Source organism: Lampetra fluviatilis, chromosome 1 (assembly GCF_964198595.1).
Source record: "Lampetra fluviatilis chromosome 1, kcLamFluv1.1, whole genome shotgun sequence".
Classification (NCBI taxonomy): Eukaryota; Metazoa; Chordata; class Hyperoartia; order Petromyzontiformes; family Petromyzontidae; genus Lampetra; species Lampetra fluviatilis.
The window spans coordinates 17893443-17965531 of record NC_136275.1 but is presented as its reverse complement, the minus strand read 5'-3'; the positions used below and the strand labels follow the sequence as shown (position 1 = coordinate 17965531).

The window sequence follows — 72089 nt, the reverse complement described above, 5'->3', positions numbered from 1 at the left end:
CCGCATTCGCGTGACGCACCCCCTTCCGATGGTGAATTTGGAAGGAAAATTTTTGCAGCGTGTCCAACCACCGCGCCAACTGGCCGGATGGTTGGTCCATCTTAAGAGCATACTGCAAGGCCGCATGATCCGTGCGAACAATAAACGAACGACCGTAGAGATACTGTCGAAATTGGCGGAGAAAGAAAACAATAGCCAAAAGTTCCCTGCGTGTGACGCAGTAGCGAGTTTCTGCGGGAGACAAAACCCGGCTACCATACGCCACCACGCGTTCCACACCACCTTTTGATTGAGACAACACGGCCCCAATGCCCGTGTCACTCGCATCCGTATCCAGAATGAAGGGGTGATCGAAATCAGGATAATCTAACATCGGTGCCGTAGCCAGTCGATCGCGCAGGCCCTGAAACACCGCCTCTTCCGGCGGTCCCCAAGCAAATTTCCTTCCTTTACCCATAAGGAGGTGCAAGGGCCTCGCGATCGTCGCGAAATCCGGAACAAACCTCCGATAGTATGAGGCAAACCCCAAAAAGCGACGTACATCCCCCACCGTGGCCGGGGTCGGCCAGTCACGGATGCATGCTGTCTTGTCCGGATCCGTGGCCACCCCGTCCGCACTTACGATATGCCCCAAATAGCGCACGGACCGTTGCAGTAGGTGACATTTCTTAGGCTTGAATTTCAAATTTGCGGAACGCATCCTGGCGAACACCGCCTCCAACCACAGTAAATGCTCATCAAATGTGCGGTTGAAGACGATAATATAATCTAAATATATCAGACATGTCTCCCACTGCAACCCCGTTAACACCAACTCCATCAACCTTTGAAATGTGGCGGGGGCAGCATTCAGCCCCATCGGAAGACAATTAAATTGGAATAACCCCTGCGGCGTACGGAAAGCAGTCTTCTCCCGCGAGGGCTCGTCAAGGGGAAGCTGCCAGAATCCCGAAGAGAGATCTAGCGTTGAAAAGAACTTCGCCCCCGACAAGGCATCGAGGGAGTCGTCCATACGCGGCAGGGGGTACGCATCTGCCACAGACACTTTATTCAACTTACGAAAGTCGACACAAAAGCGCAATTTACCATCCTTCTTTTTAACCAAAACAACAGGCGCGCCCCATGGGCTGTTAGATGGAGATATTATGTCCGCAGCCAACATGTCATCCACTGCCCCTCGAACCTGATCTCGCTCCGCCGGACTCATCCGATGCGAGTTCAACCGAATAGGGGCAGCGTCCCCTGTGTCAATATGATGGTAAAGCAACGAGGTGCGTCCCAAGTCCAAATCGTCGGAGCTAAACACATCAGAATAACTCAATAATAATTTACGAAGCGCACAACGTTGTTCACCGAAAAGGGAATAATTTTCCCCACACAATTCGGCCATCCAGCGATTATCAGCGGCACCAGGACCTGAAACACCACCAACCACGACCTGGCTGCCCAGATGATCTTGTGCCGTAAACGCCGTAGTGGCATGTGCCACAACCGTATCAGCCGGCACACACACATTCTCGGAACTTGCATTAAGCACCTGCAGAAACGGCTGCTGGTTATGCCGGACAATAGTTTGCGCCCCAACGAGCGCCGCCCCGCCCGTTATAGTGGCGGACGGCGACAACAAAATCCCAATTGCACCCTGACGACCAGGTACAGGCTTCCGATATCGCAAGGGGATAAGCATCTGTGAGCCAGGTGGAATATCAACAGATACCTCGGACAGCGCCTGCACCTGAGCGACCGGAGCAGGTCGCCCCCAGGGCGACGGTAGAAATGTAATTTTTCGGCCACCCGGTAATTCAATGCAGTTTTGATTAATTCGAATTAGAATGGGCATCTTGGCCAGGAAGTCAGTTCCCAACAAGCAAGGAACCGCGAGGGATCTCGAAATTAACACAATTCCCGAGGCCGACACTCCCCCGATAGATATTGTAGCGTCCACCTTGCCCACAATGCCCATGCTACCCCCGTTGGCAGCGATGCAAGAATCGTAAACCGGACGCACGGCCTCAGGTGGGATGTTCAACAGATGGAAAATGACATCCGATATAATGGTCGCGGACGCCCCGGAATCCACTAACACACGTACATCCACCCCTTGTATAGAACCAGGTATGGTGGACGAACCAGTAGCGGCCGCGACGACCTGCCATGCCAATTTACGCCACTGCGTTACCGAGTGACGTGGCCCAGTCGATGGCTTCCCCCCGTTATTAACAACACCCGGATCGCACGACAACGGTGATGAGTGAGGTGTCAAGCCTTGCCGGGTGTCTGGTACGCACTGACTTGCCTGTCCTGGAGGATCCTTCTGTGGCACGTCCGCTGACGAGGCCTCCTGCTGGGGCGGACCCGGGACGCGGGCCCAGCAGTCCCTGGCGTAATGGCCTTTACGGCCGCAGCGGAAGCAGTCGATGTTGTTACGCCGCGCCGCAGGCACCCCGTCCCGACGCTCCCGTGGCGGTGGCCCAGATCATGGCCCCGGCGTACTGCGGGCCGACCACTGAGCAGAGGCGGCTGTCAGCTCCTGCGGGCCCTCCCCATCAGGAACGTACACCGCCTTCTTGGGATCCCAACCCGCGGCACCTCCCTCGACGATGGGCCCCCCCGTCCACGCCGTGACTTGCTTCCAACGGCGCAGGTTGAACTGGGCATCAAGACATTTAGCGGCCGCCCGGGACGTAAGCTTTTCGTGGCCACACACCGGCATAGGAATCCCCAAATCCCGGGACAGCTCGAGCATCTTACCCAAGATGAGAGGTTCCAGCAGGTCAGGCTCCGTCTCCGGGTATGCAGCCATGGCCAACTCCAATACCGCACCCCTGTATGCCACCGGCGACTCCTCGGGTGCTCGCTGACGTTGAACAAACCGGTGATGAGCATTATCCAGTGGCTCATATGCATCTGCCATCTCGTCGAAAACTCCTCTCAATGTTTTCTTCTTCTCCACCTTGATGGAGCGGAAGAATCTCACCGACTCGTCATCGAAAAGAGTCGGTAAAACCTCCAATGCCTCAGCGTCCGTGCACCTTACTGAGCGTACCGCCGCCAGAAATCTGCAGGCGAAAGCACTCCAATCGCCCCCGATGGAGAATTCTTTGATGGTCGTGAGATGACGACTGCGACTCCTTGTTGCACCGTCCTCAGCCGATGACTCACCAGGCGGCATATTCAAAATGGCGTCGCATCGCCGCGTGTTCAAGATGGCGGCCTCTCGCCGCGGAGAGCGCAAGATGGCGGCTTCCCGCCGTTCTTCTCCTGCCACGCCCAAGATGGCGTCTTCTTGCCGCGTGGCCAATGGCGCCGACAGCGGAGGCAAGGCAGCGACCTGCGGACCTCCATCGGCTCTCCCCAATGCCGTCCTCGGCGTGACGAGCTCGCACAATTGCGCGAGCACGATTTTCAGTGTCTCCAGCTGCGCCGCCATCTGCCTCCATCGCCAATCCGCGTCCTCTGGTGCAGATGGGTCCACCGACGCGGCGACATCTTTGACTCCCGGACCCGCACTTGTTCCCGCACGGATCTCCTCCTCCATCGCAGGCAGGTCGACCGCCCGAGGAAGGTCGTCGTCGTCGGATGATGTAGCAGATGATGGCGCAGGAATATTCTTTCTTCTGAGCTGTTTTGACATGCCGTTTCACTTCTGACACCAGTGTAATAAGGGACTCGATCCTGGTTCTGTCTCCGTCGTCCTTTATTCGGATTCTTACACTTTTCCCGCACGGCCCTCGCTCAGAGCTCTCCCCTTGGCAGCTTCATAGCTGCTCTCGCTCCCGTAGCCTCCACACCTCTGCAGCTCCGCTGCAGATCCCCTGTGCAGTCCTCCGGCTGCCCTCACTGCAGCTCCACCGCTGCCCTCACTGCAGCTCCACCACTGCCTGTCGTTCCTCCGTGCTTGGTCACCGCTGGCCGACGGTGCCAAGTCTTACCCTCCGTGTATGTGGCGATCTCGCCACTTCTCGACCTCCGCCCTGCGTGGCCTCACTCTAATTCTGTCTCCCACACTCTCCCATCTCTTCCGGTATCTCTCCCTTAAGACCTCACCCCTCTCTCTCACGTGACCTAACTCCTCCCCCCATGACGTCATATCCGCGAAGCCGTTTACGCCCGCATTACAAGGGTAAGAGAATTGACAAAAGTCAGGATTGAGTATCCAGTCACAAACAGACAATGCCAAATATGTAGCATGAACGAGTTTAATCTAAAATCTATTTACTCATCTAATTATCCATCCATGTCTATATTTTTCCTGACAGAACACCGTCATCAGCAGCAGCAGCAGCGGCCATGAACAATCCACTGCTGGATGAAGGCCTCCGAAAGCCATCATGATCCTGCGATGCATCAATCCACTTAGCACCGGTACACGAGCTGATGCCATCGCTCCATCTCCCCAGCATAGAAGAATTCACAGACGAAGCTCCATTCCTTGACAGCCTCTCCTTCACTATTCCGGACCTCACCATCATCCATAATTCGTGGCCGAAACGGCTTCTTCTACCTTCACTCACGCGACTGCGCACATTCGTCCGTGTAATTATAATTATAATAATGTACAGCTCCGTTGTCAAATCCACTGCTGGATGAGGGCCTCCGCCTCGAATTCTGTGAAAAAAAATTCAATATTTCAATGCACGTGGTGAATAACGTCACAGAGAAGGGAGTGATTAAAGAGGCGCGTGCAGTTCTGGAGCTGCACGTTGCCCTCCCGTGGCCATGGGTGGTTGTGTTTGTTTGTTAGCCGTGCTGCAATACGCTGGTCAGTGCCGGTGAGTGAAGAGACGTGCGCATTACGCTGTTTTCGACATTAAACGTACGAAAAACACAACCGATGCTGCGGTCACATAGCCTCGCAGCACGACATGACGTCAGGGACGAGATACACACACACACGCCAATTGGAAATCCAATTAAGTCTATTTTTCCACGTCGAGGCAATTATCTAAGACGAAAGCCCGGCAGCAGTTTCATCTGCTGCATTGATGCTTTCAAAACGCATTCTCCCCACCGTGTGTCAACGCCGGGCCGGCGACTTTAAGCGGCGTTGGCCCTTCCCCGCTTGTTCTCCCCGCGTGTACACTCATTGTGCGTTGTGGAGGGTGGGGGGTGGGTAGGTCCATTATCATCCGTTGAAGGCGCATTCATAATTTGATATTCTTGCCGTTCCGTTCTCATAGCGGCGTGAAGGCTATCACGGTGGATTGAAATGTGTTGTTGTTGCTCTTGTTGTAATTGTTTAGTAACATCGCTCCGAACGACGTAGCAAGGGGCTACGACGCCGGGCAGTGGTGGCTGCGGCTGCCCTGTGACCCAGCAGACTTGAGGCGGCCGCGAGGGTTGGTGGATGATCGCACTCACGGATGGGCTGTGAAACTCCCGTGTCTGCGAGCACAAGTCAGATCTGAAACACGGCAAAATTGAGTCTTCTGCCGTTGCCGATCATTGCTACAACGCTGTGGGCTCTCATGATATTGTTTTTTCCGAGACCAAGGTGCTCTGCTGTGTTGACATTCCCATCGTTTAACAGTACTCTCCTTTTTGTATTTGGATTGTCAACCAACACGGGGTATAACGACAACTTGTACACCTATTGTTCTCTTTCAGCCCCGCCCACCCCCCCAATACTTTCCATTCATTGGCTACCACATTCAGATAAGCCCCCTCCCCCCTCCTCCCCCCTCCTTCCCCCTTAACTTGTATTTAAGAACTTGTCTTTTGGAATTTTCCTCACTTGATACAGTAAATATAGCTGTGACGGTCCCACCTGATGACGGAGACTTGTGTTGCCTCCGAAACGTCGTGATTTATTATTTTATTTTATTTCTATTATGACTTTTATTAATTTAAATTTTATTTTTTACCTACGTGACTTTACCGAAAAAACCTAAGTGTGAAACTCCCTTCAGATGGGCGTCGAGGAGGTGCCGTAACCCTGGCTCGCCAGGAGAAGGCAGTGCAGCGAGTGGACTAATCGCCATCCGTTTCTATCTCTACGGGGATGGAGTGTTGATTCCCCCCCCCCCTCCTATCGCGCGCGTGGGGTTTTTTCCGGGTGCTCCGGTTTCCTCCGACACGCACAACAATAAAACATGCATCTTCTTGGTTCTTTCCGACAGACCTGTTCTACACCTGAGGACGGCTGCTTGCGTTGTGGCCGAAACGTCGTGAGAATTGTATTTTATTATGTTTTATTTTTATTTCCCTTCTATGTGACGTTACCGAAAGAACCAAGAAGATGAATCCCTGCAGTCACGAAAGCTCTAAATCGACAAATAAAACATTCATCATTAATTGGCTGAAAAGACACGGGAGTCAGTGGCGGTTTGAAGTATAGGGAGGCGGGTGGACGGGTGGCAGAACCGGTTTAGATATCACCAGCCACAGATGCGAGCTGTTGTCGGGAATCGAACTCAGATGACCGGGTCTATGGCGCGATACCCTTACCACTGCACAGTCGCCCCCCCCCCCCCGTAAATATACAGTGCATGCTTTGAAATGTTTCCTTCACACGAGCAATGCGCGACCCTAAAGCCAGTGGATGACCCAACTGGGACCGATGTTCTAAAGAGAGGACCTGCTGTATATTTGGAGTTTGCGGTGTCTCTCTCCCCGTGGTCACGTGGTTATTTTTTTTCCGGGTCCTACGGGTTTCCCCTCCACAATTAGAAAAATGCATTGAGATTGTTTAGATTATGTTGGTGCAATAAATGTCCAAATGATGGGCCACTTGTTGAGATATCGTTTGTGGCCAGGTCGCTTCTGAAACATAAGTTAATACCTCAGTGGGCTTTGCCTGCTCGGATGGGGATGGATTAGTTGTATTTGTATGTTTTTGGGTGATTTGTTTACCTTTCTTGTACTTTACACTCCTGTCATGTCTTTGTACTGTTTGTTGTTGGAACGTTCTTATTGGACATCTGTGAAAAGTGCTTCATCGTTTATCGGATTCCTCCAGTATGAATGCATCTTCTGATTCTGATGGTGATCTGGCAGTTCACCAGAATAGGTGAAAGCAAGCCTGACACTTCTGTTGATGAGACACTGGGTGTTCAGACATGTCGACAGAATCTGCTTACATTTTTAATAAAGGACTCGGACGCTTCTCTCTGACTCCGTGTCCTTTATTTGGGTTCTCAGCTTTTCCCTCACGGCACTCCCCTAGAGACCCTCTGCTTGCAGCCCCAGGCTGCTGTCACTATTGTAGCCTCCTTCCTCTCCTTGCAGACCCGCTGCTGAACTCTGTGTGCAGACTCCCGCTGCCGAACTCCCCTTGCAGACCCGCTGCTCCCTGCAGCCTCCTCGCTGCTCCTGCTGCTCCGGGGTCGGTCACCATTAGCCGACGGCGCCGAACCTCGTTCTCCGCGTATGTGGCGATCTCGCCACTCACTCACTCTCCGCCCTGCGTGGCCTCACTCTTTCCCAGTCTCCAATCACTCCCCCTCCTCTTCCGGTTTCTCCCCTTATAGACCGGAACCCTCTCCCCCACGTGACGTAACTCCTCCCCTCATGACGTCACATCCAGAAGGTCGATTACGCCCGCATTACACCACCCTCCCCCATAGAGAAAATCCAGCCGACCTCGGCTGAACAACAACTCCAACAAGTAATGCGAGTGAAAAAGACCGTATACGTTAAAGGACACGAAGCATACAACAACAATACAAAAACAAGAACACAACACAAAAGTTAACGAAATGTGAGGGATTTCGAGCGAGTGCGGGTCGCCGGGCCGTCCCGGACGGTCGGCGGCCCTCACGCCGAGCGGGAACGTGGCAGGGTTTTGAGAGCGACAGGATAAAGTTCGTCTGTCGCTATTGGAGGCCTGCCACCGTCTCGGTCCCGTATTCCTGACGGCCCAGCGTCAGAGGTGTCCCGCAATCGCGTCCGCGGCGGGGTAGGAAGGGCTGCAGGTCTCGGAGATTCCGCAGCTGTGGTAGGCACCCACCGAGCGGAGCCTCCTCCCTCCTGCGGCGTCACGGCCGGCTTGTCTGTAAAGGGTACGACAGGCGCTCTTGCAAGGTCAGCAGGCACAGGCAAGGGCGAGTCGGCAGCAACAGACCCCGGCAAGGCAACCTCAGGAGATGACGCATCAGGTCGATGGGCCATGTATGGTTTCAACCGAGATGTGTGTACGAACCAACGCCGAGATCCAACCCGAACACGCGCCGACTGTGGGTTGGGAACCTCGATGAGGCGAACCGGCCCTTGCCATGGTTTATGTAATTTAGGAGAGGTACCTGGCCGCACCTGTGGGCAATGGAGCCAGGCCAGGTCCCCCGTTTTCCAGGGGCACTCCCCCTTTGAACGTTGAGCACACCGCTCGTTCCGGGCCTGGGCTTTGGCCGTAGCCATGCGGGCCCCTTCCCGCGCCTCAGTGACACGGCGAACGTTGTCCTGAATATAATCAGGAAGAGGTTTAGCAGGTCCCCTCGCTCCGGTTCCCAACTGCACATTAATTGGCGGCACGTTTTCACGACCGTACATAAGAAAAAACGGTGAATATCCAGTAGCCGCGTGTGGCGTCATCCGATACGCCGAAAGCACCCCAGGGATATGCAAATCCCAATCTGATTGTTTTTCACTGACCGTGTGACACAGCATGGCGGACAGGGTCCGATTTAGCCGTTCAACCATACCATCCGTTTGTGGGTGGTAGGGGGATGTTCGTATCTTCTTAGTTCCGAGAGCCGCACACACTTCCCCCAGCAATTTCGAAGAGAAATTTCGGCCCTGATTCGTGAGAAGCCTCTCCGGCGTCCCCTTGTCCAAAACGTACCCAAATAGAAAGGCGTCTGTAATGGACGCCGCTGACTGGTCGGGCAAGGGCCACGCCATCGGCCAGCGGGAGAGGTACTCCACGCCTACTAGCAAATACTTATTTCCCCTAGCGGATGGCGGAAAGGGTCCCAAAATATCTAACGCCACCAATTCATTAACTCGAGATACCTGAATAGATTGTATCGGCGGCACATATGGATGTTTAGGTGGCTTCCGGCGGGCACAATCGGGACACGCGCGAACGTGACCGACGACATCTGTCATCATGCCGTGCCAATAGTAATCTCGCTGCAGCGTCAATAGGGTCTTCTGCACCCCCAGATGTAAAAGTGTGTCGCAATGCAGAGTCCTAATCAATTCGTACCGCAATGATGCCGGTACAACAAGACGCCAGCGTTCCTGTATCCCTTCCCTCCACATCAGCAATCCATCACGGAGAGCGGTTTCCGGCGCACCCCCCGCACTGAGTCCCCCACTTGCCTTCACAGGTCGCTTACGTAACGTCACCAAGGAATCGTCCAACATTTGTTCCCGAATCCACACAGACCTCGGGAGACGCAAAATCCCATCAGCCGGTCCCCCATCAACCGGTCCCGGCTCAAGCGGAGCTTCAGGCACTTCAACTGCCAGCGCGACAGGCTGAGGGGGGTGCTGAATCGGTCCACACCTATGCGTCCCCGATGCACACGCGCAAGGGGATCGCTGCGGCAACCTGGAAAGCGCGTCCGCATTAGCGTGACGCACACCCTTCCGATGGTGAATTTGGAAGGAAAATTCTTGCAGCGTGTCCAACCACCGCGCCAACTGGCCGGATGGTTTGTCCATCTTAAGAGCATACTGCAAGGCCGCATGATCCGTGCGAACAATAAACGACCGACCGTACAGATACGGTCGAAATTGGCGGAGAAAAAAAACAATAGCCAAAAGTTCCCTGCGAGTGACGCAGTAGCGGGTTTCAGCGGGAGACAAAACCCGACTACCATGCGCCACCACGCATTCCACACCACCTTTTGACTGAGACAACACCGCCCCAATGCCAGTGTCACTCGCATCCGTATCCAGAATGAAGGGATGTTCAAAATCCGGATAATCCAACGTCGGTGCCGTAGCCAATAGATCGCGCAGGCTTCGAAACGCCGCCTCCTCTGGCGGTCCCCAAGCAAATTTGTGTCCTTTTCCCGTAAGGAGATGCAATGGCCTCGCGATCGTAGCAAAATTTGGAACAAACCTCTGATAATATGAGGCGAACCCCAAAAACCGATGCACATCCCCCACCGTGGCCGGGGTTGGCCAGTCACGGACGCACGCTGTTTTTTCCGGATCCGTGGCCACCCCGTCCGCACTAACAATGTGCCCCAAGTATCGTACGGAGTGTTGTAGTAGGTGACATTTTTTTGGCTTGAATTTCAAATTAGCAGAACGCATCCTGGTGAATACAGCCTCCAATCGCAGTATATGCTCGTCAAATGTGCGGCTGAAGACGATAATATCGTCTAAATATATCAGACATGTCTCCCACTGCAACCCCGTTAATACCAACTCCATCAACCTCTGAAAAGTGGCAGGGGCCGCATTCAACCCCATCGGAAGACAGTTAAATTGGAATAACCCCTGCGGCGTACGGAAAGCAGTCTTCTCCCGTGAAGACTCGTCAAGGGGAAGCTGCCAAAAGCCCGAAGAGAGATCTAGCGTTGAAAAGAACTTCGCCCCCGACAAGGCATCGAGAGAATCGTCCATACGCGGCAGGGGGTACGCATCTGCTACCGATACTTTATTTAATTTACGAAAATCTACATAAAATCGCAATTTGCCGTCCTTTTTTTTAACCAAAACAACAGGCGCGCCCCATGGGCTGTTAGACGGATATATTATGTCCGCGGCCAACATGTCATCCACTGCCCCTCGAACATGCTCTCGCTCAACCGGACTCATCCGATGCGAGTTTAACCGAATAGGGGCAGCGTCCCCTGTGTCGATATGATGATAAAGCAACGAGGTGCGTCCCAAGTCCAAATCGTCGGAACTAAACAAATCAGAATAACTCGATAATAATTTACGAATCGCACAACGTTGTTCGCCGGAAAGGGCAGAATTCTCCCCACACAATTCAGCGATCCAGCGATCATCTGCAGCTCCAGGGTGTGAAACACCTCCAACAACACCCCGGCTGGACAGATCATCATGAGCCGTAAACGCCGTAGTGGCATGTGCCACAACGGTACCGGCCGGCACACACACGCTTTCGGTACTCGCGTTAAGCACCTGCAAAAACGGCTGCTGATCTGGCCGGACAATAGTTTGCGCCCCAACCAGCGCCGATCCGCCCGTAATAGTGGCGGACGGCGACAACAAAACCCCAATAGCTCCTTGACGACCAGGCACCGGCTTCCGATATCGTAAGGGAATGAGCATCTGTGAGCCAGGTGGAATATCAACAGATACTTCGGACAACGCCTGCACCTGGGCGACAGGAGCAGGTCGCCCCCAGGCCGACGGTAGAAATGCAATTTTACGGCCCTCCGGTAATTCAATGCAGTTTTCATTAATTAGAATTAGAATGGGCATTTTGGCCAGAAAATCAGTTCCCAACAAACAAGGAACCGCAAGGGACCTCGAAATTAACACAATTCCCGAGGCCGATACTCCCCCGATAGATATGTTAGCGTCCACCTGGCCCACAATGCCCATGCTACCCCCGTTCGCAGCGACGCAGGAAGCGTAAGCCGGACTCACGGCCCCTGGTGGGATGTTCAAAAGATGGAATATTACATCCGAAATAATGGTCGCGGACGCACCGGAATCCACCAAAATTCGTACGTCCACCCCTTGGATCGACCCAGGTACAGTGGACGAACCGGTAGCGGCCGCGACAACCCGCCGAGCCAACTTGCGCCACTGCGTTACCGAGCGACAAGGCGCAGTCAATGGCCTCCCGTTATTAACAACACCCGGATCGCATGACAACGGTGATGAGTGAAGTGTCAAGCCTTGCCGGGTGTCTGGTGCGCACCGACTTGCCTGTGCTGGAGAATCCTTCCTCGGAGCGTCCACTGTCAAGGCCTCCTGCTGAGGCGGACCAGGAACGCGGGCCCAGCAGTCCCTGGCGTAATGGCCCTTACGCCCACAGCGGAAACAATCGATGTCGTTGCGGCGCGCGGCGGGCACCCCGTCCCGACGCGGCCGTATCGGCGGCGCAGCCCGCGGCCCCGGCCCACCGCGGGCCGGCCACGGAGCAGAGGCGGCTGACAGCTCCTGCGGGCTGCTCTCATCAGGCACGTACACTGCCTTTTTGGGGTCCCACCCCAAGGCTCCCCCCTCGACGATGGGCCCACCCGTTCACGCCGTAACTTGTTTCCAGCGGCGATGGTTAAACTGAGCGTCCAGACATTTAGCCGCAGCCCGGGATGTGAGCTTCTCATGACCACACACCGGCATAGGAATGCCGAGATCCCGGGACAACTCCAGCATCTTCCCCAGGATGAAAGGTTCCAGCAGGTCAGGCTCCGTCTCCGGGTAAGCGGCCATAGCCAGCTCCAGCACCGCGCCCCTATATGCCACCGGTGACTCTTCGGGTGCTCGTTGTCGTTGAACAAACCGGCGATGGGCATCATCCGGTGGCTCGTAAGCGTCTGCCATTTCGTCGAACACACCTCGCAATGTTTTCTTCTTCGCGGCCTTTATAGAGCGAAAGAATCTAACCGACTCGTCATCGAGAAGAGTCGGCAGAACTTCTAATGCGTCCGCGTCAGTCCACCTCGCCGAGCGCACCGCCGCCAAAAATCTACAGGCGAACGCACTCCAATCGCCCCCGATGGAGAATTCTTTAACAGTTGTTAAGTGACGACTGGCCGATGGCGTTGACAGCGAAGGCAAAGCGGAGTCCTGCTGCCCACCAACGTCTCCTCCCGACGCCGTCTTCGGCGTGACGAGTTCGCACAACTGCGCCACTACGTTTTTCAGTGCCTCAAGTTGCTCCGCCATCTGACTCCATCTCAAATCCGCGTCCTGCGGTGCAGAAGGGTCCGCCGACGCGGCGACATCTTGGACCCCCGGACCCGCACTTGTTCCAGCACGCATCTCCTCTTCCATCGCAGTCAGGTCCCCCGCTGGAGGAAGGTCGTCGTCGTCGGAAGATGAAGCCGATGCTGGAGACGGAATATTCTTTTTTCTCAGTTGTTTTGCCATGCCGTTACACTTCTGACTCCAGTGTAATAAAGGACTCGGACGCTTCTCTCTGACTCCGTGTCCTTTATTTGGGTTCTCAGCTTTTCCCTCACGGCACTCCCCTAGAGACCCTCTGCTTGCAGCCCCAGGCTGCTGTCACTCTTGTAGCCTCCTTCCTCTCCTTGCAGACCCGCTGCTGAACTCTGTGTGCAGACTCCCGCTGCCGAACTCCCCTTGCAGACCCGCTGCTCCCTGCAGCCTCCTCGCTGCTCCTGCTGCTCCGGGGTCGGTCACCGTTAGCCGACGGTGCCGAACCTCGTTCTCCGCGTATGTGGCGATCTCGCCACTCACTCACTCTCCGCCCTGCGTGGCCTCACTCTTTCCCAGTCTCCAATCACTCCCCCTCCTCTTCTGGTTTCTCCCCTTATAGACCTGAACCCTCTCCCCCACGTGACGTAACTCCTCCCCTCATGACGTCACATCCGGAAGGTCGTTTACGCCCGCATTACACATTGAATCAATTCTGCTGAAATTGTACACTCCAAAAAAGGTCCCGTGATTGAAGTGTAAAGTTTCCTTTTAACCTTTACACGAAGGGATATGTGCATATATGAAGGATATATACTGTATAGTCTGCTTATTTTCTCGTATCGGTCACGGGGGGGGGGGGGGTTGTTTGACCTTTATTCACCGCCCTACGTTGTGTTATCACGTAAACACTATGTGTGTATCTCGGGGCTCCGTCTGAGACAAGAGCTCTTGACGCCTTCGCGTGACTCTGTAAAATATTCGACTGTTGAGTAACAGAGGGGGGTGACGAACACGCCGCCCGCGGGCAGTAACCCAGGCCCGTAACTAAGGGACGCCGCACAAAGATGTACAATTACCCGGCGCTTGCGAGCCTCTCTCAGCCGCACCAATCGGATGCTAGAGAGGGAGGATATTTTGTTTTATTTGGAGCCGGCAACGAACACTCATGCTTCTAATTGTCGCGCGTGCTCATTCACGTAAGTCCTGCGCGGGCAGCCGATTGCAGTGATGGAAGTGATTCGGCTGTGTGTGTGTGGGGGGAGCGGTAATGTAGCAGTTAGAGCGCTGTTACTATGAACCTGGCGACCCGTGTTCGATTCCCCGCTCACGGCCAACACCGGCGGCGATTATTTGAACCGGTCCTGGGCCTGCCCTAGGTCGGCTCAGCCTCAAATGAGTATCTGGTGTGTGTAAAAATCTCCACTGGGGAGACAAAGGCGGTCGGGCGTGGTGCTGGCCACCCACCCCATCGTGTACCGTTCCGGCCTTCATAGGTGCTCACTAACAGCACTTGCCCCTACAGTGTGTTAAGGCTATAGGGGGGATCTTTGTTATCTTTGTTGGTGTCTGGTTGCCGGCCAAAGGACTTGAAAGTCATATTCGGCTATAAGGAAAAGGCCCCCTTCCCCTGATTTAGTTGGAAGACATTTCATACAACGGAGACCCTATGGCCAGTACCCTCGTGGGCCCCAAGCCTCAACAAACACCGCCCTGGGAGAAATTGGGGAGGGGGAGGGAGACGGATTTTTGAGACGAAAGGTCTGCCTTGCGTATTCATCATACTGATTAGACATTGTCTATCCACCTCTCCCCACGCGGTCTCCATCTCTCACGGTCCAGTGTTGCTGACCGCGTTTTCACACCTCCGATAAGCACGGTTGGCTACGTACGGTGTGAAAGAAGTTCAACACACGTGCATACTCCATCCCCACAGTGGTCGTCCTCTCGGACGTGTTCTCTCCTTCGACTGTCGTGGTTAAAAAGTTCATTCCCGAACACCGACTCAATTTAATCTTTGAGAGAGATACTTTGAAAACCATGTACACACTATAGGGCTGTATGCCTTTATATATGTGTTTGTGTACACACACCGGTGGTGCGGTGACGTAGTGAGTCACATACTGCGCTTTGAATCCTGCGATCTGAATTCGAATCCTGGCAACAGCTAACTTGAGTGGTTGAGATATGTCTGAACCGATACTGGGCTCCTCCTTCTCCTTAAATCTCTACTGACCAGCGTGGTGAAGTACGGTCAATTCAGTCCCCGTGACCGACACCCTGTGATTAGGAACTCACCCACCAATCCCGAAACATGTTCCATTTTCACCGGATTGTAAGACGCTCCGGAAAGTAAGACGCATCCCAAAGTTGTGCCCGGTGTCAATAAACTTTTACATATCTGGTCACGCACACACACACGCACGCACACAGCTACCGTATTATAAAACGCAGCCCCCAAACTTCGTCTTTAAAATACAAAGTGCGTTTTATAATCAGGAGAATATGGTAACGTGTAGCCTTCACATCGCGAAATAAGCAAACCCACTTTGAACTTAACGTCTGGAAACTTGGCGCTTTAAATGCAAACTCGTGTTTACTAGGGTTTTTGTTACTACTACACGAGCATGTTATGTCGTCTTGAAGCCCATTCGTTTATTTATTAATAACTGCCCAAAGTGCCTCGGAGGTTTCTTTTTTACGATGCGAAGCGTGGGCATGCTTGGGACACGTGGGCGCCACGGTGCCATGATTCACGATCCACGGCGCCGAACACACACGCTCTGTTTCACGAGTGCGCTATGAGTTTTCCAAATAAACGAGAAATCAAGGGTTTATTCTTCGCGAAAAACTGAAACGCACCCTTCCGTTGGAGTGATGTAATATCAATAATAATGTCATTTATATCCTGAGGAACGCGTCACTGAGTCTCAAGAAAAATATATCGGCAGGGGTTCCTGGTCTCTCTCTCTAGCTCAATTTGCGATGTTCGGCCAGTGTCATTAATGGGCGTTTGGATTCTTGTCGGGATGAAACGATCATAGAGAGATAAATTCACCAGGCACAAGGGGGGATAAAAACTCAACGCTCCGAATCCATTGCTGCCACTGTCATCTTTTGGCCACCCTTGCAGCCCAAGTCCACAATGCTTGTGCCAAACTTGAAATGTGTCTTGTAATAATATTAACTGACGAAAACCTCACTGAGGTTCCATACTATACATGATCACGTCCTTCACTGGGGAAGTTTGGTCAAATGGCACACAACACTGTGACTCACACAAAAATAACAAGTCGTCACTTAAGTAACAGTACCCCAGTGCGCGTGTTGGCGAATATTTCTTTGCGTTTGACTTTGGCAAGGGGGGGAAAAACCTGGCGATATCACCAACACATTGGCAAATCACCCAAGACCGTTCGACGAGTTGGGGGAATCTGGCCAGATGTTTGTGTTTTATCGTCGGTTGTCTGGAGCCGAAGGACATGTGTATTTTATAATCGCACGGGAATCCAATGGGAACTACAAATCTGTCCTGAAAAGTGGCATCCACGACACATTATGCGTGTTGTTCTTGAGCGTCGATGATTGAACTTAGACTGCACGTACGTATGTTGAACTTTTTTTCGCACCGTACGTAGCCAACCGCGCTAATCGGAGGTGCCGGGGAAAGACAATAAACTAAACACAAAAAGCAGCTCTAAAAGGAAATTAGTTTAGAATCTAGATTTAAAAGTGCACAGCTCCAGTGGATTCCCAATATCGGAACGAAGAGCGTTCCAGACGGCCGGCAGAAGCGCATCTGAAAGCACGCGATGCGGTGACCACCTTCGTTCGATGGGCAGCCAAGAGCCAGCCATCGGCGTATTGGGATCTGCAGGCCAATCGAGTCCAACAAGCGTTTGCTCTGAACAAAGTCGGGACCGGTTTCGATCAACCACTGTTGGGCTTGCCAGAAATTATTGGCAAGGGCACCCCCCTCACTCCCCCGCGTCTCTCAGACAGTGCCCCGCTATTCAACGCAGAAGCTCCGCGTGTGCGGCGGTGAGGGGGGCGGGGGAGAAATGAGAGGCAGCCGCACGCACCGCGGGTTCCATGTGCCCTCTGCTGGCACGAGACAGGGACTCATGGTCTCAGAATCGGGACATGTATTTGTACTGCAGTGAGGAATCCGATGCTTGAAGCGGTTCTGGTGAACTGTCAGATCAGAATCAGAAGATTTGTTTACGCTGGAGGAATCCAATGAGCTATAAAGCTATTTTTCACAGTTTTCAGAAGGTTACAACAACAGACAATACAAAAACATAACACGAGTAAAAAGTATAGGAAAGGCAAACAAATCAGTCACAATATACAAATAAAACGCAACTATGTTTTCCATCCTACCAGGCAAAGCCCACTGAGGTGTTAAACTATTTGTCAGAAGCGACGTGGCCGCAAATGATTGCTCATCACGTGGAAATTTCAAGCAGCAAAAATCGTCTCTAACTGTGGAGGGGGGAAAAATCCCCGAATAAAAATCCACGCGACTACCGGGAGGAAATGAAAACTTCAAATATAAAGACGTTAGAATATGGATCGAACCCCCGACCTCATCATCATGTATACCAGGCGAGGAAGATGACATCACAGCACCGGTTAAAGTGCAGTCATAGGAGCTGTAACGATCTAACCACAGCGTTTTTCACTCATTTTCAAAGAGGTGCGGGGGGGGGGTGACACTTTCGCCGATAAGTGTCAGGGCCGCCACGCCACACATTTGAAACAATTTGAGGGGGGGGGGGTTTGTCGGGGCCGCACGTCAAGGGCCGCACTAAAGGCCGCCAGTGGCAATGAAGAACACTGATTTAACCTCTCCCGGTATCGCAGCAATTAAATAATCGATTATTTTGGGTTAATTCTCCGCTTTGCGTTGTGTCTACACCGCCCGTCTCGTTGGCATCGCCCGTCCTCTTCCGTCTCGTTCTGTCTTGCTTTGCTTGACAAACGCAACGGGGGTGGGGGGGGCTAACAATTGTGCGGTTTGACGTGGCGAGCAAATGCCGCGGCACGCGAGGTGATAGCTGAGTGGAGTAGTCCGCCCGTTCCACTACCAGAGTCGGCGCGTTCAATACGCCTGGCCCACCTCAACGGCTCCGGACACGCCTGGGACGGGGACGCCTGGGAATTCCCCAGGAAGAGCTCGAGTCTGTGTATAGGGGCCGTCCATAAATGACGTCACGCGATTTTGGACGATTTTTGACCACCCCCCATCCCCCTTCGTCACACGGCGTCACAAAAAGTCAGAACCCCCCCCTCAAATATGACGTCACAAAGCTCTGCCCACCACCCCCCCCCCAAAAAAAACATGCTTCAAATCGCTATAAACTATTGCGTATAAAAAGTCTATTTTATTAAGTGGAACGTGTTGTCTATATTTATTTAAAGTTGCGCATTTTGATGTGACGTCACATTTCTATTTCTCAAACTCCCCCCCCCATCGTCACACATCGTCACAAATGTCTGAACCCCCCCCAGGTGCGTGACGTCATTTATGGACTGCCCCATAGCAGAGGTGGGACAAAGTCATTGTTATGCAAGTCCAAGTCGAGTCGCAAGTCATCAAATTCATGACTCGAGTCTGACTCGAGTCCAAGTCACATGACTCGAGTCCACATCTCATAGGTGGGACAAAGTCATTGTTATGCAAGTCCAAGTCGAGTCGCAAGTCATCAAATTCATGACTCGAGTCTGACTCGAGTCCAAGTCACATGACTCGAGTCCACACCTCTGCCCCATAGTAGCGTATAGTAATGTCGAGGAGCCATAGAGTCTGTCGCCAGGGAAAGACGAGGTCTGCACCGCCCTACTCAACACGCCCTCCCCAGCGGACTGAAAAACGAACGAACGCACAGCTTGAAGAGTTCCTTGACTGTCTACGTTCATGTTGCCGTACCAATGTTACTCGACGTTGTTGAGTGTCAAACCCGAGTGGTTGTCGCCCTCTAGTCGTGAGAAAGTTAGTTGCATCGCTGTGACAACTGCCTGCCGACGTGGGTTTGATCACGATTCAAAGACAAAGATTCCCCGGCGTAGCCTTTAACAGAGCACCAATGAAGGCCAGCAAGGCACACGAGGGGGGTGGGGGGGGGCAGCACCACGCCGCTCGGCCGCCTTTGTCTCCCCAATGCTGATGTTCACACCACCGCGCCAGCGACTAACTTTAAGGCTGAGCCGACCCAAGCGAGACCCAGAACCGGTTCAGATTTTCGCCACTGTGATTAGTCGTGAGACGGAATCGAACTCGTGTGGCCGGTTGCGTAGCGCCGCGCGCAAATCACTGCGCCACCACTCCCCACGATCATTCTTGCGCGCGCACAGCGCAGCTGTTTATGTTGTCATTGCGATTCGCGGCTCAATTGAAGAACGACTTTGTGAACGTTGCAGGGGGTTAGGGCCGTCCATAAATGACGTCACGCACCTAAGGGGGGGGGGGGGTCACACATTTGTAACGATGTGTGACGAAGTGGGGGGGGGGGGGTTGAGAAATGTGACGTCACATCAAAATGCGCAACTTTAAATAAATATAGACAACACGTTCTACTTAATTAAATAGACTTTTTAAATAAATGTTTTCTCCTACAACATCAGAGTGCAGCGCCACATTAAATACGCACAACAATGGCAATAGTTTAAAGCGATTTGAAACATGTTTAATTTTTTGGGGGGTAGGGGGCAGAGCATTGTGACGTCATATTTGAGGGGGGTCTGACTTTTTGTGACGCCGTGTGACGAGTGGGGGGGTCAAAAATCGTCAAAAATCGCGTGACGTCATTTATGGACGGCCCCATACATGAAACGCTTCACATTCGGCAATACTAGCATAGCAATACTAACATAGCAATACTAACATAGCAATACTAATGTAATAAAGGACTCTTTCACTGTGTCTGTCTCCGTTGTCCTTTATTGGGTTCTTTACACTTGTCCCACACGGCCCTCACTCAGAGCCTCCCCGCTTGGCAGCTCGACAGCTGCCGTCGCTCCCGTAGCCTTTCTCCACTCCGATGCAGCTCTGCTGCAGATTCCCTTGTGCAGTCCTTCAGCTGCTCTCACTGCAGCTCCACCGCTGCTCCCTGTTCCTCCCTTGCCCGGTCACCGCTGGCCGACGGTGCCGAGTCTTACCGCGTGGCGATCTCGCAACACTCCACTCTCCGCCCTGCGTGGCCTCACCCTGTCTCTATTCCCATACTCCCCCCCCGTCTCTTCCGGTTCTCTCCCTTAAGACCTTACCCCTCTCTCTCACGTGACCTAACCCCTCCCCCCGTGACGTCATCCTCGCGAGGCCGTTTACGCCCGCATTACACCACCCTCCCCCGTAGAGAAAATTCCAGCCGACCTCGGCTGAACAACAACAACAACAACAAGTAATGCGAGCGACACAACCATCATACATGCGAGGACAACGAAGCATACAATAAATATAACAATAACAACAAGAACACGAACAGTAAAAATCAACGAAATGTAAGGGACTTCGACCGCGTGCGGGTCGCCGGTCTGTCCCGGACGGGCGGCGGCCCTCCTGCAGACCGGGAACGTGACGGGGTTTTAAGAGCTACAGGATGAAGTCCTCCTGTCGCTATTGGAGGCCCGCCAACGTCCCGATCCCGTATCCCTGAAGACCCAGAGTCGGGGGTGTCCCGCGATCGTGTCTGCGGCAGGGTCGGAAGGGCGGCGGGGCTCGGTGTCCCCGCAGCCGTGGTAGGCACACCCCGAGCAGAGTCCCCTGTCTCCTGCAGTGTCACGGCCGGCTTGTCTGTAAAAGGCACGACAGGCGCTCTTGCAGGGTCAACAGGCACAGGCAAGGGTGAGTCGGCAGCAACAGACCCCGGCAAGGCAACATCAGGAGATGACGCATCCGTTCGAGGGGCCACATATGGTTTCAAGCGAGACGTGTGAACGTACCAACGCCGAGATCCAAACCGAACGCGTGCAGACTGTGGGTTGGGAACCTCGATGAGGCGAACAGGCCCTTGCCATGGTTTATGTAATTTAGGAGAGGTACCTGGACGCACCTGTGGGCAATGCATCCAGGCCATGTCCCCCACCTTCCAGGGGCACTCCCCCTTAGAGCGTCGAGCGCACCGTTCGTTCCGGGCCTGGGCTTTGGCCGTAGCCATGCGGGCCCCTTCCCGCGCCTCAGTGACACGGCGAACGGTGTCCTGAATGTAATCAGGAAGAGGCTTAGTAGGTCCCCTCACTCCTGTTCCCAACTGCACATCCATCGGCGGCACGTTTTCGCGACCGTACATAAGGAAAAATGGCGAATATCCTGTAGCCGCATGCGGCGTCATCCGGTATGCCGAGAGTACCCCAGGGATATGCAAATCCCAATCTGATTGTTTTTCACTCACCGTGTGACACAGCATGGCGGACAAGTCCGATTTAGCCGTTCGACCATACCATCCGTCTGTGGGTGGTAGGGAGATGTCCGTATCTTTTTAGTTCCAAGAGCCGCGCACACTTCCCCCAACAATTTAGAAGAAAAATTTCGGCCTTGATCTGTGAAGAGCCTCTCCGGCGCCCCCTTGTCCATAACGTACCCAAATCGAAAGGCTGTAATGGACGCCGCTGACTGGTCGGGCAAGGGCTAGGCCATCGGCCAGCGGGAGAGGTACTCCACCCCAACTAGCAAGTATTTATTACCTTTAGCGGATGGCGGGAATGGTCCCAAAATATCTAACGCCACCAATTCATTAACTCGAGATACCTGAATAGACTGGATCGGCGGCACATATGGGTGTTTAGGTGGCTTCCGCCGGGCACAATCGGGACACGCGCGAACGTGACCGACGACATCTGTTGTCATGCCGTGCCAAAAGTATTCTCACTGCAACGTCAATAGGGTCTTCTGCATCCCCAGATGTAAGAGCGTGTCGCAATGCAGAGTCCTAATCAATTCGTACCGCAAGGATGTCGGCACAACCAGACACCAGCGTTCCTGTAACCCTTCCCTCCACATCAGTAGACCATCACGGAGAGCGGTTTCTGGCGTACCCCCCGAACCTGGTCCCCCACTCTCCTTCGCAGCCCGATTCCGTAAGGTCACCAATGAATTGTCCAGCATTTGTTCACGAATCCACACAGCCCTTGGAAGATTCAAAATCCCATCAGCCGTTCCCGGCCCCATTGGAGCCTCAGGCACCTCGACCGCCAACACAACAGGCTGAGGGGGGTGCTGTATCGGCGCACACCTATGCGTCCCGGACGAGCACGCGCAAGGGGATCGCTGCGGCAACCTAGAGAGCGCGTCCGCATTTGCGTGACGCACCCCCTTCCGATGGTGAATTTGAAAGGAAAATTCTTGCAGCGTGTCCAACCACCGCACCAGCTGGCCGGATGGTTGGTCAACCTTGAGAGCATACTGCAAGGCCGCATGATCCGTGCGCACAATAAACGAACGACCGTAGAGATACGGTCGAAATTGGCGGAGAAAGTAAACAATAGCCAGAAGTTCTCGGCGAGTGACGCAGTAGCGGGTTTCTGCGGGAGACAAAACCCGGCTACCGTACGCCACCACGCGCTCCACACCGCCTTTGGACTGAGACAACACGGCCCCAATGCCCGTGTCACTCGCGTCCGTATCCAGAATGAAGGGGTGATCAAAATCTGGATAATCCAACGTCGGCGCTGTCGCCAACCGATCGCGCAGGCCTTGAAACGCCGCCTCTTCTGGCGGTCCCCAAGCAAATTTCCATCCTTTACCCGTAAGGAGGTGCAAGGGCCTCGCGATCGTCGCAAAATTCGGAACAAATCTACGATAATATGAGGCAAACCCCAAAAACCGACGCACATCCCCCACCGTGGCCGGGGTTGGCCAGTCACGGACGCACGCTGTCTTGTCCGGATCCGTGGCAACCGCGTCCACACTAACGATATGTCCCAAATAGCGCACGGACCGTTGCAGTAGGTGACAATTCTTAGTTCATAATCAACGATTTTTGGGTTTAGATCGCGTTATTTATAAATGTGTCGTAACCCTCTACCACCCGACACGGCCAATCAGTAAAAAAAGTGTCACGTTGACAAAAGACAAATAGTTCACTGCTTTAGCCCACCGGTGTGTTGAAGCGTGAAACCACAACATTTACAATTTGAGTACGACGTTTCGCTGGTAATTGCATCCAGCATCATCGGGCAATTCGCCAGAATGGTGAGGCTCTGCTGTGTCTCCAGTTCTTATATAGAGCAGCAGCAGGGTGACGTCATCATTAACTCATTAACTCATCAGGTGCAAAGATTTGAGGGGGAGGGGGTTATTGTAATTATATACTTGATTAGTAATAAGGCTATTGTTACGATGCGAGTTGTAGATTAGTAATCATTTGGAATGTGTTCTATTGTGATTATGCTACATTAATAATCAGTTAGTGCTTGTTTCCCTTATAAGGAATTGTAATGCATCTTATTTAATAATACGCTTCCAGGCCGCACTAAGCCTGTAGCTGTCTGAGCGATTACACTACAGGCTTAGTGCGGCCTGGAAGCGTATTATTAAATAAGATGCATTACAATTCCTTATAAGGGAAACAAGCACTAACTGATTATTAATGTAGCATAATCACAATAGAACACATTCCAAATGATTACTAATCTACAACTCGCATCGTAACAATAGCCTTATTACTAATCAAGTAAATAATTACAATAACCCCCCCCCCCTCAAATCTTTGCACCTGATGAGTTAATGAGTTAATGATGACGTCACCCTGCTGCTGCTCTATATAAGAACGGGAGACACAGCAGAGCCTCACCATTCTGGCGAATTGCCCGATGATGCTGGATGCAATTACCAGCGAAACGTCGTACTCAAATTGTAAATGTTGTGATTTCACGCTTCAACACACCGGTGGGCTAAAGCAGTGAACTATTTGTCTTTTGTCAACGTGACACTTTTTTTACTGATTGGCCGTGTCGGGTGGTAGAGGGTTACGACACATTTATAAATAACGCGATCTAAACCCAAAAATCGTTGATTATGAACAATATTGGTCGCGAAAGCCTACGTGTTAAACTGACAATTCTTAGGTTTGAATTTCAAATTAGCGGAATGCATCCTGGCGAACACCGCCTCCAACCTCAGTAAATGCTCGTCAAATGTGCGGCTGAAGATGATAATATCGTCTAAATATATCAGACATGTCTCCCACTGCAAGCCCGTTAATACCAGTTCCATCAACCTCTGAAATGTGGCAGGGGCAGCATTCAACCCCATCGGAAGACAATTAAATTGAAATAACCCCTGCGGCGTACGGAAAGCAGTCTTTTCCCGCGAGGACTCGTCAAGGGGAAGCTGCCAGAATCCCGAAAAGAGATCTAGCGTCGAAAAAAACTTCGCCCCCGACAAGGCATCGAGGGAGTCGTCCATACGCGGCAGGGGGTACGCATCTGCCACGGACACTTTATTCAATTTCCGAAAATCCACATAAAATCGCAATTTCCCGTCTTTCTTTTTAACGAAAACAACAGGCGCGCCCCATGGGCTGTTAGATGGAGATATTATGTCCGCAGCCAACATGTCATCCACTGCCCCTCGAACATGATCTCGCTCCGCCGGACTCATCCGATGCGAGTTCAACCGAATAGGGGCCGCGTCCCCTGTGTCAATATGATGGGAAAGCAATGAGGTGCGTCCCAAGTCCAAATCGTCTGAGCTAAACACGTCAGAATAACTCAACAATAACTTACGAAGCGCGCAACGTTGGTCCCCGGAAAGGGAAGGATTTTCCCCGCACAATTCGGCGATCCAGCGATTATCTGCGGCCCCAGGCCCCGAAACCCCGGCAACCATGACCTGGCTGCCCAGATAATCTTGGGCAGTAAACGCCGTAGTGGCATGTGCCACAACCGTACCAGCTGGCACACACACATTTTCGGTACTTCCATTAAGCACCTGCAAAAATGGCTGCTGGTCCGGCCGGACAATAGTTTGCGCCCCTACGAGTGCCGATCCGCCCGTTATGGTGGCGGACGGCGACAACAAAACCCCAATTGCACCTTGACGACCAGGCACAGGTTTCCGATATCGCAAGGGGATAAGCATCTGTGAGCCAGGTGGAATGTCCACAGATACCTCGGACAGCGCCTGCACCTGGCCGACCGGTCGCCCCCAGGGCGACGGCAGAAATGTAATTTTACGACCCCCCAGTAATTCAATACAGTTTTCATTAATTCTAATTAGAATGGGCATTTTGGCCAGAAAATCAGTTCCCAACAAACAAGGAACCGCAAGGGACCTCGAAATTAACACAATTCCCGAGGCTGACACTCCTCCGATAGATATATTGGCGTCCACCTGGCCCACAATGCCCATACTACCCCCGTTCGCCGCGACGCAGGAATCGTAAACCGGACGCATGGCCTCTGGTGGGATGCCCAACAGATGGAAAATTACATCCGATATAATGGTCGCGGACGCTCCGGAATCCACTAAAATACGCACGTCAACCCCCTGTATAGAACCAGGTACAGTGGACGAACCAGTAGCGGCCGCGACGACCCGCCGTGCCAATTTACGCCACTGCGTTACCGAACGACACGGCCCAGTCGATGGCCTCTCGTTATTAACAACACCCGGATCGCGCGACAATGGTGATGAATGAGGTGTCAAGCGTTGCCGGGTGTCTGGTGCGCACCGACTTGCCTGTCCTGGAGGATCCTTCCGTGGCGCGTCCGCTGTCGAGGCCTCCTGCTGGGGCGGACCTGAGATACGGGCCCAGCAGTCCCTGGCATAATGGCCCTTACGACCGCAGCGGAAGCAGTCGATGTCGTTACGCCGCGCCGCAGGCCCCCCGTCCCGACGCTCCCGCGTCGGCGGCGCAGATCGCGGCCCCGGCCTACTGCGGGCCGACCACTGAGCAGATGCGGCTGTCAGCTCCTGCGGGCCCCCCCCGGTCAGGAACGTACACCGCCTTCTTGGGATCCCAACCCACGGCACCTCCCTCGATGATGGGCCCCCCCGTCCACACCGTGTATTGCTTCCAACGGCGCAGATTGAACTGGGCATCTAGACATTTAGCGGCCGCCCGGGATGTCAGCTTTTCGTGGCCACACACCGGCATAGGGATCCCCAAATCCCGGGACAGCTCGAGCATTTTTCCCAAAATGAGAGGTTCGAGTAGGTCAGGCTCCGTCTCCGGGTATGCGGCCATGGCCAACTCCAAGACAGCACCCCTGTATGCCACCGGCGACTCCTCGGGTGCTCGCTGGCATTGAACAAACCGGCGATGAGCATCATCCGGTGGCTCGTATGCATCTGCCATCTCGTCGAAGACTCCTCTCAACGTTTTCTTCTTCTCGGCCTTTATAGAATGGAAGAATCGCACCGACTCGTCGTCGAGAAGAGTCGGTAGAACCTCCAATGCCTCAGCGTCAGTCCACCTTGCAGAGCGCACCGCCGCCAAAAATCAGCCGGCGAAAGCACTCCAATCGCCACCGATGGAGAATTCTTTAACGGTTGTGAGATGACGACTGCGACTCCTTGTTGCGCCGTCCTCAGCAGATGACTCATCACGCGGCATATTCAAAATGGCGTCGCATTGCAACGTGTCCAAGATAACGGCCTCCCGCCGCGGAGAGCGCAAGATGGCGGCTTCCCGCCGTTCTTCCCCTGCCACGCCCAAGATGGCGTCTTCGTGCCGCGTGGCAGATGGCGCTGACAGCTCAGGCAAGGCGGCGGCCTGCAGACCACCATCGACCCTCCCCAACGCCGTCCTCGGCGTGACGAGCTCGCACAATTGCGCCAGCACGATTTTCAAGGTCTCCAGCTGCGCCGCCATCTGTCCCCATCGTAAGTCCGCGTCCTCCGGCGCGGACGGGTCCACCGACGCGGCGACATCTTGTACACCCGGACCCGTACTCGTTCCCGCACGGATCTCCTCTTCCATCGCAGGCAGGTCCACCGCCTGAGGAAGGTCGTCGTCGTCGGATGTGTAGCAGATGATGGCGCAGGAATATTCTTTCTTTTGAGCTGTTTTGACATGCCGTTTCACTTCTGACACCAGTGTAATAAAGGACTCTTTCACTGTGTCTGTCTCCGTTGTCCTTTTTGGGTTCTTTACACTTGTCCCACACGGCCCTCGCTCAGAGCCTCCCCGCTTGGCAGCTCGACAGCTGCCTTCGCTCCCGTAGCCTTTCTCCACTCCGATGCAGCTCTGCTGCAGATTCCCTTGTGCAGTCCTTCAGCTGCTCTCACTGCAGCTCCACCGCTGCTCCCTGTTCCTCCCTTGCCCGGTCACCGCTGGCCGACGGTGGCGAGTCTTACCGCGTGGCGATCTCGCCACACTCCACTCTCCGCCCTGCGTGGCCTCACCCTGTCTCTATTCCCATACTCCCCCACCCCGTCTCTACCGGTTCTCTCCCTTAAGACCTTACCCCTCTCTCTCACGTGACCTAACCCCTCCCCCCGTGACGTCATCCCCGCGAGGCCGTTCACGCCCGCATTACACTAACATAGCAATACTAACATAGAAATACTAACATTACAATACTAATATAGCAATACTAACATAGCAATACTAACATAGCAATACTAACATTACAATACTAACATTACAATACTAACATAGCAATGCTAACATAGCAATACTAACATTACAATACTAACATAGCAATACTAACATTACAATACTAATCTAGCAATACTAACATTACAATACTAACAGAGCAATACTAATATAGTGGGTTCTTCAGACGCCGTAGACGGATAGTTGAGGCAACACTTATTTATTATAACACCAACCCGTGAACACAACACAACACCTTCTAACAGGAAAGGTAACGGCCCCTCCATCCGCTAGCTAAGGGGATACACTTCTCCATGGAACTCGCCCTATCCCTGCGCTAGTGTCTCGGCTAGTCTGACCTGACCCCACCAAGGTGCAGGTCTCGACCACTGCAGGTTACACGGACCCGGCCCTGACAAGGACTGCGGGTCAGACGAGTCCAGGGTCCTAGGCTCGCCGGCCTTCTGTCTTCAACTGGTTCTTCTGTCTTCGCTGGCAGCACTCCCCGGACCCTCTCGGGGTCCAGCCTTTTATCCCGCTCCCAGGCTTGCTCCGCTCTAGCCACGCCTCCCTACCAGAGCCTTCCACCAGGTTCTGGAAGGGTGACATCATTCCCCCACAGCCCCCCCCCCCCCCCACCTGGGGGTTGGCCCATTCGCTCCAGGATCCGTTCTGCCGGTTGACTGTTTGTCCCTTGAGCCCTACTTCCCTGGTACTGGCTCAGCCCGTTGACTGCCCCCTATGGGACAGATGTGGGAACCCCCCCCGAGATACGGTGTATGTCCGTCCAATAACACCGTTACATCACCCCCTCTGTAGCAGCACGCAACCGTCCCGGCTGCAACAACAATGTTAATAAAAATGTAAACAAACCCGAACTGTGTATGCCTCAATAGCAACAATAACAGTGACACCCCCAATAAATACCCCAACCCACCTGTACAAATGAACACTATGTACAAATATACACATCACCGCCACCAGCCCTGACCGAACGCATCCCACATAAAATCGACGTATAATCCGCAGCGAGAGAAGGAACACGTTAATAGGTAAGTGGTTGCCGCGACGAGCGTGTGGGTGTGATGGTTCCACTAAAAAAATCATCATGAAAAACGGTGCAATTTAGCACGAGTCCGAGTGGCTGGTCCATCGTAAGGGGCAGGGCTGGGTCGCCCGCTGGTGGATGCGGGCTGCCCCTGAGTGGACGAAGCGGGCTGCCCGTTTGCACCCTCGCCATCGGGATTGGGCGGTGGAGGCGTCCGGGAAGCCGTCAATTCCGAGGCATCTGAAGACGGGACAGTTAGTGGCAGGCGAGGATCAGGCGGCGGCACCACATTCTCAGAGTCAACGGACACATCACATGCTCGGCCCTTGTGATACGTAGAAGAGGTATGTGGCGCGACGAACGGTTTTAGACGCGATGGGTGGATGTACCAACAACGTTTTCCCCACCTAATCCGGACACATTGCGGGCATGCGACCTGTACAATTTCGACAGGCCCCCGTCACGACCGAAGCAGTTTGGGCGATGTCGCCAATGGCACCTGGGGACAATGTAGCCAGGCCTTGTCTCCCTGCTTCCACCCATGTGTGTGTGACCGGTGCGCACGCAGACGTTCATTCGCCTTCTGGCGAGAGTTCGAGTTTTGGATGGCGGCCTCCTGTGCCTCAGCTAATTTCAAAACGTTGAATTTAACGTGGTTAGTCAATTTCGACCTTGCGCTGGGTGCGGAAACCCGCAGCTGGGCCTCCATGGAGGGGTCAACGTCCGCCAATATATCAAAAAGAAAGGGGAGGACCCAGTTGCTGCGTGGGGGGCCATCCTATAGGCGGCCAGAACTCCGGGAATTTGAAGATCCCAATCGATTTGTGAGTCGCACACCTGGTGGCATAATATGGACGTGAGTGTCCTGTGGAGCCGCTCCACCATCCCGTCAGTCTGTGGGTGGTATGGAGAGGTATGAACCTTTTTAGTACACAGGAGGTCACACACCTCACGCAGCGGGGAGCTAGAGAAATTCTTTCCCTGGTCGTTCAGCAGCCGCTCCGGAGCACCCTTGTCCAGGACATAGCCCTGGACGAAGGCCTCGGTAATGGCTGTGGACAACTGGTTGGCGAGCGGCCAGGCCATGGGCCATCGAGTGAAATATTCTATGCCAACCAGTAGGTACTTATTACCCCTAGGTGTCGCAGGAAACGGCCCCAAGATGTCAAGCGCGACGAGCTCATTGACGCGGGTGACCCGAATTAATTGCAGAAGCGGACTGGACGCCGTCGGTGGCAGCTTCCGTTGGGCGCACTGAGTACAGCCCATAAGGATGTCTGACACATCCCTTACCAAGCTGGAGCATGGCAAGGGCCTTGTGGGCTCCCAGATGCAGGTGTCGCTCGTGCGTGGCCAGAACGGCCCTACCCCGCAGAGCAGAGGGCACAACAATTTTACAACGGAAGGACCTACCATTCCATTGCATGAGAAGGCCACCACGCAAAACCAGAGAGTCAATCCCTACCACGTCCTCAGTGGATCCACTCCCCCGACGACGCAACGCAAGTAGTGACATGTCCTCCATTTTGAGGCGGCCCCAATCGGCAAGGGTCAAATCGAGCAATGGATCCCTGCCTTCTAGCATGATAGGGACCTCAGGAGGCGGCACATCAGCAGCAGCCAGGACTGTGGACGAGTTATCACCCTGCGGTTTGCAACGTCCCAACCCAAGGAAACAGGCACACTCAGTGCCGGGTGCCAATTGTGACAAGGCATCCGCGTTCGTGTGACGAATGCCCTTACGGTAGGTGGTCGTAAAATGTAAGTCTTGGAGAACTTCCAGCCACCGAGACAATTGGCTCGATGGATGGTCAACACGAAGGACATATTGTAGTGCCGAATTGTCCATACGGATGGTGAAATGCCGGCCGTATAGGTACGGCCGACATTGTTGAATAAAAAAGAACGATGGCTAACAGCTCGCGGCGGGTGACACAGTAGCGCTGCTCTGCTGAGGATACCACCCTACTGCCATAGGCGATGACGCGTTCGACTCCCCCAATGACCTGCGAGAGCACTCCACCAATGCCGGTGTTACTCGTATCTGTGTCGAGCGCAAAGGGCTCAATGAAATCAGGGTAACTCAGAGGCGGAGCACTCACCAGGGCATCGCGAAGGGAGCGAAAAGCAGCCTCCTCCTCCTGACCCCAATATAATTTTACACCTTTTGCCATCAAGGCTTGTAAGGGTTTGGCAATGGTGGCAAAGTCGGCGACGAACCGTCGATAATATGAGGCAAACCCAATGAAACTACGGACTTCACTGACCGAAGTGGGAGTAGGCCAAGAACTGACACACTGCATCTAAGCAGGATCTGTGGAGATACCCGACCGACTTACTACGTGTCCCAAGTGACCCACAGACTCCCGGAGGAGGTTGCACTTCTGTGGCTTAAACTTTAAATTAGCGCACCTCATCTTCAGGAATACAGCCCTCAGACGTTCGAGGTGTTCCTCCAACGTCCTGCTGAAGACAACGACATTGGCTAAGTAAATCAAGCCGGCGTCCCATTGGAGCCCAGCTAAAGCCAATTCCATTAATCGCTGGAACGTCGCAGGAGCCGAGTGAAGGCCCATGGGCAACCTGTTTAAGTGGAACAGGCCCTGTGGCATTCGGAAAGCGGTCTTGGGTTTTGATTCGTCGTCAAAAGGGAGCTGCCAAAAGCCAGATAGCAGGTCCAATGTGGAAAAGAACCGTGCTCCTGCCAGAGCATCCAGTGACTCATCCATTCTAGGAAGAGGGTAAGCGTCAGCCACAGAAATTTTATTAAGACGACGGAAATCTACACACAACCGCAAGGACCCATCGTGCTTTTTCACAAGCACGATGGATGCTCCTTAGGGGCTGGTGGAAGGGGAGATAATATCAGCAGCTAGCATGTCATTAACAGCCAATTTGACATGATCTTTTTTGGCGGGACTAAGCCGAAACGGATTCTGGCGGAGTCAAGGTCCAAGCGTATGAGTCAGGATCTGAGTAGAGGAGCCAGGGTCGGAGTGGAGGAGCCAGGGTCGGAGTGGAGGAGCCAGGATCCGAGTGGAGGAGCCAGGGTCCGAGTGGGGGAGCCAGGGTCCAAGTGGAGCCGCATTCCACTCTGGCCCTGGAATAGTCTGTGTCTGTTTTCATTTTCCCAGCCCGCGTCTCCAGAGTGTAATGTACACAGATTAATCACACAGAACCAATCATACTCCGCTTCAGGGTTTTTCTTTTTGCTCACTCTCCAGGTCAGGTCATGAGCCCCAAAAATATGTAGAAATGCATTAAAAAGAAGAATTCATTCGGTTTTAAAAGTGTTGGTGCATCCGTCACCCTTGTCCTACTTTACGTGCTGGAGCTATAAACGGAACGACGGACTATAAATGAATGCGTGTCACTGATGACGTGACCTCATGCCTCACCTCCAACGGCACTTGGTCAGAGTTGGCAGCGCTATTGCACCTTTGCCCAGCTGGCTGAGATTACTGTCTGCAGTAAATAATGTAGTTCGTGCTTAAGGCACACGCACACAGATATGTTTTTATTTACTTTAACTTAATAATTTATTTGTCTAACATTGCTAATACTGCAATTTTTTTCTTCTCAGATTCAGCATAATTAGACGGACGAATTAAGGTACGGTTTACGTGATACGTAACACGGCTAATGGCCACTGGGCGCATCCGAGAGGACGCCAACGGAGGAGATGGAGTGATGAACTAATATCCCATTTGTTGTCCTTCGCCCGCACCTCCGATTAGCACAGTTGGCTTACGTACGGTGCGAAAGAAGTTCAACATATCCGTACATACATGGTGACGGTGCTAGGTGGATATAATGACATCGCAGGATCGTGACAGATGGCCACAGCTTCGCAAGGCCTTCATCCAGTAGTGGATCGCTACATCACGGCTGGTGATAATTAATGGCACTCATGACCACGAGGGATGTATGTATGTTGAACTTCTTTCGCACCGTACGTAGAGCCAACCGTGCTAATCGGAGGTGCGATGACGACGGCTTGAGGCGAGACCTCTCTCCAACAGTGGCCAGAGAATGCCTGATGATGATGATGCCAATGCCGTAAACGTTACACTCGTGAATGTTTGCGAGCGTGACACGCGCTGGTAAGTGACTTCCTGTGATTTTTCCATATGGGCCACTGATCGCATCGCTCAGGAACTCGGCCAAAGGCCGAACGCGTAGGCGATTTTTGGGGGGGGGGGCATATGCCCCCCCGGTTCCCCCAACCCCCGTCCTTTGGTCTGGCACGAGGCTAACTCACTCAGGTTTCCTTGACCGATTTTGCCACTGTGATTCGCTGTTATTCGTTCCCTATCATTCACTTACTATCATTCATTCACGACCATCGAGTTGTCCATTCACATCCATCACGATGATTCGTTCCCAATCATGAGTTAACTATCATTCGTTCACTGTTATTCCTTCCCAATTACTCATTCACCGTCATCCACTATTATTCGCTCACAATCATTCGTCCATTCACGATCATTCGTATTCACGATGTCTCACCATTGTTCATTTCACCATCGTTAATTCGTTTCACCGTCATTTATTCGCTATTAATAATTCCCTCTTTCATTCAGTCCAGTTTTCGCTATTCATGTGGAGGGGGGGAGGGACACACCCGTTATCTTGAGTGTTTTTACTGACGTCCTTTAATCCTGGAGCTCGATGAGCCCCCAGAATGCAAGGGCAGATTGACCACGTGGCACGGTAAAGTGCACTGCTGTTCGCCGCAGGTTTGGGATTAATGATGCCTCCTCTCTGAGCTGTTTTACAGTATTCGGTCTCAAAATGCCAAAGTGTCACATGAAAGAAAAAGAAAGTGCCCTTAAGTGAAGGGACAGAGATATCTTACCTATAAAAAAATGTGTCTGTCTGTCCGTCTGCACACACGCGCTTAGGGGCCGTCCATAAATGACGTCACGCACCTTAGGGGGGGGGGGTGGGGGGTCAGACATTTGTGACCAAATACGCTCGCTTTGTCGGGGGTGGGGTGAGAGGGTGCTGGGGTGGGGCGTGAGGGGGTTGGGGGTACTGAGCTATTCCTCCCACGTCCAAGGGCCACGCCAAAGTGAGTTCACGGTGTACTTTTGAAATATTCCACTACGTGTGCAATTAATTACCTCTTGCTCTGGTCTGGTGTTTTGACTTGTGGTCATGGCTTCTAGGGTCCCACGTCGAGTCAACAATAGATTGTGTATATATATATCCTATAAAAATCGTCATCAGCAATCAATTCAACAATACGGCTTTCTTCTTTAATCTATTATTTAAATTTAGCGGCTACTAGCGGCTGGCTGTCAGGGAGATGTAACACCACTACTTCATGCAACGTATGCGGGTTGGAAAACAGCGATTGTGATTCTCTCTTGCGATTTGAGTCATGTATAGGGAGCCATGAACACAAATCGATATTTGATTGATCGATGCATTGTTACACCGCTTGTATGCCGAGTTGAACTCGTGTACTCTACTGTACCACCACCATCATTATCATCACCCATGAGCTATCCACTGCTGAATGTAGGCCTCCTGAGCCTCAGAGCTCACAATCTTTACACGTGTCGTGAGCGACTTCCGAGACACGACGTGTAGAGAAGGCTCCTTGTTTATATCTCACACTTCACAGGCAGAATCACTGAGCCACATATACACTGGGCTACGTATAGCTGACCCGCTCACACAGCCACATCGCCGGCGTCTAACTATATAGCTGGTTGACTAATACAGCGACGACGACGATGGGGACCGTACAGCGGACCGGTCACACGGCCGGATGATGAAAAAGAGATGATGGTGAATACAGCGACGGCAGCCAGGGCCCGAACCCTCACGACAGCCCCGAACCTCCGGTTACCTCCCTCTTATATACTCCTCTGCGTGGCCAAGCCCCGACTCTGGCCACGCCCCCCCTTCTAGAACTCTCATGCAGGTTCCAGGAGCTCCCCGACTGGTCCCGGCCTCTGACCCTTGGCCCATTTACGCCCCCCTTATATAGCGCACCCATACCCGTAGTTACCCTTCATGGTCAACAGATGGCACCCTGTCACTACACATGTGTAGAGGAGTAAAATAGGGATGTAACGTCGTGTGTGCCGTCGAGTGCGATGACGTCATGGAACGTGACGTCATGCGCGCTGGGCGGCTCGATGACGTCATGTCTCCTCGAGTACTTAAGGGGGACCCCGTGACGAAAGCGGGGTCACTGTGGGAACGGTTAAGAGTAGAAGAGTGAAGAGGGAACTTGGGGTAGAGGGATTGAGTAGTGAGTCTGGAGAGAAGCCGGTGGTAGCCGATAGAGGTGCTTCTCTCTCCGTTCGCTGGAGTTGGCAGAGTCCCCGATCGGACACGAGAGAGACCGGGGCTAGCCGGGCAGGGACCAGGACTCAGTGTAGGACCCCTAACCCCTGGGAGTTGTTACACTCTTGTGCTATTTGGAATATATTTAATAAACCTTTGGCGAAAGCCCTTAACCTTCAAGCCGTCTCCGAGTCATCGTCGACTAGTTCTCAACACATGCAACAATCCATCTCGCTCCTGCATTGGAGTTGAACTCATCGCTCCGTCTCTAGCGGTGGACGTGCTCTTCTCAGTCGTGTTCCTTCTCCTTTGTCTGCCACTCCGTCGTTAGTCTCGACCACCGGCCATCATCCCTTTTCTCTCTTAACACTTTGAATGATGCCATTGACCGGTGTATGTTCTGTAATGCACATGTTCCTCTTTCTGTGTCTCGGTAATAATTCCAAGCGCGCACCTCTGCACGCTTTTCTGCACACTTTTCAGCTCACGTTCCATTTTCTTTGTCCGTATTTCTCAACCCATTCAGCCCATAATCCCCCATGTGGTCAATACAATAGGCCCCACTTCGTGGGGAACTTACCAGTGGTTGCCCTGTGAGTCGACTGGCCCCCACCATAGGAATATGGAAATTCCACCACTGGCTCGCGGCTGCAAACAGGAGCCGAGCACCGTATCAATACCCATTTGAGCAGGGAATCACTTTGACTTGACTGATCACACGTCACAGGAGGTAATAGGCACTTGTTAAAAAAAAGTTATTTTGCCACATTGTCATGTTGCTGTTCGTTATTAAGTTGTACTCACCACGTGGTGAGTTGTACACGTGGTGAGTTGTACTGAGTTGTACTCACCACGTGGTGAGTACAACTTAACAATAACGAACAGGGCATCATTTGTTGTTTTGTTCTTTGGCAACGTCACGAACTCATCACACGCCGCACCATGCCGCAAACACGACGCAGCCCGTGGACCAACCAATGGCAGCTGAGGGGGAACACTGTGACGGTGATGGTGTGGCTCGTGGGCACATATCTCCTTACCATACGAGCGCGTCATGAATTAACGAGACGAGAGTGAGGGGGGGGTGCGGGTGTGGGGGGGGGGTCAAGGCTAAATTTAGTGAGGCACTGGTCGCGTGCACTTTGAAGCACAACCGGCCGTGCGGCAGGTTACGTGGCGTCCCTCAACAAATGTGCTTACCGCTGCGTCGGTGACCAGCCACGTGGAAAGAGGAAGAATGGAGCAATGTTGTTGTCCTCGTGTCTTTGTGTGTGTGTGTTGTTTTTCGTCCGTGGTTAATTAGAAAACATATTTAAAAAACGTTATTTTACCAGGTAAGCGCCATTGAGCTACACAGCTCTTTTTCAGAAGCGACCTGGCCACAAATTATATCCCAACGAAGTGGCCTTATCGCGTGATAAGCCAAATATTCTAAACACACGTTGATTCTCTAAATGTGGAGGGAAAACCGGAGAAAATATAAACTTCGTCAGTCCATATCAATGTAAGAGACAAAGCCAGAGAGACAGACACATGCAGACGAAGACATCCGCAGAGAGACAAAGATGCCCCGTATAGCCTGTAACAGACTGTTGGGGCAAGTGCTGTTAGCGAGCACCTATGATGGCCAACACGACACACGAGAGGATGGGTGACCAGGACCACGTCCGGCCGCCTTTGTCTCCCCAGTGGCGATGTTTACACAACCGCACCAGGTACTCAATTGTGGTCGAGTCGACCTAGGCACGGCCCAGGATCGGTTCAGATATAATCGTCACTGCTGTTGGCCGTGAGCCGGAATTGAACCTAGGGGGTCCGGGTTCGCAGCGCAGCGCGCGAACCACTCCACTACCGCTTCCTTTCACGCACGTGTGTGTACACACTCACGTGTGTTACACGTGTGTCTGTGCACACACTCGTGTGTTACTCGTGTGTCTGTGCACACTCGTGTCATCTCAGTCAGTCGACCCGTGGCACCTGGGTCTGCCCCGTGACCTCCTGCCAGCGGGCGTTCGACACTTCACGTGGCCTCAAGGTGCACATGGCCTGGCACAAGCGTCGTGGTGACGTCACCGCCACTTAGTGGCGAATGGCGGTTGTTGTTGTTACATGTGTGTGTGCTCACACTCGTGTGTTACACGTGTGTCTGTGCAACACTCGTGTGTTACACGTATGTTACACGTGTGTCTGTGCGCACAGACACTCGTGTGTTACACGTGTGTCTGTGCACACACTCGTGTGTTACACGTGTGTCTGTGCACACACTCGTGTGTTACACGTGTGCGTGTGCGCACGCGTAGAAAGGCATCGCTTGAGCCGGGGCGCGGGCGCTACGTGCTGCAAATGTCCCACTGACCCCCCCCCACTCCTCTGTCCCCGCCTTACCCCACGTAGCCAACACTCCGCGAAAACAGCTCCCGTGACGTCAGTGCAAACGCCAGCTGATGTTGATGCGAGACAACGCGCCTGGTGCTGAGTGCACTGCAAGCTGCTCATTGTCGTCAACAACCACGTCCTGTCCACTGCTGGATGAATGCCTCCCCCCAAGCCGTCGCTATGTCTTACGGTCATCAGGGTTTTGGTAGTACATGTTGTTTGTCGTTTATTGTGAAAATTCCATCACAGTTCCTATGATCACTTTTTCATTGCTTTATTTTGTGATTCGAAAAGTCTATTGCTTTGGCCATGTTTGTTTGTTGTAGTACGGAGTAAGCCTGATGGCCTTAATCTAAGTTGTCTTGTGGTTGTTGTTGTTGTTGTTTGACTTGCATCCCATTGCTATTTTTGCACACAGCGTTGGTGTACGGTGTTTTTTTCTGCAATATTTTGCTGTCTTTTCTTGGATTTTCTGTTTGCACTTAGTCACATATTCACTTTAAGATGTTTTCTTGTTCATGTTTTTTGTTTGTTGCGGTTGCACCCGATTCAAGAGCCGAATGGCTCACAGGGCTATACCTAATAAATGAACTTGAACTTGATCATCATGCGTGAACTATCCACTGCTCGATAAAGACCTCTCCCAAAGCCGTCAATTGCAATCGCGGTCATCATCAATCACGACAACGTAATAGCCATGAAACTCTCCACCTAAGTGCAAACAAGACAATATGTGTCACTGTTGTGAGCTCGGAGTCGGATCCATCTCACCGTGTCCCAGAGTCACTCTCTGCAGCACAACAATTGAGAATGTGTCCTCGTGCGAGAAACTTGGCATCATCATCATCAGCAGCGCGGTTGGCTACGTACGGTGCGAAACAAGTTCAACACGCATACATCCGGCCCGATTCCCATCTGAACGTCAAACTTTATTTCGAAATAATTTGAGTACAATATTAAGAATTACCCGTATGCCGAACGTAGACTCTGCTGACATCAAACAACCCGTAAAACCACGTTGAATAATCCGCATTGCATACCTTTAATTCCACCCTATACGCTTTATCTTACAAATGAACTGTTCCACTGATCATCGCCACGATCTCATTAACTCGGCACGTTGGGACAAGCAGGCACAGTGGGCATGGAATTGTTTGTTGAAGTTTGCGTTTGCCAGTGGTGTATCATCACGTGAAATAAAACAACTGAACACGTTCGTGAATAAAAAAAGATATTTTTATTATTTTATTATTTCCCTTCTACGTGACTTAACCGAAAGAACCAAGAATAGGCATCCCTGTAGTCACGAAAGCTTTAAATAAAAAAACCACTGTGGCCTTTCAAAAAACATCAAAGGCGACGTTTCATGCAATGGCACTTCTTCATAACACACTGTCCCTCATCCATTTCTTCATATGGAACTAAACTGAAATATTTTAAATAGAATATTTCGCCAGGTAAGGCCCACTGAGCTATGTAGATTTTTTCAGAAGCGACCTGGCCACAAATGAAAGCTCAACAAAGTGCCCTTATCATGTGGACGTTTATAGCCGTCAAATACTCTAAACGCACGTTTTTAAATGTGTAGGGAAAAACCGGACGACCCGGAGAAAAATCCACGCGACCACGGGGGAGAGAGGGACACGCAAACTCACACCTGTCAACCCCTTATCGGTGCCTACCTTATTAGAGACCAATTCAGACCTTATTGGTCACCCCGTGCCCCTTATAAATCTCAACGTTCACCCTACAAAGACCCATCCCAACGGAGAAACACAAACAAATAGACACTAAAAAATGTTCCCCGTATTGAAACGACTGTACGCCGTATGGACCCGACGATAAGAAGGGCCATGCACCCGAAATGTCTCCTAGTGTATTCAATTTTTCATGATCGTTGCAGCTCGCAGTGACGACCCACGCTGATTGGCCGCAGGCTCCACTCGTGGGCGGCGCTTTGCGCATAAAAGCTCGGGATGACCACGCCGCTGTTGACACGGACCGGGAGGCGAGAGAGCGAATAGACTTGAACCCCGTGGCTTGTAACTCGCTCTCGCCCTACACCCTGCCTGGCTCGGGGTCCATCGTTCACTCCGTTTTAACTTTTAAAATCCAACCCGAACTGACGTCCTGGAGCCGAGCGAGCGAGAGCACATCGCTGCGTCCGTCTCTCGTCGCGAGCCGTTTAAAGGGAGGAGGGCGGTCCACGTTGTGGGTTCGCGAAGGGGTAACAGATTGAACCCTCGGGGTCGTTTTGTCGCTGTGTTCCTAGCGTTGGTGGGAGACACAGTAGTGGGGGGACGACGGAGTTGAGAGGGGCTTTGTCGCTAACTTAACGGGGGAAGGGGGTCAAGCTCCTTAATCCGACGCCACCATGAAACTCGTTCGGTTCCTGATGAAGAACGCGGGGCTTGTGCTCCTGCCCCGGCAACTGGAGCACTACTCAAAGTTTTCTCCTTCGCCGCTCTCAATCAAGCAGTTCATCGACTTCGGTAAGACAGACGTCACCCGCGCCGAGGCGCTCTACACGTTTGCGGCTGAGTCGACCTAGGGGTGGGTGGGGTCCACGAGTGGTTCAGATAATCGTCGCTGGTGTTGGCCGTGAGCGTTCCCCGTGCACCGTAGCGGCCCCATTAATAACAGCGTGTTAACGACGACACTCTTGCCCCGACAGTCCCATGAAGGCTTTAAAGGGGGCTGGGGGTGGGGCAGGAGTCTCTGCGCAACAAAAGTGACAGTGCTCTGTGTGGAATGGCAGTCGGTGGTGATTGCCGCTGATGCTCATGATTGTGGCTGCCGCTACTTGGGTAGCGTTGATGTTTGATGACAGAGAGAGATGGACGTCGCGTGTTTATTCTGGTGCTGCTGGTGGGTGGTTGGTGGGTGTTAGTGGGCACCGCTGTGGCTAGGAGATGTTAACTACCTCGCCTGATATGCAGGAGATTTTTGGTTCGATCCCGACCCTGATGCCTGCCGCTGTATATTTGGAGTTTGCGTGTCTCTCTCTCTCATCATCATCACGGTGGCTAGGAGATGTTAACTACCTCGCCTGAGATGCAGGAGGTTGTGGGTTCGATCCCGACCCTGACGCCTGCTGTATATTTGGAATTTGCGTGTCTCTCTCTCTCATCATCATCACGGTGGCTATGAGATGTTAACTACCTCGCCTGATATGCAGGAGGTCGTGGGTTCGATCCCGACCCTGATGCCTGCTGCTGTATATTTGGAATTTGCGTGTCTCTCTCTCATCATCATCACGGTGGCGAGGAGATGTTAACTACCTCGCCTGCTATGCAGGAGGACGTGGGTTCGATCCCGACCCTGACGCCTGCTGCTGTATATTTGGAATTTGCGTGTCTCTCTCTCTCATCATCATCATCACGGTGGCTATGAGATGTTAACTACCTCGCCTGATATGCAGGAGGTCGTGGGTTCGATCCCGACGTCATGGTGGATTTCGCATGGGTTGTGGTCGTCGTGGTGGTTGTGATATGCTTTTTGATGTTGAGTGTGTTGTCCTTCCCCCGCACCTCCGATTAGCACGGTCGGCAGCATACCGTGCAAAAGAAGTTCAACGTACAGCACACACATCGATGTGTTTGATATACAAGTAAAATCCCGCTGAGACATTCAGTCTTTTTGCAAGGGCGAGATGGATGAATCAGGTCACGGGCAGTGCAAAATTAGCTGGTGAGACAACTCGATGCAAAGATATTCAAATAAAGCATTGCTAGATGAGGACCGCTTCACGCCATGTGGATTATAGGGTTTGTTCGGCCATACTTCACCACGCCGGCCAGTGTAAGTCGCTGGAGAAGTGCGAGAGGGAATGGACCAGTTTATGAATCACACGCCACTAAATGTTTGCCGTGGCCGGTAATCGAACTTGGGTCGCAGGCGCGCTCACCACCGTGCCTTCCACCGCTGCATCAGTTGAGAAGTCATCAAAACGAAATGGCGAGCACATTTCAAGCAATGCTGGCGGAACACAAAGAGGGAAAATGGTCAGAATCTTTATTTGGACTGAAGGAGGAATCCGATGAGCTATGAAGCTCTTTTTCACAGATGTCCGGTATAGGCGGGTCAGTAGGTTTCAACAGCAAACAATACAAAGGACGATAGCGCAGAATAGAGAAAATGGTTAGCAAGTCACTAAAATAATAATAATTCTATAAGTCCGATCCATCAAGATTGGGCAAGGCAGCAAAAACCACCACCAAACAGTTCCAGACCACACCGTGATAACGCACAGTAGTCCCTCAATAGAATGGCACATTCACGTGAAAACTATCCATACACAGGTAATGATCAAAGTTACAAGTCACAATTAACGCAGGCAATGCAGATAACGCGAATTAAAACGCACTCGGTGCAGCGACTGCAGCCAAGTTGCCGTGCGCATGGAACCAACCACCGAGCAAAGGTGTGAAACGTATGGCGCAGGGCCTTGGTGTGAGAGTTGGGAATGGGGCAAGGTGGTGATGCCATTACGGGCAGCTGTGTCGACAAGAGTGACATCGTGCTGGAATCATTTGCCACGTTCCCTAACCTCCACGTTACCTATCCCCATTATTTAATTGTCACAATTGTAGTTAATAATGTATTATTTTTCATATAACCGTTTTGAAATATATCTGCCTCTCGTGACTGGAAGTGCGGGGTCACATTGTAATTGTCAGCTTGCGATTATATGCGCATACCATGAGCGTAAGAGTCGATATTCATACGCGAGTGGACGTGTCGTTACACCCCCTGCATTGGTGTGGTACGTGTGCGATGTGAATGTGTAGTCGATTTAGACGTTATTCACACGGGAGCGCCATGGTGGCGAGATGTTAACTCCCTCGCCTGGAATGCAAGGGTTCGTAGGTTCGATCCCGACCCTGACGCCTGTTGTGTATTTGGAGTTCCATGTTCTCCCCGTGGTCGAGTGGATTTTTCTCAGGTTCCTCTGCTTTTGCCCCCTCCACATTTACAATAAACGTGCGTTTAGAGTATTTGAGTGCTGTAAATTTCCACGTGATGAGCCACTTCTTTGAGCTATTAAACGTGGCCAGGTCGCTTCTGAAAATTAGCTATATTGCTGAGTGGGTCTTACCTGGTCAAGTAAAAATTGTTTATAGTTCAGTTTTAGCATGCATGGGGCATGTGTAAGTGTGGTGGTTTAACGCGTTCACAAACAAGTGAGAACACAGAGGAACCATCAAGCCGTGTTGACTAAACGGATTACACATATTTCACGGTCAATACATTAAATATGCATTGTTTCAAGTGGCAAGACGGTACTGAAACATAAAAATCTTTGCCCCGGTTTGCACTTTTCCGAACGTGAGAGTGCAGAAATGTGGCTTTATTCACGAACTCCTGTTGTAATGGTATTCTGTGTAACCGTTTACATCCGCCTGTGTAGTGGATTAGTGTGAGTTAATGAATTGTGTGTGTGCGAGTACCATGACTGCCTTGCTATGTTGTAGTTGGGTGCGAATCATATTACTTCATTAGCATGTACAATAAATATGCGGTTGTTGTTTAGGATTTTTGTTTCATTTTGCTACTATAGCACGTTGGTCAAACACGGGCATGAATGTTTCCGTGACATTTCAAGTGCATGGCGTAAGTGCCCTTGACCAATCATCTTTGTGCATGGCGTAATAAAATGCCCTTTTGTGTTATCGTAATCTTTTCGCGGATGGTCTGTTTACACGGAATACTCATACAGGATTATATTGTATGAATAGCCATGTTATCACGCGCTCATTGGCAGTTTGCTTTTATTTAATTAGAAAATAATTCATCACTAATCAATTTAAGATGGCTCGCTCGCGTTCAATTATATAATCACTTTGCAAATAACAGCGCGACCCGGTTGGTGTTTTTTTCCGTCCCTTTGTCTGCCGCGTTTTCAGGATCGCGAAATGCGTGCGAGCGGACCTCGTACGTGTTCCTGCGGCAGGAGCTACCCGTCCGGCTCGCCAACATAATGAAGGAGATCAACCTTCTCCCTGACAACCTCCTGAGCACGCCCTCTGTGCAACTCGTGCAGAGCTGGTGAGCCGCTCGCTCGTGCGTGTGTCTTTGCGGGGAGCGGCAGTGCAGCGGTTAGCGCACTGCGCTACGAACCCGGCGACCCGGGTTCGATTCCCGCTCGTTGGTCAACACCAATGACGATTTTCTGAACTGATACTGGGCCTCCCATAGGTCGACTCAGCCTCAAATGACTACCTGGTACGGTGTGTTAACATCGCCACTGGGGAGATGAAGGCGACTGAGCGTGGTGCTGGCAAGCCACCTCCTCGTGTGCCGTGCAGGACTTTATAGGTGCTTGCTAACAGCACTTGCCCCAAGAGTCCGTGAAGGCTATATGGGGGATCTTTATCTTTTGTGGCCGCACTTGCCCCAACGGCCTATGTAAGCTACTCGGGGATGGCCTTTGTTTTTATTTGACATGGCAAGTGCTTAATTTCTGCTGGATCTGTATGCTGCTGTGTCAGCAAACAACCCCAACATTGCGGTGTTACTCTCGCTATGACTGTGGATCCTGGTTACTTGCCACCTACTCCAGTCTACCAGCCACGTGGGAAATATTCGGCGAGACAAGAATCTTGATTTAGACCAGAGGAATCCAATGAACTATGAAGCTCTTTTGCACAGATGTCCAGTCGGGGTGGGTCAGTAAGTTACAAGACATTCGGTCCCTGCCTACAACCAGCCTGTTTACAGGCCCGAGCCAGTGGTGGAAATTTCGCATTCCTATGACGGGAGTGAGTCTATCCATTGGACAATCACTGATGAAAAAGAAGAATAGGTTTTATTCTTTCTGGCAATAAAACAGGTGTTAAGATGTTCAAACACCAAAATAGAAACCTTTTGCAAGGCATCAAGTCTGCATTAACCACACAAACTTGTGGTAAAACATGCAACTAAACATGCTTTGATAATGCATGCATTGTCCTTGAAACTAATTGGGTTATTCCACTATACTTCAACACTATGGTCAGGTTCCCAACAGGCTGTCTACTGCTGCAAAGTAAGGACATATTTCAATTCTTGGAAAGCAGTAGGATTGTCATCCACCATCTGCACACATGTGTTGCATGGCACATGAGGATGGGGGAGCGAGGGGGAGGGTCTAGCATCCCACATTGCCACCTTTGTTTTCCCAATGCTAATGTTTACACACCACACTAGGCCTCGGCAAGGTAAGGTAATTTACCCTTTTTACCGGGTAAAAGGGTAAAGGTAAAGGGTAAAGGTGTCGACATGCCAAGGGGTAAGGTAAAGGGTAGGGTAAAGGTAGCTCGGAAGAATTACCCGGTAGGGTAAAGGAAGAGCGAAGTATTACCCGGTAAATACGGGACCTTGTTTACCGATAAAAGCTCCGTGGCGCAGTCCGTGGCCTCCATTTAATAAGTAATATTTAAAAAAACTTTTTTTAAAACACGCTTTTATTAAATGTACTCGTAATGGCAGAACTCCACGACTCCAGGAAGTGGCCCGGAGGCTTGCCACAACGTAAGACTGTGGTGATTTACAGCCAACGTCAGTTGGGCGTGGACAATTAGACCCAAGCCGAAACATAACATATTAAAAATAATGTTTAAAAATATATATTTTTTTTATGATAGAATATAGTGTTGTCATCAGTATGACATAAGTATACCAAGTTTTCAGTCGATACCACATTAGGAAGTGGGTAAAAATTTAGTTACAAGATTTGAGGATACGACAACGACGACGACAACAACGACAACAACAACAACAAGCATGTAAAATTGGAATAATCGAGAGTATTCTATATGATAAAAGCGCTCTACCTAGCATTTACCGTTATACATGTGTAGTAGTTCCCTAGTAATTACCCTGTAATCGGGTAATTTGTATGGGGTAAGTGTAAAAGGTAGGGTAAAAGGTAGGCTCGTTGCTTTCTACCTTTTACCTTTTACCTTACCTGCTAAAGGGTAAAAGGTAGGGTAGAGTGATTGTATTGTGGTAAGGTAAAAGGTAGGGTAAAGGTAGGCTCGTTGTTTTTACCTTTTAACTTTTACCTTACCTTGCCGAGGCCTACACCACACCCAGGTTCCTCATTGAAGCTTCAGTCGACTTAAGAGAGAGAGAGCCTTTGGACCGGTTCAGATACTTGCCGCTGATGGTGTTGTCCTTAGCCAAGAATAAAACTCAGGCCATAAGGTATTTGTGGTGCAGTGCGCTAACCACTGTCCACCACCGTAAAGACGAAGATCCCCCTTGTAGCTTTACTAGACTGTTGGGGCACGGCACCGGAGTGCGGGGGTGGGCCAGCACCATGCCCGGTCGCCTGTCTCCCCAGTTGCTATGTTTACGTATCACACCACACACGGACATGCATACACGCTGCAGCCAATCTGACAGCTGGCATGTGAAGGGTGTTACGACAATTGGAGATGTATTTTACAAGCATCGTTGAAAGACGAGGCTATTTTTAACAGTGCGGTCAGTTCAGGGCCGATACATCATGAGCGCGAGTTGTTAAATTACATCCTGCCCACATCCATTTGTAGTTGTGCTGCTGCTGTTGTGGGATCTACCTGTGAAATGGACATGCAATAATTTACCCATATGAATTGTCATGCTTTACGGCTTGCGGTTCAGCAAACAACAAATCCTAGCTAGCCGTGGAACAAAGACGCTCACTGCATCGAGTGCTTTCAGATGCACTTCTGCGACCATCTGGAATGCTCTTCCTTCTGATATTCGGAAGCCACTGGAGCTACACACTTTCATATCTAGATCGAAAACTCATTCCTAACGAACTTATTTTAATGTTTAGTTTGTTGCCCTTCCCCGCACTTTCGATTAGCATGTTTGGCTACGTACGGTGCGAAAGCAGTTCAACGTACTCTCTGTTGTCTCGTTTTATCCGTCTCGTTTGTAGTCTTGTTCACTTCGTTTGAGATGCTCGCATCACATTGCTCCTGTAAGAATTGCTATTTTTCTATTCGTACGTCCGATGTGATGGGTTCACTTGTCTCTCTGGCCATTGGAGGCCACTGCATACGACACAATGTTCAAATTGAAGCGTGACCATTCATTAAATCGCGAAATGGGGGCGAATCGTTAGGCCCATAATTTTTTTTTTAACTCAACGAGCTTGCAGAGATGACCTCACTTGACATGCACTTTATGCCCGGACAAGTCCAAGTATCCTCCCACGTTTTCTCACAAAAATGTTTTCTAAATCTCACCGCCAGATAAATGAGATGATCATACATTAAAAAGGGAAGAACCTTATGACAGGAGTTCAAAATAAACCTCACACTTTGAAGGACTAGTTTTCAAGTACATAGAATTCAGCTGAAGTGGAAATAGTGAAGCACATCTTCAATCCCTCTGTGCTGATAAGGTTTGGGTGCCGTTGGCCAGTTTCTTTATCTGCAAGTTTCGTCCCCTCATTCGAATCAACGTGGATTACCTTAATTATTTAGTGTACAGCTCTTTGTCGATCCAATGTTGGATAGAGAAGGGCCACCCCGTTGCCATGTCGACCATGGGAATTATGACCATACTTCACCGTGCTGGTCTGTCCAGATTGGCGAGATCAGGCCCAGGACCGGTTCAGATACCATTCACCACTGATGCTTTTTATTTTATCACGGCTATGTTACTCCTCTTATGAAGAAGAGCCATTACCCGAAACGTCGCCCATTGTATACTTTTGACTCTTTTTTAAAGGCCGTGCTATGGACGGGTTGAGCGGCGCTGTTTTGTTTTAACGGTGCTATTTTTGTTTTTGAAGGCTGCCGGTAAGGTCAGCCACCTGGGGGTCAGGAAACGCGAAGCGGTTTTTTTAATAACTGAAAAATGCAACTTGGGCACTTTTTGGTTTGCGCGCGAAGATAACCTCAATCGATTCCACCACGCACGCACAATCATTTAAACCCTCAGCTTACAAGACAACAACAATAACTACTACTACTATAGCTGCATCCCCTCTGTGCTATAATTTAGCATCTTAACCTGATGCTTTATACGACCAGTGTACGGGTCTCGAGGGCTCATGGTCAGCCACTGGCTAAATGCCCTCCTCTGGTGACCATGATCTTTGTCCCAGTTAGCCGGGACGAGTGGGGGATGGGTGGGGGAAGCTGGGCACGTGACCCCCCTCAACCCACACATCGCAACACACCCCTCCCCCCCCGTTTTTGCAGGGGTGTGCATTTTTGTGAAGGTGTTGCCAGACCCGAGGTTTAAACCTCTGGGTCAGATCCCTAGGTTAAAATCTCATGGATCAGAGTTCGGATCGTATGCGAGGTTTAAACCTCAGGATCAGATTCGAGATTTAACCTCTGGATCAGATGCGAGGTTTAAACTCTGGGTCGGATGCGAGGTTTAACATCCGGTTCAAATGCGAGGTTAAAACATCCGGGTCAGACGCAAGGTTAAAACCTCTGGTTCAGATGCGAGGTTTAAACCTCTGGATCCGATCAGAGGTTTAAATCTCTGAATCATATGCGAGGCTTAACCTCTGGTTCAGATGCGAGGTTTAAACCTCTGGGTCAGATGCAAGATTTGACCTCTGGACCTCGAACGGAAATACATACAGTATTCAGTACTGAACTGGACTTTGGGAAAGTTTTTTTTTTCTCTCAGGTTTTATGGGAATAACAACCTTCCCAGTCTCCCACATGAGCTTTGAAGCTTGGTTAACGAGGAAAGGAAATACTTCAAAGTGCAGTCAAGTAATATTTCAACCAGTACTGCCTCATTTTCACCAGTCCAGTATCCTGTTCACACTCAAAACTGTTTGCGTATGTAGCCAACTGCACGGGAGAAGGATAACGAACTTAACACAAAAAGCAGTTTTGAAGAAATTAGTATTCAATGTAGATGATTTAAAAGTGCATAGCTCCAGTGGCTGTCTAATATCGGAAGGAAGAGCGTTCCAGACGGCCGCAGAAGCGCATCTGAAAGGGCGCAATGCGATGACCGTCTTTGTTCGCGAGTTAGCCAGAAGCCGCTGTTGCGAGGAATGATGACCGGAGTTTGCGTGATGGTCTATGTTTGGCGATGCTGCTGCTGCTGCATTGGCACTGGTGCACAGCCACAGGGAACAAAAAGACTCAACACTTTCGTCATTAACACTGCCCTTGAATGTTAATAATTGGCGACGTTTTGGGTAATGAACCTTCTTCATAGTGCATAAATGTAGCCACTCGGTCATTCTTAGTACCACCTGCTTCACCTTCCCAACCGATGCCATAGCTGGAGGAACCACAGCTGCTGGGGCCTGGGGGAGTTATGGTCTTTGTGAAATATACGTTGCGGTCGTTCGACCATACTTCACCATGCTGGTCAGTGCAGGTGGGTAGGTGAATGCCTCACCTCCCACTGATTACCTGAATGGTATGGGCGTCCAGATGTCCAGTTAAGCTACTCGAGTCTAAAATGCATCTCCAATCAGCAAGGTTGGCTACGTATGGTGCGAATTAAGTTCAAAATATATCCTCTCGAGCCTCAACTAAACAATTGCTTTTTTTTATTTTACCAGGCAAAGCTCATTGAGTTTTTTTTCAGAAGCGACCTGGCTACAAACAATAGCCGAATGAAGTGACATCATGTGGAGATCTATAGCAGTCAAATGCTCTAAACACATGTTGATTCTAAATGTGGAGGGAAAAACCGGAGGACCCGGATAAAAATCCACGCGACCACGGGGAGATAATGCAAACTCCAAATATACAGCAGCAGTCGTCAGGGTTGGGATCGAACTCGCGACCTCGTGTATATCAGGCGAGGTAGTTAACATCCCGCCACTGCGGCACACTCGCTTGCCACCGCGTCAAGAACGTGCCGTTCCAGTCAACATGGAACGTTGTGGGCCAACGTTAGTCCAACGCTTCCAACCACGTGCAAACGTTGGCCCAATGTTGGCGCATTTTTGCTGGGTCGTTGAAGAACACCGCATTTATATAAACGCTCAACACTGCTCATTTGTGGTGTGCGCAGACACAAACTGCTTACTCCCATCACACAATAATGTGTGCTTTTGCCGCTGCAGTACTGTATTATGTAATGTTCAGTCGACAACAAGATACGTTTTGAGCTTGTGCGTCAAGGGGAAATCGGTGTCACGATCGCTTGAGAAGTGACGACTTGAGAAGTGTTTATGCGGCGAGCTGAGTGGGTTTCGGCGTGCGTGAGCAACAACAGCAGCAGCTGCTGCTGCATATCCGTCGCCTTGACCGTGTAAGAACTGAAAACGTCAAACAGCTGAGTCTTCTTGTTCATGCTAACGTCGTTTGAGCTTGTTGGATTTTTTGCTCCGGTCCCCCCCCAACCTCCGCCACCACATTTAGAAAGATGCGTTGAGATTAATTTTGCTACTTTAAATTTCGGCGTGATAAGCCACTTCGTTGAACTATCAACTTTTGCCAGGTCGCTTCTGAAAAAGAACGAATAACTCAGTGGGCCTTTCCTGGTCAAATACAAATTGTGTGGTTTTGTTTATTGAATTATTTTGGTGATTTTCTTCCCTTTCACTCCTATCATTTTTGTTGTGTTGTTTGCTGTTGTAACTTTCTCACCCGCCCCAACTGGACGTCTGTGAATAAGAGCTTCGTAGCTTATCGGATTCCTCCAGGATAAATGCACATTTTGATCCTGACATGCATTCCTATTCGCACTGCTGGAAATAAATCAACTATATCGTGCAAATCAGGCACTTGCTGTCATCAGTTATCATGAGCCATGATGATTCCAGTCGCCACCTCTCAAAGGTGCTGTGATGAACTTGTTATAAATTGTGGGTAAAGCAAACGTAAATCAATGTTACATTATAAAATTCCTGTGACGCAAGTCGGCTCGGGCAGATAATTTTTAGGCTGATCGTAGGAGATTATAAATAACAAAATGAATATGCAGAAAATGTGTGTCCTTTACAAATTCGTCTCTCCAAATAAAAGCAATTATATAAAACAAATATTACACAACCCATCAACATTTTGGGAGTGCATCATATCAGCAGCATTAATTCAAGACAAACAAAACTCTGGGCCAGTTTCGACACGGTGTTTCATCAGCAAATTCAGGGCGTGCTTGAATCAATGTTAGTGAACTGCTGATCGATGCAGGCAAGGACCCAATTACAGTTAAGTTAGACATGACACATTCAACTCGCGAGCTTGCAGGGAGCATAGCACGAGCGAACCCATGTGTTGTTTTTCCTTGCTTGTTGATCCCGACCCTGACGCCTGTTGTATATTTGGAGCTTGCACGTTCTTCCCGTGGTCGCGTGGATTTTTTCTCCGAGTCCTCCGGGTTTTCCCTCCATATGTATAATCAACGTGCGTTTATAGTATTTGGCTGCTATACATTTCAACATAATGAGCCACTTCGTTGAGCTATAATTTGTGGCCAGGTCGCTTCTGAAAAAGAGCCTAATCGCTCAGTTGGGCCTTACCTGGTAAAATAAAAAAAAGTTTCGTTTCGTTTTTAGTACGGTGCGAAAATAAATTCCAACATACAGCGAATGGCATCAACAACCACCGCCATGACCACCAGCCACCACTTGCCCATGGGGCTCCGTGAACGTGTGAGCCTCGGAACACATTACCCCGAGGTTGACCCGTGTTGGTGTGGAAAACGTCGAGCCCCCGGCATCTGCGCCTTCCCATTCGTCGGTGGAATGTGACAGCGCGCATCGCTGTTTGGTCGGTTATCCGGGGACCCGGGGCGCTGCCTCGTTTGCCCTCTTCTCCTCGCCCCTTGCGGGGGAGGAGTGGGGTGGGTGGCGGTGGGATGGAAATGGCAAGAGGCGTGTACGGGGAAAGGGGTGGTCTCAGGACTTGTCAAGCATGGGTGGAGGAGAAAGCGAGGTGGTGTATGGGGGTGGGGAGCATCAGATTAGCACGGTTGGCTACATATGGTGCGAAAGAAGTTCGACATAGGGCATTGCTTAGCAGACGCGTTTGAAATTCAACGAAAGCGGCGGCGGATTTCGTTGGTTTTGCTACTGCGGCTCTACGCGTACTGTTGAGTCGATATGCAGGCTGCTGCGGGGCTATCTTGTGGGGGTAGTAGAGAGGGAGGGGGGTGCTAGCGTGCAGCAAAATCCATTTTTGTACAGTACTTGTGTGCTCCCTCCTTCACAAAATGCTCATGGTGGAATAACTGCCCACAACCTGTACAACGTGCACTTCCGAGACCATGAAGCATGCCAGTCGCACGGTCATGCATGTACTGTGGGTATGGATGTCACGTTCGGGTGGAGTGTATTGTGGAAATGCTGTGTTTGTGTGTGCGCGCGAGCATTTGCAATGCGTGAATCCAGTTTGAGTAGCTCCGAAATAAAAATCTGCCTCGGTTTGTCCACTCAGCTGATGCGTGAAGGTAAATTCATTGAGTTGAAGCTGTGGCATGAGCTAGCAGAGTGGCCTTATCATCATCGGCGCTTCCACGCAGCCCACGCAAGCTCGCCAGGAGGACTGGTCTGGTGGGAGCCCAGCACTTTTGTCTGGCCATCGAAACAAAGACGATCTCTGCGTAGCCCGCGTTCAGATGCGCTACTGTGGCCGGCTGGAACGCTCTTCCTTTCGATATTAGGAAGCCACTGGAGTTGTGCACTTTTACATCGTCGAGATTGGAAACTCATTTCTTCAGAACTGCCTTTTGTATTTACTTTGTTTCCCCCCAATACCGCCATCCCACGTTACGTTTGTGTTCAGCACAAGTCCGGCGACACTGGGAAACCTGGGCCGGAGTTTGAAGCAGTCCCTAATTAGAGCCACATGTCATCGTTGTGTGTGTGTTTCATCTCCCAGTCATCTCAGTTATAACCCATAACACCTGGGTCTGTCCCGTGACCTTCCTGCCAGCAGCGAGCCATCCACGCTTCACGTGGCGTCAAAGCGCACCTAGCCTGGCACAGTGGTGATGACATCACCATCACTTAGTTTCTGTCGGCTCTTGCTATTGTTTGTTGGGTTGCGTTGTTTTTTTATTATTATCGCAAGTGCTTGCGAACACAAACTTGCCCAGAATACTATCCAAGCAGTATTGCAAATCTTTATTTTTATTTGTGTATTCCATTTTTAGTGAAATTATTGTAAACAAAAAAAAGACAGTTTTCACATCGATATCTGTTGTGTTTTCCATGTTTCCATTACTCATTTCCAGTCCTCGTCCTGTCTTGTGCGCAAAGTACAGCGATGTCGTGACCGCTTGTAAACGTGGACTTGGTGGTGTCCCCAACATCACAACTTCCAGTGTTGGAGGGTTCGGCTCGAGCTGTCTCGGTTGGGGGAAGGGTTGGTGGTGGTGGTGGGTGGGGATGGTTGCGGGGTCACGTGATGTTTTTCTGGACATTCGCAAGTGTGCGTGCCGTGGTGGTGCTGCTGCTGCTGCTGCATCCGCTGCTGCTACCCACACAATCCGCCCGTCCAGTTTTCTTAGATTACGTGCGAGTTCAATTGTAAACACTGACCCCCCCCCCGACAACTCAACAGAACACCGCGTCCCCTTTCCTTATTTACAGCTTGTGTTCTTTCATTATTTCTCAGAGTAAGAGCCCTGTTTTTTTGCCCGTTTCAATACGGGGAAAAAAAAGATTGCCTATTTTTTTGTGTTTCTTCGTTGGGATGGGACTTTGTAGGATGAACGTTGAGTTTTTTAAGGGCACGGGGTGACCAATAAGGTCTGCATTGGTATGTAACAAGGTAGGGCACTGGTACGGAGTTGACAGGTATGGAGGTACAGAAATTACAGCGAAACATATATAACATTTAAAAATAACATCTTGTCCCTGGTGGTGCAAGATTTATCGACACATATCGATTCTTACGCTTCTGATACGTGCATTGAATCGAGTGTATGAGAATCTACGTATATCGATTGTGCATATTGTACATGCAGTGAAACTAAGTACACTGATCCGCACTCCGAAAATCATATAATTTGCGGAGGTGGAAATCCTAAATTCCACAAGTTTCCGCAATTTATTTGGAGCGTTTAGCCGAGCAGTTAAATGCTCGTAAAAAGAATACAAAGAAAAACCTCGTAAAATCCGTGAATTTCCGTAGATTTTTCCCAACATTTTTTTTGCAGGAGTTAAAATCGCACACATAAATCTGGACAATGATGACTTTGCATCCCACTTTCGAGTTAATTATCTTACACACGTACAAGTGGATTCCTGTTATCCACAATTCTGCGGATAATAGGGAGGTCTGCGGATCGATTCTTAATAATATCGCTGAGATGTTAATGTAAGCAGCAGCATGCAATTCTAATAATACAACTTTCTCAGGCATTCACAGTGATGTGTCAGAATAATGTTAAGCAAGTTTGATACGGACATGTACAAATAATGTCAATATCATGCATTTGTCATTCCCACCAGGTATGTGCAGAGCTTCATTGACATTTTGAAATATGAAGGCAAAGATCCAGAGAGTGATGTCCTTTCAGGGTAAGAAATGCACGCGTGCAGTGTACACGTTTGCTGTACTCAAGCATTACGCTTTACCAAAGTATATTTTTTCTTCAGTGATCAGTTAGTATTTACAGTGACATGTATCCATTAATAACACGCTTGGTTGTGGAGCGAGCGGTGGCAAAGCAGTTAGCACACACCGCTATGAACGGTGGCAAGATGTTAACTACCTCGACTTGTATACAGGAGGTCGTAGGTTTGATCCAAACCCTGACACCTGTATATTTGGAGTTTGTATGTTCTCCCCATTGTCGTGTACATTTTTATCCAGTTTTTCCCTCTACATTTAGAAAATTGTGATAAGCCATTTCGTTCGGCTATTATTTGTGGCCAGGTTGCTTCTGAAAAAGAGCTACATAGCTCAATGGGCCTTGCCTGTTAAAATAATGATTGTTTCGTTTATAGTTTAGTTTAGAACACTTGGGGTGACCCGCGTTCAATTCATGGCCACGGCTAACATCGGTGGCGAGTGAGATCCGAAACGTCATTGTGTGATCTCCCCTCCCACCCTCCACTTGACAAACCCATATTGTTGCATCAGAGGGACCGTGAGAGTAATTGTGACTACTTGGGGAGGCCTTTATCTTGCAGTCGATCGATCATGGCTGACTTTGCCTTTTCGGTTGACACACAAAATGTTTGCCACAAATGAAATACAATACCTTGCTGACCTCGTCACGGAACATAAACCATCATGCAAACTCCGGTGATCCTCGCTGCAGCGGCTTTTAGCTAACCACCCAACAAAGGGGGTCACTGCATCGCGCGCTTTCAGATGCGCTTCTGCGGCCCTATTGGGCACGCTCTTCCTTCCAATATTAGGAAGCCACTGGAGCTATACACTTTCAAATCGAGATTGAAAACTTACTTCTTTAGAACAGTTTCTTGCGTTGAGTTTGTCGTCCTTGCTCCACACATCCGATGAGCGCGGTTGGCTACGTACGGTGTGAAAGATACATGCGTACATTGTTGCTGTGGTGGATTTAGATTCATGGAGACGCTGGTGAACATCCGGAACCGGCACAACGATGTGGTGCCCACGGTGGCGCAGGGCGTCATCGAATACAAAGAGACATACGGAGTGGACCCGGTGACCAGCCAGAATGTGCAGTACTTCCTCGACCGCTTCTACATGAGCCGAATATCCATCCGCATGATCATCAACCAGCACAGTAGGTGGCCTCGGTGACTCGGAGGGAGACGGGGGAGTGGGGCGGGGGGGGGTGTTCATCATGGCCGTGTCGGAGTCGCTGAGCCGGGGCACTTACGTTGTACCCGAGTGCAAACCCGCATTTAAGCTGCCCGTGCTTGCATTGTGTTGTATTGTATTGTATTGACCAACGAATACAATTGCCTTAGATTGCCAATGTGCTCTCAACCTGCGGAGGAAAATACACCGATGAATGCACGCGTTACAGATGAGTTAACGTGGGAGCACTGAGCCGGCACTGTGATTTCAACGGCCTGCGATTAAACCGGGTTCCCAGGTGGCAGCTGCAGCTCGGCCACCAACGGCTCCATGGACCGCGTTTAGATTTGAATTGTCACCTCACTTCGGCGTACTGTCGCCCGGTATTGCAGTCAACGTTGTTCGCATTTTGGGCACACGTTAGCCTATCGTCACCCGGCTTGGGCGGCCCAAGATTAGGTTTATTTGCCGAGAGCCAACCGAGGACGTAGCTCTACGCTTTATGGATCCCAAGCGTCACGGCGTCATTATGCGGCAAGACAGGGGAGTTGTGCTGACAGCAATGGAAACTTTGCCACGTAAATATAAACCAAAAGTCTCCTCGTCGTAGGAGGAACAAACAAGTTCAAAGTTCAATGTTTATAGACGGGCGCGTGGCATTGAGCCGTGGTTAAATTTGGAGCATTTCGCCGATACGATCGCCACGGAGGCGTCTGCTTTTTCCATGACCACCTGCCACAATTTAAAGGGACCAATGCCCTAATGGCACCGGCGGTTGTCGCGGAGAGGCAATCTAAACAATCTGACTAAACGCCCGTGCCTGGAAACGAAGCGGCTGGTCTCACTAAGTGGCGCACGCGCGGACGTTTGAACGCGCGCGCACCCGTGAGTGCCTTGTTACTTCGCCTTATCGGTTCCGCGCCATTTAGCCAGAGCCCTCGTCCCAGAGTCGGTCGTGCTCACCGATCGCGGGAGCGCTGTTCCCACTGTGTCACGTGCGCGGACCGGCCGCACCCTGATCCCCAGATACCGACCTTGCGGCTGCGACGCAGTTTCTCGCCCGACGTCGTAATCCCCGTTGGCGTCATCAACATCGTCGTCCTTGCGATCGTTGGTAAATTATGAGCAGCTCTGGTCAACGGTTACAGACGCATGGATGCAATGTTGATGACAGAATTCACATGAATGGAGCGGCGGTGGCAGGGAGGAGAGACGTGACTCATCACACACAAAGTTCTTGCCACAAATGAATCGCAATACCTTGCTAATCTCTTCAAAGAGCATAAACCATCACGCAAACTCCGGTCATCCACGTAGCAGTGGCGTTTGCATGACCATCGAACAAAGACAGTCACCGCATTGCACGCTTTCAAATGTGCTTCTGCAGCCGTCTGGAATGCTCTTCGTTCCGATATTAGGAAACGACAGGGGGCTACGCACTTTTAAATCTAGATTGAAAACTCATTTCTTTAGAACTGCTTTTTGTGTTAAATTTGTTTTCCTACCCCCACACCTCCAACTAGTATGGCTGGCTACGTACGCTGCGAAAGAAGTTCAACATACTTACCAACTCACAAACAGACATTGGCGCGCGTTCCGCTGTCCCCCTGTTCCTCTCTCTGCCGTCCCTCATCCTCCCGCTTTGCCCGTTGTTCGCCCGCTGCAGCGTTGCTCTTCAACGGGGGCTTGAACCCTGCCCACCCCAAGCACATTGGCAGCATCGACCCCAACTGCAACGCCGTTGAGGTCGTCAAAGGTGGGCCTGCAGCACCAGCACTTTCCACGGGGGCATTGTAGGCGCCGAGAGTGCGAGGACGCAAGTGCTGACAGTGCTGACAGGGAGTGGCGTTGCAATTGCATCGCGGGATACGAAGAGTGGGGTAGAATATTCTTAGTTTTTTTTCGGTAAAGTCACGTAGGTAAAAAAATTATAATTAATAAAAGTAAAATAAAAAAATAAAAAAATCACGACATTTCGGATGCAACACAAGCTTCCGTCTTCAGTGGGGTAGAAATTTGACGGACGTTGGAATTTGACGGGTGGTGGAGGTGGGTCGGGGGTGTCCATTACGTTCCTGGCACGCCTGCACCGGGGCCCGTGCCGACCGTGCACCGACGGCGCCCTCGCTACAACCGCGAGGCCGTCGACCGGCGCGCTCGCTCGCTTCCTCGCCTCGGAGCGAGGATCGTGTGGGAGTATGCAGATCCAACTTCTCAGCCACAACACACAAACGCCTACCGCTTTGCAATGGCCCGCAAATTGGATGAGTAAATTACTCGTCACGAGAAGCATCTCAGCCTGGTCCGACAGCGGATCATATTCTGGACCTGGCAACACAGTTTCTAATTTTAACGCGCTCCGTCACCTCTGTCGCTTCACGGTCCTCTTACAGCGGATAGCAGGAAACTTGAGAAGTGCGTGTGTGTTCACGTGCGGTTGCCCGCCAGAGGGATTGGTGCGATTCTAACTGTACGGTATTTTACAGTTGGTGATAAAATCAGACAAAAATTAAACGGTGTTCACAATCAGAAAAAATATATTCTAACACTCTCATGAATGTAATTATCATTTTTACCAGATGCCTTTGAAAATGCCAAGATGCTGTGTTACCAGTACTACCTGGGATGCCCCGAACTGGAAGTGTCGCAGTTCAACAGTACGTAAGCAAACAGCACGGCCTCACGGGCACGTGACAGCTGCACTGCCCCACGCGCGAACACAAAGATCTCCCCTGTAGCCTTAACACACCGTTGGGAGAAGTGCCGTTTGCAAGTAGCACCTATGAAGGCCTCGCATGGCACACGTGGAGAGTTGAGTGGCCAGCACCACTCTCGGCTGCCTTTGTCTCTCCAAGCGTATATACCCCACACCAATTGCTTATTTAAGGTATGAGTTGGTCTCGGAGAGACCCAGGAACCGCTTCATATGTCCGCCACTGTTATTGGTCATGAGTGGGAATCGGATTCGTGTCACCGGGTTAGCAGTGCAGTGCGCCAATCGCTACACTAGCGTTTCCCACGTGAGCGCATGGAGGTGCGCGTGCACACACACATGCACAACATGGCATGTTGGCTGGGTTGTATGAGGTACGATCTGGACAGGGTACAGTCTGGATATATTGACAGTGTTTTGTAATAACAAGGCAAGTAACACTGCATTGATTCCATCGATTAAAACTGATTCTCGTTCCCATCGTGCGTGAATGGAATGTTGCGTGTGACATCGGATTATTTCAAACTAAACTATTTTACAGCTATTAACTATTTTTGAGAAGCGATTTGGCCACAAATGATAGCTCAACGAAGTGGCTTACATTGTGGAAATGTATAGCAGCCAAATACTGTCAACGCTTGTTTCTAAATGTGGAGGGAAAAACCGGAGGACCTGGAGAAAAATCCACGTGACCACTGAGAGAGAGACACGCAAACTCCAATTATACAGCAGCAGGCGTCAGAGTCGGGATTGAACACATGGTCACCTTGGCGACTTCTGAAAACGAAATGCTAGCTATAAGCTCACGTTGACACTTGTGAGCAAGAAATGAGAAACAGACGCAAGCGAGGTGGTAAAAAGAAACGAGACGGAGAACTTTGGCTTATCGATGCTCAATTGACACTCCCCTAGGGGAGGCCTGCATCCAGCAGTGGATTGTCACTTGGCTGTGAATTATTATTATTATTATTATTTAAAATTGGTATTATTTAGGAGAAAGTTAAGACCATCAGCCACGTTTTCGAGCTTGAACCTGGGTTTAAATACGTTGAGCGAAACAACAACGGTAAAGAAAGTTCCACCGTTGACAAAAACACACCGTTCGATTCATGTCGAGCAACGCACGTTTAGGTTGCATAATGCAATTCTCAAACTTTACACAGCAGAAGAATGTGCTTAACTGCGTTACGACAGTCGGTTCTCCCCTGATTGCCAATGCGGGGAGAAATATGTTTGAAGTTTCTGGAGGTTGTGGTGGTGGCAAAACAACAGTTTTGGTGCCAGCTATGGAAACAAACAGCCCCTCACTTGGACCCTGTGTGTGGGTCCATCACAACCGAGGTGACAATGCACAGCCATAAAACCCCGCAGATTATTCCCCATGCGGCCACTTTATTTCAGACTTTCAACGTGGAACTCGATGTACAATGGGGACATAAAAAAAAAATTATGAAACAAATAAAACGACGCCGGGGCCGCTGTTTTATCGACCCCCTCCGGGAAAATGTACGCGAGTGTTTTCTTTCCTCCCCGATTAGCCGCTGTTGACACAGCGAGCCTCGCGGAACACACAGCCTGCTTGCGGTAAATTTGACAGCGTGAATATGACAGTGTAAATTTGACCGCGGAGCATCTGGATTTTTGTTTGGTGGCACACACAAGCAGCCTGCCACTCTGTGCACATGCGTAGGGCTTTGCCGTGTGTACGTTGAACTTCTTTCGCACCGTACATAGCCAGTCGTGCTAATCGAATGTACCGACCCGCTTCTGGATGAGGACCTTTCCCCGTATAGTACGGATTGCGGGGGTTAGTGTACCGAACTTCAGCACACTGGTCGGTCTGGGGTTGGTGGAGGCAGGGAGCGTAGGAGTACAGTACAATTGATTTTTCCGCACTGCCCTATCCTGTCCACCACGTAGCCCCCGCGATCCGCCTATGACAACCTGGTGTGCATCGTGGTCGCCCATCCCTGCAACTATCCAGGCTCAAGCCTGCTCGGCTTTTGAGCTGTCATGAGATTAGGCTCATGTCAGTGGCGAGATGGTAACTACCTTACCTGGTAACCAGGAGGTCGTAGATTTCATCCTGACCATGATGCCTGCAGTATATGTTCTTCACGTGGTCGCGTGGATTTTTCTGCTGATCCTCCGGTTTTTCCCTCCACATTTAGAAACATGTGTGACCGCTATAAATGTCCACGTGATAAGCCACTTCATTGGGCTACCATTTGTGGCCCAGGTCGCTTCTGAAAAATTACGTATACAGCTCAGTGGGCCTTACCTGGTAAAATAAACATAGTTTAGTTTCGTATTTAGATATGGTCAGAGGCGTTGCTCACGTTAACACAAAGTGTTCTTCAGCCCAGCGGCCTGCCGGTCTTCCAGACTTTGTATGGTAAAGTAAACCTCATGACCCACACAGACATTGGGGAACCCTCATCCAGCAGTGGACTGACAAACGTGGGGCTGAATTTGAAAAACACAATAACTGTACATTTTATTTTTTGAGTCAACTATTCCCACTTAGTGAATGGCATAAGGCAACCTCACTCTGTAGGTAGGGCATCATCTCCTGAAGAAAACCTATGCAGGGATGATGTCATCATTCGCAATAACTGGGGACTCTCGCTTAGATTTTGTTTCGGTGAAAGTTGAATATAAGAAAAGGTACACAGTGTCCTATAAAGTTCAGCAGGGCACCAGAACCCTTCTTTGTTTTGTTTTATTGGACCCATAATTATTTAACAGAGCGGTAATCATGGATGAGAGAGATAGCCACGGTGAAAATGTGTTCTGGCCTCGCTTAGTTCATTATATTCTTGTGAATGACAATATGGAGCTACACGTCAATGTCAAAATCTGCTGGCCATGACGAGTACTTCAGGACAGAGAGAGTTGGTGTCATTTTGCTGTTTCTCTTCCATTGAAGGAGCGCAGGCTACAGTGGTTTACAATGCGGTCCATAGTTTGGGTTGCATGGCCACAACCGTCGCTAATGCGCAAGGAGGAGTTGATGACGATGATGATCCAGAATGTTCCACTGGAGCACCTGCCGAGCTCTCGTATCCTGACCCTGGAGTGACGGCCGCGTTGCGCGTGTGCGTCTGTGTGTGTGTGTGTGCGTTTGTGTGTGTGTGTGTGCGTCTGTGTGTGTGCGTGTGCATCTCTGTGTGTGGGGAGCGGTAATGTAGCGGTTAGCGCGCTGCGCTACGAACCCGGCTACCCGTGTTCGATTCCCGCTCACGGCCAACACCAGTGACGATTATCTGAACCGAACCTGGACCTCCCCTAGGTCGACTCAGCCTCAAATGAGTACCCGGGCAGTGTGTAAACATCGCCATGGGGGAGACAAAGGCGGTCGGGCGTGGTGCTGGCCACCCACTCCCTCGTGTTCCGTTCCGGCCTTCATAGGTGCTCGCTAACAGCACTTGCCCCTACAGTCTGTTAAGGCTATATGGGGGATCTTTGTCTTTATCTTTATGTGTGCGTCTGTGTGTGTGTGTGCGTCCGTCTGTGTGTGTGGCGTCTCGTGGGGAGCAGTAGTGTAGCGGGTAGCGTGCCGCGCTACAAACCCGGCAATCCGGAGTTAGATTCCTGCTCACGGCCAACACCGATTCTCTGAGCTGGTCCGGGGGCCTCCTCCCCTAGGTCGACTCAGCCTTAAATGAGTACCTGGTGTGGTGTGTAAACATCGCCACTCGGGAGACAAGGGCGGTCGGGCGTGGTGCTGGCCATCCATCCCCTCGTGTGCCGTGCCAGCCTTCATAGGTGATCGCTAAAAGCACTTGCCCCAACGGTCTGTTAAAGGCTGGCTACACGTGTGATGTTTTTTTTTATGTCTCTTGCAGTACAAGGAGCAGAGGAGGAGGTGCACATGGTCTACATCCCCTCCCACCTCTACCACGTGCTCTTTGAGCTCTTCAAGGCAAGCGCCGCCGTCCTGCTCCGTATCGGACGCTCGTGTGCCGGCTGCCCCGTGCTCGGCGCTTGCATTTCAACCGGTTCTGTCTGTGAAATAAATATAAGGGGACGCCACGGTGGCGAGATGTTAATTGCCTCGCCTGGTATGCAGGAGGCCGTGGGTTCAATCCCGACCCTGACGCTTGTATATTTGGAGTCTGCATTATTCTCCTCGTGGTCGCGTGGATTGTTCTCCGGGTCCTCTGTTTTTTCCCTCCGCATTTGGAATCAACATCACGCGTTTAAAGTGTTCCGCTACGCCACATCTAGTATAGCCTCCCGCCGAGGCGGTGGCTTTTAATTGACGTGCCACCCACTCCGGTGTCAACCGGCCGCCCGGAAAATATTCAGGAGGAGAAACTAAGCACTGCCCACAACCGTGGCTACACGCACGCCATGGGTGCGGGAAGCGGGGGGTGGGGGGTAGGAAGTGCTGTGTGCCCCTTCCGATTAGCACAGTTGGCTACGTACGGTGAAAAAGTAGTTCAACATACATACGTGCAAGGAATGTATGTGTCCAACCCTTTAGTCAGTGCACTGCTGGATAAGAGCCTCGCTGTACCTTTGAGGGTCGTGGGATGATATTGGAACGTGCTTCAACACACGCCCGGCATGCCTCATTCCAGTGTTCCTCGCTTCGTGACTCTGACTACTTCGTAACGCGCCGCCTATTCCGGCGTCGACCGGCGACCCAGAAACCATTCGGTGAAGAAAATGAATCCCCCATTTTCGCGTTGTTTCACGCGCTCGGAGGCGTGGAAACGTTTAACCCTTCGCCCACTGCCATTCCTAACCGCAGCGGGAGAACGCAGCCCTAATTATAGAGCCGGGCGACGGGTGAGACGTGTGTGTGTGTGTAAGCGCGTGTTTTGCGTGCGTGTGTGCCACTGAGGCATGCGCCCGTGGTGGCAAGGTCACAGAGGCTGCTGGCTGCTTGGCTCGCCCGGGTTATTACGCCTTTGGCAGACGACGAGTTTATTTGTTTGTGCGAGGGCCGTCTGTGCCCTTTATGATGACTGGGAGGGTGGCCGGGCGGAGCAAGCAGGCTTGACGTCGCTGGTGCCGTTCTCTGGGTTTGCAATCGAATTCGATTTGGGTTGCGAGTAATCTCGACGGGGATTCCATGACGAAGCGGAGGGGACGCGTGCTGGACGAGAGAGATTGATCCACGAGAGCTCCTTACGCATTTGCTCGGGGATCACTGTTGTGAAATGTCCGTCCCGCAGAGCCATAGGTTGACGGACTCGAGTACTGTATTTTTTTACGCGTAGAGGTGAACTTTTGTCAATTTTTTCTTGAGATTATAGATGTGGAATAGTGGCTTGTGCACTGCACGATGAACCTCGACGATTCCCGGCCATGGCTAACATCAGTGGCGAGTGATATCTGAATTTATCCCCAGCCCCCCCCCCCCCGCTTCATAAAATCAAACTGACCAGCATGCCAAAGTCGCATGGTCTATCCACTACTGGATGAAGGTCTCCCCAAATCCACTGCCTTTCCCCACGGTCCTGCGATGCAGCAATCTATGTGGCCACCGCACACGAGCCGATTTCTCTGCTCCATTTCCATGGCGCTTCGTTATTAGTCCGGCCTCCATCCCTTCCAGCGACGTATCTCACCCCGAAGCCTACTCACTTTTCTTAAGCCAGTGTGATATTTCTCCATGTATGCATGCATGTTGAACATGTTTCGCACCGTGCATAGCCAACCGTGCTACGTACGTATGCCGAACTTTTTTCGCACCATGCGTCACCAACCGTGCCAATCAGAGGTGCGATTAGCACGGTTGGCTACGCAACGCGCGTCCTCTGTGGTCCTCGCTTTGCCCCCCCTTCTCTCGTTGTCGCCGGGTGTGATTCCACGCGTGAGCTCTGCTCCCCGCCGTGAATTGAACGTCTCCTCGCCCTCACGTTATTTTGGACAGAACTCGATGCGGGCGACGGTGGAGCACCACGACGCCCTGGGCACTGCATACCCGACCATCAAAGTGATGGTCTCTCTCGGCAAGGAGGATCTCAGCATCAAGGTAACGGCGCAACGCAATGCGTGACAGTTGCCACAATGGCGATTGCAACCTGCAAGCGACCGCAACTCTTACGGCCACGTAAACGGCTGCACCAACATCAACAGCCACCACCACAGCAACCACAAGCAATAAAAACCATAGCAACGTGAACCACCACGACAACAAGCACCACGGCAACAACAGCAATAACAACCACAGCAACATCCATTGCAACAACAACCACGACAACAAACAACCATGATAGCAGCCACGATAACAACCCACCACGGCGACCAACACAAAAGCAACAGCGGATCAACTGAGTCTGTCCCTGCGTTCCCCTTCATCACTGGTGCACTGGCACGAGGCCGAATCTGTTTAACGCGTAGTATGGCTTTCGCGACCAATGTTATTCATCCATAATGTAGTTTTTTTTGGATTAGATCGCGTAAATATGAATGTGTCGTTAAACCCGCCACCACCCGACACAGCCAATTAAGTCAGGTTTGTCACGTAAACAGAACATGCCAATTCGTTACTAGTACAACACACCGGTGCGTGTTGTTATTTTGAATGTTATTCATAAGAAAGTCTTTTTGGGTTTGATCGCATAAATATAAATTGTAAAGTTTGTCACTTAAACAAAACCTGCCAATTAGTTCTGTAGTTGGAGAGCAAACCCATGACATCTAGACCGAGTCTGATTGGCGGTTGGGGGTCGACGCGCCGTTCCTCAAGAAGCCCCCCTCGACGTTTGCCCCGGCGCGCCAGGCGGGTCGGCTCTGGCAGGTCGAGGTTGCAACGGATCGAGGTCGTTGAGGGTCAGGCCATAACGTTGAGGCGTGCATTCTGTGCTGTGGCCGTGCGGGCGAGCAGGTGAGCGACCGGGGCGGCGGAGTCCCGCTGCGCAAGATCGAGCGTCTCTTCAACTACATGTACTCGACGGCGCCGCGGCCCCACATCGACACGGCACGCGCCGCGCCCCTCGTGAGTACCGCCCCCCGCCACGCGACGTGCTCTGTCCTCTGCTGCTGTGGGCGGACACCCCAGACCTGCCGTCGCGTCGCCCGCGAGCCGCCGGCGCCGGTGGTGAGATTGTCGTTCGCTACCTGGTGGAACTCGCTTGACCTCCGTCGCCCCGTGTGTTTTCGTCGTCGTTAACCATGGTCTGTACCGCTGTCGGGTGAACGATTGCTTCCCCCGTGTCGCTACCGCTGCTGCCTGTCCACGGCGTCACGATAGTCGGCCATGATTAATCCACTGCTGGATGAAGGGCAGCCTAAGCCAAGGCCATCCCTCATATGTATGCATGTTGAACTTATTTTGCACCGTACGTAGCCAACCGTGCTAATCAGAGGTGCGGGGGAAGGACAACAATCCAAACAAAAAAAAGTCGTTCTAAGGAAATTACCCCGCTATGTAACAATACATCTGGCTCCTGCGTACAAGCTCCCATCTCATTCCAGCTGTCCTTTGGCTGTCAATAGTCTCGACACAACGGATGTGATCGCTATCAGCGATGGTGGTGCGTCATGCCTGGGCCTGGTCAATGTGACCTTCCTCTCGAACGTTGCGTTTAACTTCTCAACGTTGTCAGCATCCGGGTTTCTCATCCACTTGTCATGGAAAGGCAACGTGCACCTCCTGTTATTCCGGGCCGGGGATTACTCGCCGAGAGACCATTCTCGGAAAGTGTTCACTTTGGCAGTTGATAGATCACGCCTGTCAATGGTTACGCTTGGAGTATTTGGCCTGCTATGAATGTCCACGCGATAAGCCACTTCGTTAAGTTATCATTTGTGACAGCCAGGTCGCTTCTGAAAAAGAGCCGTATAAAAAATAGTTCGTAAACAAAAATGGCGATGATGGTGAACGAGCGGCACCGACACTCCGTTAAACACGCCAACGCCACCAGGCCAACGTTGGACCGCGATCAGAACCGATGTTTACCAAGTTAGCATGGCGGGGATGGGGAGGGAGGGGAGGTGGACAAGCGTTACCCCACCTCCCATTGCTGGCACTCGAGCTCAGTATTGGGGTTACTTACAAGGCCCTTATCAGCATTAAGCTGTAGAGGTTTTATCAGTTTGTTTTTTTAAGCTAACATTTCAGCGGGCCAATTACAGAGTGGGCGGGGGGGCGTTGTTCGTTGGCCTTGTTGTTGTCGTAGTCGAGTCACAGTCGGTGCCTGCTCAGCAAACGCCGATTCATCGGCGTAGGATTACTGCACACCTGTGGTGATGTGTGGGCCAAGGTTCAAGAGGTAAAGTTCTCCTGGCAGCTGTTGGCGTTTGCCTAGCACGGCACGTAAACAGGTTCTGGGGTAAACAGTATGAAAAAAGCCCAAATGTGGGCGGCGTATGTATGTATGTATGCTGAACATCTTTCGCACCGTACGGAGCTAACTGTGCTAATCGGAGGTGACGATGTCGCGCCGATTTCACTGGTCAAGAACCGATCACGTGACATGCGACAGGCACGCTGGCTCTCCGCGACGTTACAAGCAACAACGGACATCCCAACGAGATTATATTCCATTCGTTTTTCACAATTGGAGATCCGATTTGTGATTCGAGTAGAAAGAAGTTGTTGATTAATTTATTTTACGCCTCGTTTTTACTGCATCAGTTTTTTCTGTTTTTTTTGTCCCCCTTGCATTGCCTTGTTCGTTCCATTAAGATAATCGTGACGACCAATCGCAATTAACGTGAACTTGTAAACAGTCCGTTCATAACCCGTGCGATTCGACGCGCACGGGCTTGTGAGCGCAGGAATTCGATTTCAGTCGATGAACCATCATAAACGGCCAGTGTCCAGCAGAGTGTGTGACCTCTGATTGTGGTTTGGTCGACGTGCGGTGCAGGCCGGCTTTGGCTATGGGCTGCCTATATCGCGCCTCTACGCGCGATACTTCCAGGGTGACATTCAGCTCTACTCCATGGAGGGCTACGGCACGGACGCCGTCATCTACCTCAAGGTTTGCACCCCCCCCCCCCCCCACCATCATCATCATAATCATCTTCATCATCGAAGCCGTGACCATCACCATTAGGGCCATCACCAGCATCACCATCATTTGCCATGATTGTCATTATTACCACCACTACCATCTTCAAAGCCACCACCATAATGTCCATCACCACCACCCCCCACCGCTACCATAACCACAACTGCTATCAATCTCCAGAAATGTCTCGACAACCATCACTACCACCATAACCATCATCACCAGTGCCCCCCCCCCGCCATCACTCCAACTACCGCTATCGCCACCACCGTCATCACCACCATCGTCGCCACTATCATCACTACCTACCATCATTATCCCCACGACCATCACATCACGCCCGCCACCACCATCAACACCACCATTGTCGCCCCCCCTCCCCCCACACCACCACCATGACCATTGTCCTTAGCAAATCCCTGGTAGCTGTGTTGTGCACAGGTGGCAACGGTCGACAGTGTTGCAGGCTCACTCGCTCGCCCGTTCAACTCAGCTCACGGAGCTCCCACTTTCTTTGCGTGCACCTCTGGAGAGTTTAAAGTTCGCTCGGAATCAATGATCCAATTAACTTGCGGTTAATATGACTCCAGACTTATTAACTCAATGGAGAATTCTGCTGTGCGTGCTTTAAAGAATAATTCCGCTGCTATTTATTGAAGAAGACGAAGAAGAGTGGAGCATTTGGGTGCATGTGTGCATGTGCACGTGTGTGTGTGCGTGCGTGTGTGCGCGTACATGTGTGTGCACATGTGTGCATGTGTACGTGTGCATGTGTGCACGTGTGCGTGCGTGAGAGCGTTGTTGAAACTAGGAATAGAGCAGAGGGAGCAACGCCAGGGTACAGCCCAGGCCACAGTAACCACTGCTGTTTGATTTTCACCAAATTTGTACAAAGTTCCCATTCGCCTCCTTCTTCCCACGTTCCTCTGTCAATCCAAATAATATTTCCTAAGCGCTGTGTTACATTGCCTATGTCGCCCTTACAAACGAGACTCAATGGGCTCTCACCTGCTTGCAGACGACACAAATGAACCTTTGCGGTCAAAGTGAGCCAATGGTGAGGCGGCAGTATGGGTTGGTACCAGAGGACTGAGCCAGCAATGCTGAGTTCTGACAAAAATGTATTAGAAATAGACAGTTTGACGGCGATGGAATAAACATGTCTGTTATGGCAGGCAGCATGGGAAAGTACAGTGCCGCAAGTGTGGATAAGAGGCAATTGGAAACAATCTCTGCGTTGTCATCTTTCGCAGGCCTTTCTCTAACACTGCGATCCGCCACCCTGCGAGGGGTTCTGAACGGACTCGAAACTCCTCCCATGACGCCGATGGAACAGTTAGAGTAAAATCGGGGGATTAAAAAAAAAAGCGGTTTATTATTTTACATTTTTACAAAAAAATATCAGTAATAAGAATCGATTACTCTACCCTGTTCCATAGGCCCTGTCGAGCGAGTCGGTGGAGCGACTGCCGGTCTTCAACAAATCCGTGTTCAAGCACTACCAGGTGAACCAGGAGGCGGACGACTGGTGCGTGCCTAGCAGCGAGCCCCGCAACCTCGCCACGTACCACTCGTAATCGCGAGCCGCTCGCCGATCGTGAGCCGCTCGCCGATCGTGAGCCGCCCGCGCGCTGCCCTGCTGCTCCTCTCTGCCACGCGCCGACGACGACCCCCTGCCTGACCCCATCCACGGTTCTCGCTCCAGGATTGCAAGCCTGCCGATTTTCAAACCGCGTTGGGCTCTGAGAGGGATTCCGGTTCTGTTTTTGTTTTCAACACACTGCAGTGAAGCAAAGCCGTACTCATTGGTTCGCTTCGGTAGCCCCGATGAGAGTGGTGCCATCGGTGGAGGCCCTCGCCCGCAGGCCTTAAAATGCCCAGTGCCGTGCCTATTCCGTCCAGAAATGTTTGGTCGCTTTTTACTTGAAATTGTCACTGAGTGATGCTCCGCTTACAGATTTCCACTCCGTGTGGAATCCAGTCGGGACGCGATTCAATTCAGGGGGTTTAAAATCCAGGGACTCTTTTTCTTTCGCAAAAAGGCAGCTGATTTTTACGAACCTAGGGAAGCCGAGTTCCGTCATCGGTCATGGCCAACATCAGTGGTGAGCGACGCCTTAACCGGTGCTGGAGCTCCTGCCCCCTGCCTGCTCACCATCACGGGGCGACCAGCGCGGTGAAGTGCGATCAAAACGAGCACAAGGAAGGACGTGGCGCCAAAGGGGAGCAAGCTGTCGTACGGCGATGTGGCGCTCCAGGGTGAAGTCGACGAAGCGTGCCGCTTTAAGGATTCGTAATAATGAGGCATTTACTTGTGTAGTTTTCATCGCGTTTTTTTTCAGGATTACGCGTCGCGCGGCGCTGCGCTCGAGTTATGAAACTAGTTTTAGTCAGTGTGAGCGAATTGGAACTCATAAGGAGTTCCGTGGAATTGTGCCAGTAAATATATCTTCCTGTACAATGTGACTCTCAATGGGAATGCAACCTAGACTCACCAGACAAAGGGACTAGGAGCTCCGTTGTCAATTTGACATTTCTAGCTTGATGCTGTCGTCTGCTCTGAGGCAGTCAGAAAACGACGCCTGTGCTTTGAAAATGGTAAAGCTGCTGCCTGGCTCGGCACAATCGCACCCACGCTAATTGAAGCCATATGTACTGGCTTACCGGTACGTATCGTGTTCTCAGTGGAGGGATGACAAACCTACGGCTCGTGGGCTGGATGCAACCCGCTATTTCCTATCGTACTGCCCGTGGCTAAAAGCATCTTAGCCGCACTGATCAGGTACTTGCTAATGTTAGTGCACTGCGCTACAAATCCGGCGTCTCCAGTTCAATTCTCGCCCACGGCCAACACCAGTGACGATTATCTAAACCAGTCTTGGGCTTCCCCAAGGTCGACTTAGCCTCAAAGGAGTCCCTGGTGCAGTATGGAAACAATCGCCACTAGGGAGACGAAGGCGACCGGGCGTGGTGCGGGCCACCCACCCCCTTCGTGTGCCGTGCGCGACTTCGTAGGTGCTCTCTCACAGGACTTGCCCCAAAAGTCTGCTGTTTGTATTTTGTTAACATGTGGCCGCGAAATATATATATTTTAAAGGCTTCCTGGCCCTGCTCTTGCAGCTCCTGCTTGAGTGTGACACTGCCGGGTCACCGGCCCAATGAATGAATGCCCTCATGCTGAGAGGGCTGCGCAAGGTGCGATGTCAAGGCACGCTCTGGTTACCAAGAGACGCCACAGAGTTAGTGACTGAACCCAGGAGGCATGTGCATCTCTCGAGACTCGGTCAATGTCTCCTGTGAACTTGTAAACTGGCCGGTTAAAGGTGTGTTTTTTTTATTTCAGTGCTACATTTCTGCTCGAAGTTGTCCTTCCACGTTTGGGCCGTGTCACTGTTTCTCGTCAATGACATGACTACGATTATCTATCCCTAAACCGCTTAGGGAAGTGAGGGTGCCACTGTTTCTATCGAGGAGCAATAAGGTATTTTTGAATCTTCACTTGCTTTTGATTTTTTTGGGATAAGCTCGGTTGCTGCCCGTGTCACCGTCATCAGTTGCTAAGCGAGGCCGCGACTAAGTTTGGAGATCGGGACACCACCTGGGCTTCCCAGTGTCTTTCGACAAACTTCACACTACAGCCGCATACGAAACATGCTTTGAAACTACATTCGAGTTGTACGGTAGTCGTCGCAGGCAATTAGTTTGCTGCACCATTTTCTTTTTTTTCTGCTCGGTTACTCCATGGCAAGGTTGGTGGCGGGCCACCCAATTAAATGAGGCACATGCCACTGACGTCATAGTGTTACTCGTACAGGAAATGACGTCATAGTGTCACCCGTACAGACTGACGTCACAGAACCACGGGTACAGACATTGACGTCACAGCTGGAGGGGAGTTGCTAGTTGAAGAGCCACACTCGATTCCAGTTCCATACAAGTTACCAAAGGCGGCTGTAGTAAATCCATTGTGAGTTAAAATTGCCGACGATAAAATTGCCCCCCCTGATGTATCGGGATGTAATGGCCCGTCGCATTTGGTTGATATTTGAAATCCACGTGGCCTTCATCCAAAAGTGTGTCCTTTCTCTGTGAGAAATAGCAGACGCCCCTTCGAATGGTTTCACTTGAATTTGGATTTTAAGTTTGAATTATTTGCCGTGATGTGGAGAAGTCACATATGATGGGCAGTGGAGCGAGCGGGACGAGTGGTCTTAGCCTCGGGTAGTCGCCTGTCGATGCCCTTTGACCCTAGACTGTCGGAACAGCAGCAGGAAAGGGGCGACCCACCGGGGAAAAAATAAGCTGCTACATCCGTTTGAAAGATAAAAAAGATGAGGATGTGAAGGATTCCGGATCAATGATTGGTTTTCATTGTTTGTGAAAATTTCTCGAACGTTTTCTAAGACTTCAGTGGTGGCAGTAAGTTGAGAAATGGTTTTTAATTCAAAGAGGTTTTTATGTAAACATTTCATGTGCTTACATTATGCACAGGAACGTGCACTCGAATATTTTTACAGCAACCCGGTAAAAAACTATTGTTTTGTTTAAAAAAAATGCAATTAAATACAAATCTATTGTAATTTGTAAATAATAAAAATGTAATTCTAGAGTGTGAAAATATATATATATGCACGCTTCAGCGGGTGCGCTGGAACACATTTAATTCAGTACATAATATGTATTCAAACCGTGATGATATCGCAGCAACCAATGGCTCGTTGTCTGCTCGGGGTATAAGGATACCGGAGCCATAAGCTAAAGCATCGAATCGTGCATGTAGCAATCGGCATGTGCTTCCGATGCTGTGTGTAATGTGCTCACCCCCTTCCAGCCACCAGATGCTGCTCCATTCACGAAAATGTATTTTAAACATTTCGTCAAAATCCATAATTCAATTGAATTATGACCGAGTCGCGGCAATTCACCGCATCACGAGGAAGGGTTGGTGGGTGAGTTAGTTGGGGGGGGGGGGGGTGTGGGGGGTGATCCTTTACATTTCTGTTGGCCTTTGGGACTTCATGCCAGTATGTTGTGATTGTTGGAGTGTTGTGCTCTGACCTCTCTGTACATATGATAACGTGTGCTTGGGGTTTTAAAACGCGTCGCTATTCATAGGACATGCGTAACGTTCAATACGAATACAATCCTGTTATTCATGTGTATGTGTTTGAAAACTCTCATAGCTCACCACGTGACTTGTGACATTAACGTATTGTCAATCAATAATAAAAGCATTGTTTTGGCACCCACTTGACATTATTTTCACATTTACACAGGGCAGGGATGGGCGTCGTGAGCGTTGAGCAGTGGCCTAGGTACGTTGAACTCATTTCATACCGTACATGGACAACCGTACCAATCAAAGGTGCGGGGGAAAGAACAAACTTAACACAAAAAGCAGTTCGAAATAAAAAAAATGTCAATCTAGACTTTGAAGTGCAAAGCTCTAGTGGCTTCCTAATATTAGAAGGAACAGCGTTCCAGACGGCCGCAGAAGCGCATCTGAAAGCGCACGATGTGGTGACCGTCTTTGTTCGATGGCTAGCCAAAAGGCGATGCTGCGAGGATGATTACCGGAGTTTGCGTGATGGTTTATCCGCCCATACGTGGACTGTGAAACTGCATCGGGGTCGTGCGAGGAAGATGGATGTGGGTAAATATTAGTCCGTGGGCCCCGATTTCATTCCATGCGCCAGGGCCCATGCCCAACCACACACTACATCA

At 51.0% G+C, this 72089-nt stretch overlaps 1 protein-coding gene across 2 annotated transcripts; it reads left to right on the top strand.

Moving 5' to 3' along the window:
* Positions 1-39022: 39022 nt before the first annotated feature.
* LOC144933470 (pyruvate dehydrogenase (acetyl-transferring) kinase isozyme 2, mitochondrial-like) lies at positions 39023-71327 on the top strand. 2 transcript variants are annotated; one of them, XM_078858270.1, is made up of 11 exons: positions 39023-39515; positions 42930-43071; positions 53396-53464; positions 54476-54660; positions 56344-56433; positions 57257-57334; positions 61239-61315; positions 63278-63379; positions 64235-64345; positions 66222-66335; positions 67805-71327. In XM_078858270.1, exons 1-11 carry the CDS (start codon positions 39398-39400, stop codon positions 67940-67942), a joined length of 1224 nt encoding a protein of 407 aa, XP_078714396.1. In that variant the 5' UTR covers positions 39023-39397; the 3' UTR covers positions 67943-71327. The 2 variants fall into 2 exon arrangements, with proteins under 2 accessions (XP_078714396.1, XP_078714405.1); XM_078858279.1 differs by lacking the exons at positions 61239-61315; positions 63278-63379; positions 64235-64345; positions 66222-66335; positions 67805-71327 and adding an exon at positions 60320-61224.
* The last annotated feature ends 762 nt before the right edge of the window (positions 71328-72089 follow it).

What these genes read in the sequence shown, in the direction of transcription:
- LOC144933470 (XM_078858270.1), top strand. Translation starts at nt 39,398, where the DNA reads ATGAAACTCGTTCGGTTCCTGATGAAGAACGCGGGGCTTGTGCTCCTG. An exon ending in CAAGCAGTTCATCGACTTCG is followed by an intron (nt 39,516 to 42,929) that starts GTAAGACAGACG and finishes CCGCGTTTTCAG; the next exon opens with GATCGCGAAATGCGTGCGAG. An exon ending in GTGCAACTCGTGCAGAGCTG is followed by an intron (nt 43,072 to 53,395) that starts GTGAGCCGCTCG and finishes CATTCCCACCAG; the next exon opens with GTATGTGCAGAGCTTCATTG.